The sequence below is a fragment of the Heteronotia binoei genome, chromosome 19 (genome assembly GCF_032191835.1).
Source record: "Heteronotia binoei isolate CCM8104 ecotype False Entrance Well chromosome 19, APGP_CSIRO_Hbin_v1, whole genome shotgun sequence".
NCBI lineage: Eukaryota > Metazoa > Chordata > Lepidosauria > Squamata > Gekkonidae > Heteronotia > Heteronotia binoei.
The window spans coordinates 30,344,213-30,414,759 of NC_083241.1; the positions used below are offsets into that span (position 1 = coordinate 30,344,213).

A 70,547-nucleotide genomic window follows, 5' to 3' on the forward strand; every position below is an offset into this window, starting at 1 on the left:
CTTGTGGTGGCTTTTGGAGGAGTCTTTTAAAACGCATTAAAACTTCTACAGTACAAGTTTGAAACGCCTGTAGAGAAAAGACCAGATCAAAATTAGTGTGGAGAAAAACGTTGCAAGAGCAGTTCCGAAACTCATCTCACCAAAACAAATTTAGATGCTTTGGGCAGCAATGACGCAAAACAGTTGTGAGAATGTTAGGTAATGTAAAAGGTGAGTTTCCAATGCGGTGACAGAGAATCACAAACTGCCAGTGTCAAAACACCCATGGAGTCCACCATCCAAAGCATCTATTTTCTGCAGGACTGTTCTCTGTAGTCTGCAGATGAGCTGTAGTTTCAGGCATCCATAGGTACCATCTGGAGGCTAGCATTAGGCCACACTCCCTGATGTCACCATTGTTTCACACAGGGATTTTTGAAGAGAGAGCCCAGCAGAACCTATCTGCATATTACGCCACACTCCCTGACACCAAGCCAGCTGGAACTATGTTCCTGTGCGTTCCTGCTCAAAAAAGGCCCTGCTGGCTGCAATGGATAGAACGTTTCCACGCTGTAAGAGACTTGCCATCTGTAACATAGGTATGAAATAGGACAAAGATTAAGTCCAGCTGCACCTTTAAGACTTACAAAGCTTAATTCTGGGTATAAGCTTTTTGTGTGCATGCACCCTTCTTCAGAAACATTTAAAGAGATTTCCTATAGGTAAGGGGGTTAGTCGTCAAGAAGCGCTAGTTAAGAGTCAAGATGCATAAGGGACTGGGCAATAAGTATAGTGGATATATAGAGGCATCTTTAAGACCACAAAGTTTAATTCTGGATCCAGACCGGGAGATCCCCTGCCCCCACCTGGGGATTGGCAACCCTACAGCAGCACAGAGAAACTAATACTAGGATTAAAGCAGTTGGAAAATCCTGTGAATTACAGCAAATTAACATACCAATACAAGAGTTACCAAACAGATGTGGGAACTAAGTTTGAGCCTAGTGGCACCTCCAAGATCAACAAGGTTCAATTCTGGGTCTAAGTGAGAACAGAGAGAACTTAGCCTGTGTAGATAAACACCTTAGATGCATTGAAAAAGATTTCCTCAAGCATTGCATATAGGTAAAAGGGGAGTTAGTTGCTGGGAAGAGCTAATTACAGTTATCAAGATGCATAAATTCAGCTAAGATTGGAACAATGCAATTGATCAGTTAATAGCAGCAAATTAGCATGCAGATAATAAAAGAGTTAAGAACAGATGTGAGAACTAAGTTTGAGTCCGGTGGCACCTTTAAGACCACAAAGTTTAATTCTGGATCCAAACCGGGGGATCCCCTGCCCCCACCTGGGGATTGGCAACCCTAGCAGCCGCACAGAGAAACTAATACTAGGAAACTGATCGGCAATAAATTAAAGACAGACAAAAGGAAGTGCTGCTTTAGACGAGAAAGAGAAAACGCACAACCTAAGGAAGACTGAAAAGGAGGAGGAGGAGGAGAGAAAAAACAAACAAAAGGATAAATAGTTATTACTGTGGAGGAAAGGAGACGAGACCTTGCTGGAAACCGCCTGCTTTGTTTTGTTTTCAAGATGCGAAAAGCCACATGAAACACTCCAGTTGAAGAGGCTGCGCACACGGCTGAGCGCTCCGTCTCCGAAAACAGCTGCAGCATTCACGTCGCCTTTGGAATACCGAAATTCTCTGTTTAAAAAGTGCACAGAGTTGCCAGCCTACAGGTGGTAGCTGCAGATCTCCCACTATTACGACTGATCTCAAGGTTACAGAGATCTAGGGTGGCCAGACCGTCCCGGTCTCCCGGGACTTTCCCGGTTCTGGCCACCAATTCCCGGCTCTCGGGCTGCCTATACCGGGACCATTACAAAGTCCCGGTATAGCCAGCGGGGAGCCGGCGGGCCGCGCGCGCGGGCCGGGAAGGCGGGGAGTGAGGCAGCCAGCGTCCCTGCGCGTGCGCACAGCAGTGTGCGCACGCGCAGGGACGCTGGCTGCCTCACTCCCCGCCTTCCCCGCCCGCGCGCGGGGTCCGGAGAGGCCGGCGCTGGTCCCTGGAGGCCTCCTGAGGCCAGCGCCAGCAGCGTGGAGAGGCCGGCGCTGGTCCCTGGAGGCCTCCAGAGGCCAGCGCCGGCAGCGGAGAGGCCTCCGCTGGTCCCTGGAGGCCTCCAGAGGCCAGCGCCAGCAGCGTGGAGAGGCCTCCGCTGGTCCCTGGAGGCCTCCAGAGGCCAGCGGAGGCTTCGTGGAGAGGCAGCCTGTCGGTCACTTCCGGGTTCCTGTCCTGCATCTCGACCTGTGACAGGCTGCTTCGGCGTGCTGCTGCGCCGGCCCCCTGGGTCCCACAACGATGGGACCGATGCCACAGGGACGGGCTCGAAACACTCTATAACCCCTCAAAAGAACAGCAGTCTAGCTCGCTTCCCCCGAGCCCTGCCGCCATAAGCCTCAAGGGGGCTCATTTTGCGTCATCTCCTGGCGGGAGGGTGGCACCCGCACGGGACACATATCAAATGAAAGAGGGGGCGCAGGGCTATCAGAAACAGCCGGCGGAGGGAGTCGCGAGACCACCCCACTGTGGGATCCACACCCCGAAAGTGATGAAGGTGGCGCAGATAGAGCCAACAGAGCAAACAGGACAAAATAAATAGGCTGCATTATGCAGCACAGTTGAGAAAGTGCCTTATCCCATATACTGATGAAGTATATACAGGATTTGAGAACAAAATTGTTTCCGGCGGTGATATTTGGGGGATTTTTGGGGACGTCACAGGAAGTGCTGTGAAGTCACTTCCTGTTTCCGGCAGTGGCATTTGGGGGAAATGATGTCATTTGGGGGAAGTGATGCCACAGGAAGTGATGTCACTTCCCGTTTCCGGCAGGTGACGCGGGGAAATGATGTCACAGGAAGTGGTGTCACTTCCTGTTTCCGGCGGTGGCATGACGTCACCGGAAGTGACGTCACTTCCTGTTTCCGGCGGCGCGCGCGCTTTGCGCGCGCGCACCCCTACCTTCCATCCCCCCCCCAAGGTGTCCCTGGCTGGCCTTCAGACATTATGGTCACCCTACGAGATCTGTTCCCCCTGGAGACAATGGGTGTTTTTACATTGGCAGTTTTGCAACTCTCTATCACCGCATTGGAAACTCACCTTTTACATTACCTAACATTCTCACAACTGTTTTGCGTCATTGCCGCCCAAAGTATCTACATTTGTTTTGCTGCTCTTGCAATGTTTTTCTTCACACTAGTTTTGATCTGGTCTTTTCTCTACAGGCATTTCAAACTTGTATTGTAGAAGTTTTCAAGCATTTTAAAAGACTCCTCCAAAAGCCACCTCAAGGTGCAGTAATTTGCTTGAGAACTGACAGCACTTGAAATTTTTACATATCATTGCTTGCCTCATCTAGTAATTTAAATTTGTATTGTTTTTGCAGTGTTGACAGATTTCCAAGCGACGATCATATACATTTAACTAAGCACTGGTATTCCGGCTGCCCTCTGATCAGAGACACACACCACACACCCCCAAATTGAAACGCTTAAATGTAAAAGGAAAATAATTAAAGCAGAACAGTGGCAGGCGATTTGAAGACTCTAAAACTCTGGATCAAACTGAATGTAAAAACACCCAATGGCTGCTTTGGAAGGTGAATTCTGCAGCATTATGCCCTGTTGAGGTCCTTCTGCTCCCCAAAGCTCACCCTCCTCAGGCTCCACCTACAAGATCTCTGAACACCATTCGAGAGTGGTAGATATTTATTTATTTACTTATGTGGATATTTTCTAGGGGTGCCAGCCTCTAGGGGGCACCTGGGGATTGCTCAGCATTACAACTCATCTCCAGACTACACAGATCAGTTCCCCCTGGCAAAAAGGGATGCCTTGGAATGTTTTTTGCAGGGCTTTTTTTGTCGAAAAAGCCCAGCAGGAACTCATTTACATATCAGGCCACACTCCCTGACGCCAAGCCAGCTGGAACTGCATTCCTGGGTGTTCCTGCTCAAAAAAAAAGCCCTGTTTTTTTGCATCCCACTGAGGTCCCTGTCTTCCCCAGGCTCCATCCTTAAATCTCCAGGCGTTTCCTAACCCTACCACTACCACCCCACTCACAGCTGGTAGACGGAGGGGATCTGGCAGCAATTCTAAATTATACCCTGCTTTTCTACTCAGTGTGGCATACAATATTGTTCTTCCATCCTCCGTTTTATTCATGCTAAGAACCACGTGAAGTAGGTTAGACTAAGAACACCTGCCCCAAGTTCACCTAGCAAGCTTCCTTGGCAAAGTAGAAATTTGAACCTGGGCATGGCCTCCCCAATCCTAGTCTAGGGATGGCCAAACTGTGGCTTGGGAGCCACATCTGGCTCTTTCACACATATCTTGAGCCTTTACTACCCCAACAGCTGGCTAGGAGAACGCATTTGTTTCTCTAAATAACGTCTCCGAGTCAAGCGAGCCAGCAGCTTGGAGAATGCATTTAAAGTTAAAGTTACTTTCTTTTCACCTCTCCCTCCCATCTATTTTTCCTTCCTTCCTCCCTCCCTGAAACATTCATGTCTTCCGGCTCTCAAGCATCTGATGTTTATTCGATGTAATTCTTATGTTAAGCAAGTTTGGCCACCCCTGTCGTAGTCCAACCACTACACCATGCTGGCTCTCCTCCTGGAAAGGTGGGGGGGGGAACAGTGTGGCCCTAAGAATCACTGCACTAGATGCTATATAAAAAATTAAAATCAGACACAGCCTCTCTCCTCAGGCTTAAGAGACACATAAGGAAAAGGGAGTGGGATAGAATGGAAGGTGGTCTGTTAAGCACCAGAATGAAGATGTGAAGGGTTTTTTGGTTTTGGTTTTTAGTTTGTGGACACTTCTGGAATTCTGGCACAAAATATGGTGGGCGCAGTCACAAAATGGCTACCACATGAGGCAAAGCAAGACACAAAATGGCTGCTGCAGCTTACCTTCAGTCATACATTGAAAAGCCTTGTGCTGAGGCGTCAGCTACTGCCAAAGCAACCGTTTGTTTGTTTTTAATCTGTACAGCAGCCAGTCAGAAGCAGCCTCATTGGGCAAATACCCCACCTGGCTCTGCCCACTTTCTAAAAACACTTGGCTGGTGCTAGGAAAGGTGTCGGCGAGCACCAAGGCATCTGTATAGGAACCATGTTGGGGACCTCTGAGGTATATAAATGCACCAATGTGGAGCCCAAGGAAGCCAGGAAGTAGAACATTCCTGAGATGAGGAACACAAAAGGAAGAGAGGAGCCATTTTGGGTTCAGGGAAGATGACAAGAGTGAGACATGTCACAAATGGATGTAGAAGATATTGGACTATGCAGCTATGGCTAAACTTACAGTACCGGTTAAGGAAAAGACAATTATACTATTTATTAGAGACCAGAAACCCCTCTTTGTTTTTTTCTGAATGAAAAAGATAAGGATGACTTGATGATTTGTGGTTTCTGTGATTAAGAAATATGCCTAAGGGAATGAAAAGAGAGAGATTTTGTGTTTGTAATTATAAGTAAGGAAAATTTTGTAATCAAAATTATATTTGTTGCTGAGAAAACTGGAAGCCTTTATTACTTTCCTCCCCTTCACCCTTTCCTTTCCCTCTTAGTTTATTTCATGATGTCTGGTTTTGGAAGTTTTATTATCCCTTTAATAAAACTAAAACTTGTGAAAGAAAAAAGGAAAGAAAATCCATTCAGTCCCCCAGAGGGCTCCTATCAGGCCCCCGAGCAACTGGCTGTTGTCTTGCTTCCTTCTGTATCTCAACTTGCTTTGCAAGGCTTGCTCAATTGCACAGGAGCTACAGAGCAAAACCTCGATTTTCTCCATTGGTTGAGGCTCCTCCCCCTCCTGGTCCCCTTTGCCCAGTTCCTTGGATCCCATGGGAGAAATACAAAGAAAGCACCTTTAAGACAACAAGTGCTAATGTTTTAAGCATATTTTATTTAAAACTTTTTTTAAAAAAATCTTTAATCATGCTTGTCTGCTACCTAGTCTTAAACAGATACACACATGGCCTGGCCCAACAAGGTTTCATTTATGAAAGATTCGGCCCTCATAACAAATGAGTTTGACACTCCTACAGGGTCATCGTAAGTCAGCAATAGATAGATAGACTGATATTAAGACTTCTGTTTCCATCCACATATTACACCTGTACAATACTCTAAACATGCTCATAGATTTGTGGTTCTGGATATATTTATGTACATGTCACATGTTCAGTGGTTTTTTTTGTGTTTTAACTAGGGTTGCCAATCCCCAGGTGGGGGCAGGGGATCCCCCGGTTTGGAGACCTTCCCCCCGCTTCAGGATCGTCAGAAAGCGGGGGGAGGGGAGGGAAATGTCTACTGGGAACTCTGTTATTCCCTATGGAGATTTATTCCCATAGAAAATCATGGAGAATTGATCCGCGGGTATCTGGGGCTCTGGGGGGGCTGTTTTTTGGGGTAGAGGCGCCAAATTTTCTGTATAGAATCTAGTGCCTCTCCCCAAAATACCCCCCAAGTTTCAAAAAGATTGGACCAGGGGGTCCAATTCTATGAGCCCCAAAAGAAGGTGCCCCTATCCTTCATGGAAGGAAGGAATTGAAAAGGTGTGCCATCCCTTTAAATGTGATGGCCAGAACTCCCTTTGGAGTTCAATCATGCTTGTCACAGCCTTGATCTTGGTTTCACCCCAATGTCTCCTGGCTCAACCCCCAAAGTTTCCTGACTCCACCCCCAAAGTCCTCAGATATTTCTTGAATTGGACTTGGCAACCCTAGTTTTAACTAAGTTTCTTAATTCTGTTTTTGAATTGTAAGTATTTCTCCTTGTTTTTATTTGTGTTTTTATAGATCTTCCTGAAGAAGTGGATGCACAGGTGCATTAAAACTGAATAAAATATTTTTTCTACCCACTTTAAAAAAAAGAGTGAGATGAGTCATAGAAAGTAGAAAGATGCTTGGGAGACCAGTCAAACGAAGACCTTTGAGATGTTCAGGGGAAGAGCTTTGAACAAAGCAGGAGAAGAAAGAAGAAAACCTATCTAGGGAAGAGGAGAAACCTGATTCTGATGAGGCAACTGAGAGGAAAGAAGCAGGAGGAAGACAAAGCAAAAGCATGTCACAATCCCTGACTGAGACAGCAACGAAAAATTCATAGTTGCTTCAAGTGGGAGAAAAGGCTGAATTGTATATAGAGCTCATCAAGACGGGAAGAACAGGATGTAGCAACTGAAGTGGATGGAGGGAAGAAAAGGAAGATCCATGAGCCTCAGAGGTCAGGGGTTCTGGAACCGGCACTAGCCAGATTTGGTGAGTAAGCCTCAGAGGCTATTGGAGGTACATTTTTAGTACATTTTTATCTTTCCTTTAATCCAAGAACCTTAGAGCAACATACATGGGTTTCCCCATTATCCTCGCAATCCTGTGAGGTAAGCTGGGCTGAGAGAGAATGGCTGGCACAAGATCGTTCCACAAATCATACAGCAGAGAGGGGCTTTGAGTCATGGGGTCCTAGGTGCTAGCCTGGCATTCTAACCACTCCAACATACTGGCTTTTGGCTTCCCTCTTAGCAGTTTTCTTAGCACATATGTGCATATGTCTCCTTTCCCCTCCACAGGAGGGGTGTCACCCAATGTTCCCTTTAATTTCCCCTCCTACTGAATGGAGCGGGTCACATCCTGATCAGAGTCAAAACTGCTTTAATTTTCAAATGGGCAATGCAAGACCCTGAATGACTCCAAATTGCTGCTGAGCGGGGCTTTCTGGCTTAATGAGCGGCCACTCTTGTACTGTACATAGCTTAGAGCAAGGGTGTCAAACATGCGGCCTGGGGGCTGAATCAGCCCCCAGAGAGCTCCTATCAGGCCCCCGAGCAACTGGCTGTCATCTTCTTCCTTCTCCCTTGCTCTGCATTCTTGGTGCTTGGGGGGGCCACAGTGGGAGGGCTTCTAATGTTGTGGCCCCACTGATGGACCTCCTAATGGTGTCTGGTTCTTTTTTTGGGGCCACTGTGTGACACAGAGTGTTGGACTGGATGGGCCATTGGCCTGATCCAACGTGGCTTTTATGTTCCCTCTCTCTTTCTTCCTTCTGCATCACAGCTTGCTTTGCCAGGCTCTCTCAATAGCACAGCAGAGCTACTGAGTCAAGCCTCTATTTCTTCTATTGGCTAAGGCTCCTCCTGTTCCTGGTCCCCTGGGGAAGGAAGGGAAGAGCCAGTTCCCTGGATTGCATGGGAGAGATACAAAGAAAGCACCTTTTAAGACCAACGAGTGCTAATGTTTTATTTTAAGCTTATAAAAAAAATCTTTGTTCTTGTCTATATCCTTTATAAAGTTTATATCTCTGCTACCTGGCATTACATTTTATGACACACATGGCCCGGCCCAACAAAGTGAGAGTGGAGAAGAAGAAAGAAGGTGGGGAGGAGTTCAGCTTTAAGAACAGGAGAAACCATTCGGAAAGAAACAATGGGAAAAGCATCAAGAGTCTTAAGGGCTCAGACATACCAGATGAAGAAAGCACAAGTTGTAGCCTCAGCCTGCCTCAGGGCTGTGCAGGGAAGGCAGAGAGGGGATTTAACTTTTCAACCTCTGCTCAGTTTCACTAATTGAACCTGGGCTCCCTGCTTTCTTGCTGTTATTTTAATATGGAAAAATGTGTTTCCTAGACCCCATCTTTTCTCCTTTAAACCCCAAGCAGCACTGTGAGCTCCTGGCAGAGAGGCTATGATGAAAAGGTACAAGCATGACAGGTTGTCAGCAGCATGTGAGATCTGACCCTTGGTTACCCAAGAAGGGCAGTAGTGCTAAAGGTCACCAGCCTAAAAATGATGTTAGAGATCCAAAGAATGAATCAGATGGGGAAAATATTTGAAGGGATGCAGGAAACAGCCTTGGGAAACACCAGAAGATGTTTGCTCTCTTCCCTTCCTGGTTGTGTTAACAGCAGAGGCTCTTTCCTTTTTCCTTGTCTTGATTCCAAATGCTTTTTCTTCCCTCTCTTTGCCTTATGAGTGACAGTTCAGACAAATGAACTGTGCCCACCAAAAGCGCAGCAAATAAATGTCACTCTTCTCCAGTTTTGTTGTTTGCAAACCATTTTTTAAAAACTTGCATTCCCTCCCCCTTCCAGCCCATTTTGAACTGGTCTTGTGTGAGCAGAGGTCACCGTGATTAGTTAAGATGTTGGAAAGCAGGTCTGCCAGACGACTGCAATCACATTGCACAACAGCACATTCACGAGACCAGTATGCTGGGTGAAAATCCCACTGTCCCCATGCAGCCACCAAGGAGGGACCTTCCTGCATATGCAATCCTCTTGTGAACCAGTCCTACACTATCTTGCTGTGACATAACCAGATCGCTGAATGGGGTTCCCAGACCTCAGGTTATCTACCAGGACACAACAGGGAACAGAATGGACCATGATGCAACTGGTCAGTGAGGAGTAGAATAGAGGGGAATGCAAAAGAAGAGAAACAGTTTTTTCCCCCACTCTCTCTCCGGACAGGAAAAAGCTAGATGAAAAGCTGGGTTTTCCCCCTGATTTATGGCACAGCTGCTGTGCGTGCAGGGAATACAGGCCTGTTTTTTTCTTACAATGGGCTGGGCATGGGATGCTGCAGGTCATAATCCAATTTGGTTGCCCTGAGCTATTGCTTCCTTGCCAGATGCAAGGACCAAACTACCAGAAAGCAAACAAGGATAACAGAAGGCAGAGATCATGTGCATGATATGGACAATGCCAAAGAGCTGTGCCCCTGCTGTGGCAGAAATGGAGGTCCCCAAAAGTGCAATAAGCAGTCTTTATAGCCACGAGACTAAATATAGTAACCTCACGTTTTTTTGGACCGCCCTTTTTATAGCAGTCCACGTGCAAGATATCTAGATGCACTGCTTTCTGACCATCAAGACCTTTCTGACAATGCCAAGGTTCGTTTTTTACTCCACGGGAAACACAACTTTGTCACTACTCACGTTGCTTGCTTTTTACAGGTTGCGATCCAAATCAGAGAGGCTTTTACTCATGCATAGCCTACTGCTATTTTATGTCAATTAACTTTTGCTGGTTTTTTAAGGTTTTATTATATTTTATAGTGTCACTGTTGGTTTTAAAGTATACTGTATTCTTGTATTAATGCCAATAAAGGTCTATGGTATGGTATAGTAACCTTCCAAATTAAATCTGCAAAACTTGTTCCTAGCCTATTGGCCTCTGCAAACTTACTGGTCTACAAACACCCCCATCTAAGTTCTTCTAATGGGTGACCATGTTTGCCATGATTCTCTATGGAGCCACTATGAATAAATGGGCTATCACAAGGACAATGGATTGTCCCAAAAGTGATCCCCCCACACACTTTTCTTTCTTCAAAGCCGTGTGGCCCAAATTATCTGCGTTGGAGGATTTCAGTGAGGGGTTTTTAAAATAATTCTGTAGTTGCTATATTGCTATAGCTAGGCCTTTTTTCTTCCCCCCTGAAAAAAGAGGTTGCTGGAATTCTCAAGACTCTTTTTCTTTATCTTGAAATGAAGGAAAAAACACGAGTGCCCTTCATGAATTTTTAAATATATTTTGAAGAATTTTGTTTCCACAAAGAGGTTCCAGAACTCCATTCCACCACGTTCCTCCAGAAAAAAAAGCCCTGGCTATAGTGCTATAATACTGTAATGATATAGGGATTGCCTATTGTATAAAATAGCCCCCCACTGATGACAGGAAGAAAATGGTGCTGATGTGGGCAAGACATTAAAAAATGTACACGTTCCCATCCAGATGGTATGGAAACACAGTTTGACTGTACCCAACTAGTCTTGGGGAAAATCACAGAAAAGTAGAGAAAAAAGTATAAAGTGGGCAATTGGGGACAAAGGCGTGGGGATGGTCCAAAAGCCCCTGCTCCAGATGCCAAACCAGAGCAAAACAGTCATGTGGAAGCAATCTAGGTGAGGAGCTGTTTATGCCGGTTTAGGAATATTCCTTCCTTGATATCTTATTTGTCTGTAAATGGGGAAAAGTCTGGTCCATTCCTCTGTCCCGATTCATGACAGGAATTCTTGAATCAACTGAGGAGATAATTGCATCCAATTCCTATAGTGCTGCTTCAGGCTATGATGTTAACTCTATCCCTATATTAGTAGATTTTAAAAGTGATAATTCTACTTGTAATCTGTCTGGTATCATCTTATCCTCTCCAGAATCATTATGCCATCTCTTATTAATTTATTTAGATATTTATACACCATTTTTCTTATCCTCTCCAGAATAATTATGCTGTATGTTATTGGTTTATTCAGTGGTTTCTCTAACACATTTGTACCCTGCCTTCACTACCCAAAGGAATCTTGGAGTGGCTTACAGTCACCTTCCCTTCCTCTCCCCACAACAGCTACCCTGTGAGGCAGGTGGGGTTGACAGAGCTCTGAGAGAACTGTGGCTGACCAGAGGCCACCCAGCTGGCTGCATGTGGAGGAGGAGTGGGGAATAAACCCCGGTTCTCCAGATTAGAGTCTGCTGTTCTGATCCACTACACCACAGCTGGTGGACTAGGATCTGGGAGATCCAGGTTCGAATCCCCACTTTGCAGTAAAAGTCAGTTAAGATGGTTATGGCCAACCAGTTAGGTTAATAGGCAGTGGGTGCCCTTGGACCAGCCACTCCTTCATTCTAACCTATCTCGTAGGGCTGCTGTTGGAAAATTAAAATGGAGGAGGGGGAAATGAAGTCATAAGCTTCTTTCAGTCCCTACTGGGGAGAATAGTGGGGTATATAAATACATGAGCCAGCTTGTGAGATAGGGAAATAAATTGAAAAATTAAATAAACATTATATTAAATTAAATAAATAACATATTCTTGAACTGTATGGAGAGCTCTCCTATTACCCCCACATCTAAAGATATGGTCTTAGAAGCTAACGGAAGCCACAGAATTCTAAGTTTCTGGACCCGTTTTGCGTCATGCGAGCCTGGTACGAAAGCAAGAACAACACACCCTGTGGGCAAAAGAATCAGGAAGGGTGTAGATTTGGGGGGAGAAATATGTAACTATATATAATGTTGCATTAATAAATCCTGAAATAATCATCGGGTATGAGTCACAAAGAGGTGTGTGCGTGTCTCTTCCCGAGCACTGAAACAAAAAGCGCACAAAGTCAACACATTCCTTCCGAGTTGCCGCATTTGATTTGTGGATACAACAGAATGGGTTTGGGAGCTGCACAAACCTTTGTGTGTGCACATGTGTATGTTATTAAGTCTGAGTTTGAGCTGGTGAAACACAACTCCATTCCATAAGCTATGAACTGACAACATTGCTTTCCCACCAACTGCACCTTTGACAGGCATTAATCCTGGCTCTTTGATGAGCATCTCTGTGGAATGTGCATTTTTGTTCCATTTTCTCATATATATGCACAAGGAGAACAACTGATAGGCTACAATCCTAAGCATGCTGACAAGGGAGCAGTCCCACTAATCTCACTGGAACATCTCCAGGGCTGAGCTGAAAGCTGCCAAATCATGCAAATCCACAAAACCTTGCAAAAAAAAAAACACACTACTTTGAGGATGCATGAAAACAGAAGCAAAAATGTTTACTTCCCATATAGAGGCAACTATCCCTTTGCTGGGAATTATTGCCACACAGTGCAAAGTGAACAAGTAGAGTTATGTTAAATGCTGCAGTGGAGGGTGAAAGAATTGTGTTGCACAGTGAAAAGAGTTTTTGTTGCCCTGCGAGGGTACTATGCTCTTAAGTAAAAAGGAAATGTCCCCTGTGCAAGCACCAGTCGTTTCCGACTCTGGGGTGATGTTGCTTTCACGTTTTCACAGCAGACTTTTTACAGGGTGGTTTGCCATTACCTTCCCCAGTCATCTACACTTTCCCCCCAGCGAGCGACCTCGGAAGGATGGAAGGCTGAGTCAACCTTGGGCTGGCTACCTGAATCCAGCTTCCGCCGGAATCGAACTCAGGTCGTGAGCAGAGAGTTCAGACCACAGTACTGCAGTACTGCTGCTTTACCACTCTGCGCCCCAGGGCCGCTCTATGCTCTTAAACAGTACTAATCCCTCTCCCAGTGCTACTTTTCATTGCAAAAAATCTAAATTACCCCCCAATCCACCCTGTGCAGCCTTTACTTTGTTTTGAATAAAACATGCTTAGAACTGTGGTGTTCCATGTACACCAAAAACGGAACATGTGATGTGCTGTGGCTCAGTGGCAGAGCATCTGCTTGGCATGCAGAAGGTCCTGGGTTCAATCTCCAGCATCTCCAGTTAAAAAAGACCAAGCAGTAGGGATGTGAAAGACCCTGAAGAACCAGTGCCATTCAGAGCCAGCAATGCATATATCACTAGACCAATATATAAGGCAGCTTCATGTGTTCAGGTCTTTCCAGAGAGGGGCTATGGCTCAGCGGCAGAGAATCTGCTTGGCGTGCAGAAGGTTCCAGGTTCAGCCCCCAGCATCTCCAGTTGAAAGGATCAGGCAGAAGGTGATGGGAAGGACGTTGACCTGAGACCCTGGCTCAGTGATAGAACATCTGCTTGGCATGCAGAAAGTCCTAGGTTCAACCCCCAGCATCTCCTACTAAAAGGACCAGGCAGAAGGTGATGGGAAAGACCTCTGCTTGAGATACTAGAGAGCCTCTGACAGTCAGAGTTAGACAATACTGGCCTTGATGGACCAAGGGTCTGATTCAGTATAAGGCAGTTCCCCTTCACATTTTGTGGAACAGTTCCCTACACCTGCTTGGGGAGGGATGGTAGCTCGGTGGTACAGCATCTGCTTGGTAAGCAGAAGGTCCCAGGTTCAATCCTCAGCATCTCCAACTAAAAAGGGTCCAGGCAAATAGGCGTGAAAAACCTCAGCTTGAGACCCTGGAGAGCCACTGCCAGTCTGAGTAGACAATGGACAGAGGGTCTGATTCATTATAAAGCAGCTTCATATGTTCAACAATGGAACTCAGCCTGCAGTTGGGATTCAGAAGTGGGTCACCATTCTCCCTCAGGTGGGTCATACAGAGGAAGGTCAAGGTGAGCTGGTGGAAACGATGGCAATTCGGGGTTTGCTTCAGCTTAATGTGCAAAACAGCTGTGAAATGCAGCCTATGGCTCCGTAACATTCTAGATTTATTCCTGACCGTGAAAAATAAAATGCAAGCTTGTCAAGGGTTAACAAGCACACAGTTCTTGCATTTTCCTTTTAAGACAATGCAGAGTTACGTGGATCTCAAAAAAGGACAGTCGCTTTAGAAGCAGGTCCAAAAAGTGTGAGAAATGCCATCCTGCAATGAAACACTCAAAGGGCATTTACGCATTCCTGAACAGTTAGCAGGCATATGCCAGGATAGCGCGGCGAGTCGGAACGGAACTCCCTACCACATGTTCCCACATGTGTAAGAGCATACACCTGCTTTGTGCACTTAGCGTATTTGCAGAAGGGACAGGAACACCTGTCTGGCTCAGGAATACCACTTGAAACACCATAGCCAGGTAAGGTACGAAGCACTTTTGAGACACAACGAGTTAATGTGCAGATCAAAGGCTGGAAATTAGCCAGAATATGATACCACCGCTCAATGCTCTACTACGCTGTCGGGGCAGGGAGGACGGAGCAAAATATTATTTCTGCTAAATGCTTCATTCTTAAAGGAGCCCAGCACAATATGAAACCTGGCTTTGTTGCCTGCTTAAGAGGGAAAGGGGGAAATGCTGACACAGTACAGAAGACTGGCGAGCAATCCTATGTCTTTTAGCCCAGAGGTACATCTTATGGTGTTCAGTGTACTGAGCACACCTCCTGAACCTGCTTTACACTGAATACGACCATTACTCCATCAAGGTCAGTACTGTCTGCTCCAGGGGTGGCCAAACTGTGGCTCAGGAGGCACATGTGACTCTTTCACACATCTTGTGTGGCTCTCAAAGCCCCCACCACTCCATTGGCCAGCTTAAATCACTTCTCCAAGACCAAGCAGCCAGCAGCTTGGAAAAATGTGCTTAAAGTTGCTTTCTTTCCACTTCTCCCCTTTCCCATCTATTTTCCTTCCTTCCTTCCTTCCTTCCTTGCAGTTCTCAAACATCTGACATTTGTGTCTTGCGGCTCTCAAACATCTGACATTTATTCTATGTGGCTCTTGTGTTAAGGCAAGTTTGGCCACCCCTGGTCTACTCAGATTGGCAGACAGCTCTCCAGGATCTCAGGCTGAGGTCTTCCCCATCACCTACTGCTTTGGTCCTTTCAACTGGAGATGCTAGGGACTGAACCTGGAACCTTCTGCGTGCCAAGCGGATGCTCGACCACCGAGCCACAGCCCCTCCCAGGTAAAGGTGTATAGCTGTAGAAAAAGAGGCTAACCACCCTAACCAACTTAAGCAAGTCACTCTCTCTTAGTTCTCAGTCTGGGGAATCCTAATATAGGCCTACCTTGTAGGACTGTTGGATTAATGTAATATCTATAACAAGGGTGGCCAAACTTTGGCTCGGGAGCCACATGTGGCTCTTTCACATATATTGTATGGCTCTCCCCCACTCCATCTCTCTTACAAGCCAGCAGCTTGGAAAATGCATTTATAAGTTAAAGTTGCTTTATTTCTACCTCTCCCTCCTTCCCCATCTATTTTCCTTCCTTCCTGCCTTGCGGCTTTCAAACATCTGATGCTTATTCCGTGTGGCTCTTACGTAAAGCAAGTTTGAAGCAAGTTTGGCCACCCCTGACCTATAAAGTGCTACACGCACACTGAAAAAATCAAATGAATGTTAAGTATTACGAAAAGGGAAGGGACCTTAACACAAAATCCAGCAGTTTCAGTTGCAAAAATGCATGGATTATAAAGAAGATCTGAGGATCTCAAGGTTTGTTTTGATCCTCTGCATAACATACAAACAGAAAAAAAATTAGGCAAGCAAGGGGTGGACTGGGGACGGTAGAACCTTTCTGTCTCTCTCTCCGACCGGGTTCTGCTCTAGGGGCAGGTGATTTTTCTTGGGGTGGGGGGGGGAGGGTTGCGTTGGAAAGAGAGTTTACCAAGAGCCTATTCCTCCGCCAGCCAGCCTGAAGCGCAACAGCCCGCTCGACCGCCACAAGATCCTGCCAGTTCAGAGCAGACAAAAATGCGCCGTCCAAAATCCAGCCCTGCCAAGGAATACATGCTACCGGATTGAAAACGCAGCTTTTCCTAAACCTACCTTTGGGAGATCTTTCCCTTCTTCCCTGCCGTCCTGCTTGCAGGCAATGCACGAGCCCCCTGCTTGCTTCTCCAACCCAGAGAGCCCCGGGGGCGCGCACTCAACTCACCCACCAGCGCCGCGCGCCCTGCAATTCCCCCGGCCCGCCACTCAGCAACCGAGCGCTCCCCGCGGCTTGGCTGCAGCGACTGACGACGGTCTCGCCCGTCCCGTCGCAAGCGGGCCAGGAGGCAGGAGGGCGGGGCGGGGCCGAGGCGCCTTATTTGCATGGCCCCGCCCCGCGACCCCTATAAGAAGCCGGCCCTGGGGCCCCCGCTGCACTCCGCGGAGGTTAAACGGGGCAGTCCGAGTTCTTCCAATTCCTGCGCCGGGTGAGTGCTGTGCTCCTGCTGTGCGGAAGGGGGCGCCCTCGGGTCAGTCCCTGGCGCGCTTTTCCGACGGCTGCGAAGCCGGGGATCCAAGCTGGTAGCGGGCATAGGAGTGGGGGGAACCCTCCTCTCCCTCCCACCCCCTCTGAAGCTCCTTCCCTCGTTTCTTGGCCAGAGGAGCGTGCCTCTGAGCACATGCAGAGTTCCAGCCAGAGGTCTAAGTTGATAGTTGCGGGGTGCACATGGGCAGCCGCGTTCAGCATCGGAGTCCGGTAAAAAGACCAATTTCCCTCCTCCTCTCAAAGTATAGAAGCTTTTGAGAGTCAAGGCTCCGTTGTTCAGATCCGGACGCCACGTCGTGAGGTTTGACCTAAAAGATTATGGAACTTAGACCCAAAATTTGTTGGGAAGGGGCCGCTGGATTTAGGGCTAGTGGAGGCGAAGAGGGGCCCAGGTAGGTACGAGAAACTTTGGGGAGATTCTCTTCCGTTTGATGCGTTCGCCTCTGCCTCTGCTCTGCTCCCTCTCTTCTTTCCTCTTGGTAGCGGCTGGAATGTGCCGTCGAGTGGCAGCCGACTCATGGGCGACCTTCGAGTTCCCAAGGCAAGAGACGTTCAGAGGCTGTTGGCCCTGGCCTGCCTCTGCGTAGCCACTCTGGATTTCCTTGCCTGCCTCTCTCTGCCTAGGGATCCCGGACTTCCTTGGTGGTCTGGCTCCCGTCCCGTCCAAGTACTTGCCAGGGCAGCTACTGCTTAGATTCGGAGATCTCTTCCGGGAGAGCCAGTTTGGGGAGAGCCAGTTTGGTGTAGTGGTTAAGTGTGCGGACTCTTATCTGGGAGAACCGGGTTTGATTCCCCACTCCTCCACTTGCAGCTGCTGGAATGGCCTTGGGTCAGCCATAGCTCTGGCAGAGGTTGTCCTTGAAAGGGCAGCCGCTGTGAGAGCCCTCTCAGCCCCATCCACCTCACAGGGTATTTGTTGTGGGGGAGGAAGGTAAAGAAGATTGTGAGCTGCTCTGAGACTCTTTGGAGTGGAGGGCGGGATATAAATCCAATATCATCTCTTAATGGGAAGGGAGAGAGATGAGAGGACGGGAGAAAGAATGCCTTCTGTGGCGGGAGCCCATTAAACTGGGTTCTAGTGGGATCCAACCCTCTTCGGGCATTTCAACCCCAACTTCCTTCCTTCCCTCTCCATCTTTTCTTTTCTTTCTTTCTTTCTTTCTTTCTTTCTTTCTTTCTTTCTTTCTTTCTTCCTTTCTTTCTTCCTTTCTTCCTTTCTTCCTTTCTTCCTTTCCTTCCTTTCTTCCTTTCTTCCTTCCTTTCCTTCCTTTCCTTCCTTCCTTTCCTTCCTTTCCTTCCTTTCTTTTCCTTCTTTCCCTTCGTCCTTTCTTTTCCTTCCTTCCCTTTTTTCTTTCTTTCTTTTCCTTCCTTCCCTTTTTTCTTTCTTTTCCTTCCTTCTCTTTTTTCTTTCTTTTCCTTCCTTCTCTTTTTTCTTTCTTCTCTCTCTCTCTCTCTCTCTCTCTTTCTTTCTCTCTCTCTCTTTCTTTTCTCTCTTTCCTTCCTTTGAGCCCAAAAGGATGTGTGTGTGCTTCCTTAGTGCCTCCTGCCCTTGTTCCGCCGGGCCTTCTTGATTCCCGGTTCTTCACCTGAAATCCAGCCCGTCCCTCCCTGCCACGGAATATGCCCCGCAGACCTTCTAGCTGCGTTCCCACGAGCGATAGGTAGGCAGCGAGCATCCCTACCACCCCATCCACTTCCAGAGCAGCTGCGGATCTCGCAGGTCTTTCCCCGAGAGTCTGACTCCTTTCTGCCTCCCCTTTCTTTCTCAGCTGGCTGGACCCATAAGAGCAGATCCACCAGATGGGGAGTTTATTGGTCAGAGGGACCGCAGGCTGTTCTGCTGGCCTGTAGCGCATCCCTTGGAAGGGGATTTTTAACTAGACAAGGAGGCGGGAGAGAGCCATGATTTGAGTCTTTTACCATCTCCGGGAGGAGGCCAGGGTCTGGGGTGTGTTAGGGGTCCCACTGACACCCCCCCCCCCAGGGAAATAGACCCCTGAGTTGTTCTAAGCTCCGTATGGTGGAAAGAAAAGATCTCCCCCACCCCACCCCCTGCTGGTGCTTGATGAAAGGGGGCACTAACCGCCCCCCACGGGGCTGCTTTTTTAAAAAAGGGGAAGCTGTCTGAAGAGTCCATCTTGCCTCATGGGCTATTGGATTTGCGCACTGACTCTCTGCTTGCCCGCTCTTGCTTCAATAGGAAGAATGGAAGATGCTACCTCTCAAGTGGTCTGGGGTATCTTGAGGAACAGAAGTGAAACCTTCCCCCACCCCGGGACATGTCATTTGGATCAGGGACAGGTTTCGGTAGTGGTGGAAAAGTGCCATCAAGTCAACCCCACTTATGGCAAAAAAGCCCATAAGGTTTTTGAAGCAAGAGATGTTCAGAGGTGGTTTGCCATTGCCTGCCTGTGTGTAGCAACCCTGGACTTCCTTGGTGGTCTCCCATCCAAGTATGAACCAGGACTGACTCTGTTTAGCAGCTGAGATCTGATAAGATCGGGCTAGCCTGGGCCATCCGGGACAGAGGTGGTTTGCCATTGCCTGCCTGTGTGTAGCGCCCATGGACTTTCTTGGTGGTCTCCCATCCAAGTCCTGACCAATGTTCCCTCTAAGCTGCAGAGTCTCGTGAGCAAAAATTCTACTGTAATTCTACTGGCATTACAGTTGCGAGCTACTGCATAAATAATTGTACTCTGAGGTCATCCTTCTTGACCTAAGACAAAAATGTGTGAGCTGGAGGCTAAAAGTCTGTGAGCTAGCTCACGCTAACTCAACTTAGAGGGAACACTGGTCCTGACCAGGGCCAACCCTGCTTAGCTTCCAAGATCTGACCAGGTCGGGCTAACCTGAGCCATCCAGGTGGGAGCACAGGGACAGGTTTTAGCGCAGTTGAAACGCCACCGCTGTCCTCCACCCCTTTCCTTCCTGCAGCTCCCACCAGCTGTGGCAGGCAGCCTTCCCCACCAACTGGGGTATTTAGATGAGGCTGCCATTAGAAATGCCACCCAGGAATCTGTGCTGGATTCCAAAATCCACCTTTTGGGGGAGGGCCAGTTTCTCTGTACCTGAACCACCGCTCCCTGCAGTCCCCTCTTTGCCTGGTTTGCCTGGACAGCCACTCGGTTCCGCTGCTGTTCCCTTTTGCTACGGTTGAGATTAGTCTGTGCATCCACTTACACTGCATGAGTTTTTTGGCCTGCTTTCCATACTCCTGAAACCACTTTGTAGTTATCTGGCAATCCTTCCCCTCTCTCTCCTCCCTCCTTTCAACTTCTCTTTCCTCGGTTAATCTTGCTTGGAATCTTCAGTCTATCCTCTAAGGGCATAATCCATTACCATTTGGCCATGGAGGCTGTTTTCGGCAGCGAGATTTATTTATTTCATTCAGAGACCTTTATTGGCATATCAGCCGTCACAGAATAAATCCAGTATCCAATCCATAAGATATAAAATCTATCTAGTGTAAAATTCCAAGCACTAATTACGTGGGCGAAAACAATACTATCTAAAATTTCTTTGAACTACGAGGATTTCCACCAGAAATTTAACTACGCTGTTAGTAATTTTAGGAGCCCATTCATTCAGAAGAAACTGACATTTCAGATAGTTACTCAAGTGTCTTTTAGGAAGGGTGGAATTCTAGCAGGATCTCCTTTGCATATTAGGCCACACACCCTGGATGTAGGCCAATCCTCCAAGAGCTTACAAAAAAAGAGCCTTGTAAGCTCCTGGAGGATTGACTACATCAGGGGTGTGTGGCCTAATATGCAAAGGAACTCCTGCTAGAATTCCTCCCCTGGATAGTATGTTTGAAAGCAGTCTTTCTCGTACAAAGGACAATTTGTGATTATATGGTCTATTGTAGCTAAGGAATTAAGACCACAGGGGCATTATTTCTTTATTTATTCATTTGGTTTGATTTGCATTATTTATTTATTTATTTATTTGGTTTGAATTGCATTATTTCTTTTTTTATTTTATTTCTGTTCCACTCTCTCCCACAATCATGGGACTTAGAGCGGGTGACAACATAAATAATCATTTGAGAACAGTTACAATCTGCACATACAGAGTCAACAATTAACCAAATGGTGCATACATAATGTCACCGTTTTCAGGAAGAGATGGGAGGGGAAGCAACAGAGAGCAGAAAATAAGAAGATTCCGTGATCTCACCTATAAGCCTGGCGATACAGTTCTGTTTTACAGGCCCTGTGGAATTGAGCTAAATCCTGGATCTCATTCAGAAATACTGAGAAAACACTAGCTCTAGTTGAAGCTAGGCAAATGGTCCTTTGCCCCAGGACCATCATGTTGTTTAAGGAGCATAACGTTCTTTGGAGGATATGCCAGGAGAGGCTGTCCCAAAGATATGTTGGTCCCAGACCTTGAAGGGCTTTACAGGTTAAAACCAACACCTTGAACTTGATCTGGAATTCAATCCAGCTGCAGCTGCAGGAGCACCTGGATATGTGCTCTGATACGTAGCCCTATGTAGAGTGAATTACAGTAATCCAGTCTGGAGGTGACCATTTTGTGGACCACAGTGGCTAGATCTGGGCAAGATAGGAAAGGGGCCAGCTGCTGAACCTGGCATAAATAGAAAAACACCAACCTGGCCACTTTTGTGATCTGAGCCTCCACGGATAAGGAGGTATTTAGGATCATGCCCAGTCTCTTCACCATTGGTGCTGGTGTCGGGGGGAGGGGGGCATTGTTCACAGCTGGATGCTGAATCCCGTGTCTCCCTTTCTCAGCCAGACGACTTCCATCTTTGAGGGTGTGATCTCAAAACTGCCCCAAAAGCAAAAAAATCATGCCCAGAATTTATTTCCTTCAGTTCTCTCCCCCAGTGGGCTTATAACATTCTCACCTTCTCAGTTTTAACCCTCACAACAACCCTGAAAGGTAAGCTGTGCTGAATAGCCCAAGGTCACCCAGCAAGCTTCCACAGCAGAGTCAGGATTTGAATCTGGGTCTCCTAGCCCAAGATTTCTAACCACAGCACCAGGCTGGCATTCTTTCTCTTTATGGCTTTGGAACTGCATCCTGTGATCCCATTGCAGGAGGGAGGGCCTCTGAATCAGAGTTTTGTGTTTGGCAATGAGGTGTGTGTGTGGGGGGGGAATGTAGCAGCCATAAAAGTAGATATAAGGCAATGAGGTGCTCAGGACTCTAGCAGTGCAATCTCTGTTTTTCAGGAATCGCTCCCAGAATGACGCTCTTTGACGGCATCTATCCCTTTTACTCCCAGCAGAAGAAACCCTTTGTGTTTGATGTTGATATTATCATTGTGATTATTGTCTTCTTGGTCATCGCCTTCAGCTTTCTGCTTATTCTGCCAGGAATTCGTGGCAGAGCGGTAAGTGTGGCTGCCCTCTTCATGCTCAGAGGGGTGTACTATGCACTTCTGTGCACTAATGCTCACACCACTGCACTCCTGTTACATGCTGATGTCTGTAACAAAACTTACAGCATTATATGAAATGAGAAGTATTTTTAGGAGGCTGTGATTGTGGGTTAAAGGCTCAGGGTGGGAGAAGGGAGTGCATAATCCACTCACCTTCAGGGTTTTCTCTTTCTACTAAAAACTCAATGTTTTCTCTTTTTCTTTCAGAAAAAGATGCTGGTTAACTGTATTTATATGTGAAACTCTATTGTTGGGAGGGAAGAGCTTGTGAGTGATGTTAAGCAGAAAAAGTACTTGTAGAGAAAGGATAAGCTTCAAGATTGTGTGTGTGTAAAGTTCCGTTAAGGTGCAGATGATTTCTGGCGATTCCAGCAAGGGACTTTCAAGGCAAGGGAGAAGCAGAGGTGGTCTGCTGCTGCCTTCCTCTGCAGGGTTTTCCTTGGTGGTCACTTTTCCAAGTACCAGCCCTGCTTAGCTTCTGAGATCTGTTGAAATTGGGCGGTACTGTTACTGTCTTCCCTCCCACTTGCTCAAAATTGTAGTCTTCCAAATCTGTTTTTATTTTTTTTCATTTCGGAAAAAAAAAACAGTTTTGTTGCAGCCTTGTTTGGAGGAAGCAGTTTACGTGTTATGCTGCACACCAAGTTATTAGCCGTTAAGGAATGTTGGTGCATGTTTGAATCAGCCGATTGGTATTGTCCCATAAGTCCCTTGTGTTTGCAATGCTGGAGGAATGCCCTGAACTCATATAGATGACTATAATAATATATTTTTCTGAAATGGGCGAGGCATAGTTGTTATAGTGTGCAAATGCCAAGCACAAAAATTTATGTTGCCACATTATGCACTGTTTCACAAACTTAAGACATGTAAAAGTATTGTGGGGCTCTTCTTTTCATATGGGCACCTCTGGGAACCTTCTTTTGTTCTTCTTTCACTACCCATAATCATGCGCCAATGGAGAGAGCCATGACGTATGATAATTTCTTTTCTCTGACCGTTGGCTTCACTTTCACCGATTGCTTTTATTCACTGGTTAATTGGATGCAATTTCTTTAAATGGTGGGTGTTATCAACATGTGTACGCAAATGGCAGTGTGCGGCACCGCCCCATGCAATCCCACAAAACCTTCTGGTAAATAAAGATTCATTTGCACATATGCACTATCATCAAAATCAACCACAGAAAAACATATGCTTTTAGCACTGAGGTAGGAATAGGAGTTGGGGCAGTTGCTACTTAAACCAAATGTACACAATGCTGCCTTATATGATCCAGATAATTCATTACTATCTACTTAAAACTGTTTTCCAATCAGGGAATGGCCTTTCCCAACTTCTGAGATCCTTTAAAATAGAGATAGCAAAAAAAAAAAAAACCTTTAATGGGGAGCTTTTAAATGCAAAGTAGATGTTCAAAGGCTGATTCTCAGTTCCTCCTTTACTGGAACAATCCCCCAAGCAGGAGGGAAAAGCCTTTTGACTTTATAATAATAGTAATGGCAGCTTCCTTTATTCCCCCCACTCACCCTTAAAACCTCTTTTTTTAATGGCTCCTAATATTCTCTTTGCTGTTTGGATGGGGAGAAGACACTCAGACTTTCAAGATAATCTTCATAATCACAAATGTTGCTTGACTGGTGTTCTTCCCCACTTAATGGTATCAGCAAGAGTAAACAGACAGTAACTAATTGGCAGGATTTCATATCCTGGTTTGTTTGCCTAGAAAGGAAATATCTGAGTGTAGGAAAACAGTGTAATGGGGCATGCAATTGTGATTGAAACAGATCTTGCCTTGTAGTAGCCTGACAGGTTCTTTTTATTTGAACTGGACTTGGATTCTGAGATTTTTTTTTCTTCCATGAGTGTAGGCACATTAATCCTTGTGTGAGTGGCAGTTAATTTTAGTTAATCCATGCCAATTTACTGAAGTGCAACCTTGGATTCATGGGTTCATATGCAGCGTGGCTGACCAGAGCCATACCACTGGAAAGCTTTAGATTTTCTTATGATCCAAGTGAACTTCAGTGCACATCAGGGAAAGTAATTAGAGAGCCAGTTTGGTGTGGTGGCTAAGAGAGCAGACTCTAATCTGGGAGAATTAGGTTTGATTCCCCACTCTTTCACATCCAGCTGCTGGTGTCACCTTGGTCAAGCAACAGTTCTCTCAGAGCTGTTCTCTCAAGAGAATTCTCTCAGAGCTGTCTCAGCCCCAGAATTAAACTTTGTCGTTCTTAAAGGTGCCACTGGACTCAAACTGTTTTCTTGCTTCAGACCAACATGATTACCTACCTGAATCTATTAAGAATTATGTATAACCACACTCCCTCATGTTTTGTGATTGGCTTCTGCCTCCTGTGGCAGTCATTTTGTGGTTATGCCCAATATCCTGCTTTGTCAGAATTTCAAGGATGCCAACAGGCTCAAAAACGTTGGGGACCCCTAGCCCAGAGAAATGCCACTCAGTATCTAAAGAGAACTGAAGCCCACAGTAAATTTCAGTTTATAATTGAATGGGAAAGGGGGTTAAGAGAAGAACCGCAAGTTATTTATTAATCTTTGGTCATTTTTCCTGCTGAATGGGCTTTAACTTAAACACATAACAGGGAAGAAGTGATATTTTACTCCTCTGTTGCCATTATCCAGTCAAAAATTGTTACTGCTACCCCAACTGCTTTTACCTGCACTGGGGGGGAAATCCACCTATTGTTTCCCCTCAGTGTGGACAAAAGTAGTGTAGGCCCCAGGGGACTGTGATTTTTGGTGGGAAAAAGCCTGAGGGAAAGGAAGTAGTGTCTCTTTCTTTGCCTGTCTTCCCTTTTCAAAAATCTGAGCACTGGCAGCTTCATTCTGTTAGAAAATAAATTCTTTGGGGAAATAATTATGAAAACATGTTGTGTGTTTGTTCTGTCCCTGTAGGAAGTAGTTTCTTCTTTGTAGTGAGAATCCTCTCAGGAGGCAAAAAGGCAAGCCTGCTGAGGTAACTTTCATAGTCTCCTTGAGGACTTGAGTAAAAATATTGTGCAGTTCAGAAATGAGAACTGTTTTTTATACAGAAGCCTGGCACCTCTCCTTTGTCCATTCTCTAGGCAGCTACCCACAAAGAATCATGGCTTGGCAGCTGCTTAGAACGGCTGCCTTTTCCAGGTAGGAAGGCATTTGTATGGTGCCACCCATCCCACTAACGAACATGCTAAATTGCCTCTATATAACATTATTTGAACAGGCAGTGGATGTGTGAGAAGACAGCAGGAATTGGTGTCAAGGGCTTGTACGCTAACAGAAGCCGAAGACGTTGTCCTTGTAAACATGGCATCAGTTGTGCCAAGTGTCACATCTGAGAGAAATACCAGTCCCTTCTCCAGCACTGACTTTTGGTTCTCCTTTGTTGACAGAGACTTTTCTGGCTTCTCCGGGTCATCGCAAGCCTTTTCATCGGAGGGGTGATTGTCGGTAAGCGCTTGATTTTTGTTTCCAGATAAAGAGTGACATAATCCTTCCTCCTCAATGCAAGCTGAGTTGCTCATCTGCTCAGAGCCCACATGTGGCTTCTCCCAGCCTGACACCAATTTGTGAGAAGGTTTGCCTTCACTGATCCTATCCTATTAACACAGTCGCCTAAGTTGTGGGGCGGGGGGGGGGGGCGGAATACTTTTTACATGTGAAATGTTGGGATGCCAGCTCCAGGTGGGAATTACAGCTCATCTCCAAACTTTGGAGATTGGTTCCCCTGGAGACAAATTGATGTTTAGGAGGATGGATTCTATGGTATTGCACCCCACTGAGGTCTCTGTTCTCCCCAGGCTCCATCCTCAAATCTCCAGAAGTTTTTCAACCTGGATCTGGCAATCCTACCTCTCCATCTCCTGCTGGTGGATTGGGGAGACCTGGCAACCCCAATATCAGATGTGTTTTTGGGTGGGACTGTCATATGTAGGACTGCAACAGCCTCAATAAGCAATGCTGGTCACTAGTGCTCTTGTGAGCTGGCCTACTGCATTCTTCCATTATTCCCCAAGAAGTCTAAAGTGAACACACTACTGTTCAGGTACCTGTTCCTCACTGCTCAGGACAAGAAGCCTTGCAGGGTCCACATTCTTCTGTAGGTGGCTGTGTCAGTGTGGTGCATTGGATGGAGTGTCCAGCGAGGAGGCTTGGGTTCAGATCCTCTCTCAGCCACAAAACCTACCAGATGATCTTGGGCCAGTTGCTCTTTCTCCAGCTAACCTACCTCATGATTGCTGTGAGAGAAGGGAGACCCATGTATAGTTTCCTGTGCTCCTTGGAGTAAAGGCAGGATAAAAATGTCCTAGATCCATAGCTCCAGACAGTTTGCCTTTGAACCGGCCTGAATTTGAACTCCATGCCCATTATCAGAGGGTTTTTTTGCTGGAAAAATGGTTCTGGATTTCTCAAGAGGGAAACAAAGGAGAAACACACAGGTGCTCCTCTTGAACTTTTAAACTTTTTTTTTTTTTGAGAATTTTGTTTTCCTGAAGAGGTACTGGAACTCCATTCCACTGTGTTCCCTCAGGGAAAAAAAGCCCTGCTTTATCTTCCAATGGTCTAGGTCAGGGGTCCTCAAACTTTTTAAATAGGGGGCCAGTTCACTGTCCCTCAGACTGTTGGAGGGCCGAACTGCCGTTACTGTACAAGGCCGCGGGCCGTCAGTTCTCCGTCTTCTGCATCTCTCTCCCTTCCCCACACCACACACCCCGGCCTGGGAACTCACCTCACTTCGGTATCACCTCACACTCTGTCTCCGCCGCCTCAGCCCAGTGCCGGAAGTGTGCGTTGCTAACGAGAGTTTAGGTCGAACGTCACTTCCGGTCTGATTTTGCCATAATCCGGCGGGCCGCATAAATGTCCTCAGCGGGCCGCATCTGGCCCGCGGGCCATAGTTTGAGGACCCCTGGTCTAGATATTTATACCTTATGGAAATATGAGCAGTTTCTAAATCTTGTAAATTGTAGATTGTCCAGGTCCAGAACCTTCAACTATACCCATTTAATAAGTACAAATCTTATTCTCTTTCTGTCTGTTACAGTTAGTGATGTGAAGCTTATGTCTGGAGGAACATGTTCTTTCGCTGGTCCATTTGGCTTGGGCAATATATGCCATGCTCCTTGCTTTGGCACTGGCTCTAAAATAACCCAGCTTTTAAAAAAAAGTTTGTGTCCAGCGTCACCTTTAAGCCCAACAAAGTTTTATTCTGGGCATAACCTTTGTGTGCATGTGCATTTGTTCAAGGGAAGTGAAAGAATTGAATAATGGGAGACAGGAATTAAAAATGGCAGATATGTTGAGTGTAGACAACAGGATCTGGGAATGTGATTAGGGTTGGGACCAGGGGCTATGAGCCCCAAAATAAGGTGCCCATAACCTTCATTATTTCCCTTTTAAATGTGATGGCCAGAACTCCTTTTGGAGTTCAGTTATGCTTGTCACAACCTTGCTTCTGGCTCCACCCCTAATGTCTCCTGGCTCCACCCCCAAGTCCCCAGATATTTATTGAATTGGACTTAGCAAACCTAAATATGATCTTTGTCCAAATGACCCAGCCTGTTAAAGATTCCAGATGCTGTCTGTAGGAGAGGGGTTACTGTAATTGGTTAAAATACTTTGTTGTAGTAGGTGGGGGATTGAGTACCCCTGTGATTCTGTGAAATCAAGTCTGTGCCTTTGGAAAGCTCTTAGATTAACCCAATTTTTCATAGAACAATGCCATTGAGAAACAAATTATGAAGCTATGTGATGCTCACTGAGTTTTCCCACTTCCTGCAGCTGTTAACTTCACCTCTGACTGGGAGAGTGGGCGGGTGACCGCCACCACCACCTACAAGTCTTTCAGTCCAGATGTGGTGCATGCAGATATTGGTGTGCACATTGGATTGGCGGGAGTCAACATCACACTGGTCGGTGAGTCGATAGTGCTTAAGCGGGAATGGGGATTAAACAGAGAGACGTGCTTGGTGATGCAACATATTTCTGAGCAGTACCAATTTTAGTCCCTGAAAGCATAAGCTAGAATAATAATTTATTAGACTTTGAAGGGACACAAGATTCCCATACAGTATAATGGAGAATTGATCTGTGGGTATCTGGGGGACTGTTTTTTGAGGTAGATGCACCAAATTTTTTGCTGCATTAGCGGAGCAGAAAAGGTTTGTGTAAGGAAGGTGTTGGACCCTTTCCTGGTTTCTCTGTCACAACCCACCCCCTCCAGGAGAGCTATTTTGGTGAGAGACAATTTGGTGTAGTGGTCAAGTGCATAGACTCTTCTCTGGGAGAACCGGGTTTGATTCCCCATTCCTTCACTTACAGCTGCTGGAATGGCCTTAGGTCAGCCATAGCTCTCGCAGAGCTGTCCTTAGAAGGGCAGCTTCTGTGGGAGCTCTCTCAGTCCCACCTACCTCACAGGGTGTTGTGGAGGAGGAAGTTAAAGGAGATTGTAGGCCACTCTGAGATTCAGAGAGAAGGGTGGGATATAAATCCAATATCATCATCAATCATATTCATCTTATTATTATATAATGTTTGCTAGAATAATATGAATCTCCACCCTTGGGGTGTATTGTCACCAGTATCGCTGAACATATATAGCTCAATATCTAGACCATGAATCCCCAACCTTTTTGAGCTACGAGCACCTTTAGAATTCTGACATGGTGTGGTGAGCACAGTCACAAAATGGCTGCTGCAGGAGGCAAAACCAGCCACAAAATGATTGCCACAGATGAACTTCAGTCACACAATGAAGGTGCTTGTGCTGTGGTGGCAGCTGCTGCCAAAGCAACATTAAAAAAAAAATTGAACAGCCAATCAAATCTGCGTATGGTTGTCAAGTCCCCTTGTCCATCCAACAAGGAAATTTGGGGGGGCAGTCTGCGGATGGGTAGGGATGTCATTGTATCAAAGTGACGTCATCATCACAGGGATATCACGTGGGGACACTCAAAACCATAAGTTTGCTCAAATACTAGAGCATCCCCACATGACATCCCTGTTTAGGGGAGGGAATGTCACTATATCAAAGTGACGTCATCATCTCAGGGATATCACGTGGGGACACTCTTTTATCCTCAAAACCATAGAGTTTGCTCAAACGCTAGAGCATCCCCACACGACATCCCTGTTTAGGGGAGGGGATTCCCCCACAAGCCAGCTGGTTCATGGCAGATTGGAGCCCCTGAAACCAGGGGATTCCCCAATGGGACCAGGAGACTGGCAATCCTAAATCTGCAATAGCCAGTCAGAAACCTTGCTGGGCAAAAGCCCTTCCTGGTCCTTTCCACTTCCTAAAAACATTTGGTGGGTGCCAGCAGGCGCAATGGTGCCCATAGGCACTATGTTGGAGACCCTGATCTAGGGTCCTGGGTAAAGATAGTCTTTAACTGGAGATTCTGGGTATTGAGCCAGGGGCCTTGTGCATGCAAAGCATCCATCACTTCCCATTCCTCTGTAACAATTTTCCATGAATCTCTTATGTACTGGGGAAATGTCATTCTGTTTGGTGTACTTTCCTGGGTCTCATTAAACCTTGCCTATGTCAAAGCAAGAGTCAAGTTGCGCCTTTAAGACCGACGAAGTTTTGCTCAGAATGTCAGCTTTCGTGTGCTAGAAGCACACTTCATCAGACAATTCCATACTATTGTCTGGTAAAGTGTCCTTCTAGCACACGACAGCTGACATTCTGAATAAAACTTCGTTGGTCTTAAAGGTGCAACTTGACTCTTGCTTTGTTCTACTGCTTCAAATTAACACGGCTGCCCATCTGGATCTATCTTGCCTATGTCAGTGTGCACAAGTGCAATTTCTCATCCCATAACAATGAAGCTGGGGGGTTTTTTTGCAGCTTATAATTGGGTTTATGGCTTTTGTTAAAACTGTGCAAGATTTGTACACGATCGTGCATGTTGAAGGGGTAACAAAGACTACAAGGGGGAAAAGTCCAAAATTGTCTCGCCCAGTGCTAACTCCTACGTCTTTCTCTCCCTCTCAGCCTTGCTTGGCTTTTCTCCGCCCCTCCAATCTCTGCTCTGCCTTCTGTGCTAATGAGGTGTTTTTCTCTCTGCAGGGAAACCAGCGGCACAGCTCAATGAAACCATCAACTACAATGAGCATTTTTCTTGGTTGTTTGGGACAGACTACAACCATGAGTTCAAGGAAGGCTTGGAGAGAGGGCTGCCGAACCCTATCCTCTATGCTGCGGAGAAGTTCAGCATGCTCAGCCCCTGTGGCATGCACGGCCAATACAGGATCGCGGGACACTATGCATCAGCTACTCTGTGGTTAGTAAGCCTCATTAGTCTAAACACAAAGCCCAATGGATGCTGGCTAGCTCTGCCACGGGGCAAATGAGGTGATTGCCTAGGGCGTCAGCCTTCTGAGGGTGCCAGATTGACCCCCATGTGACTCAGTGACATTATCAGTGCAGGGAAGGGGATGCCAGAAGTTAGCCTTGCCTAGGGTGCCAGACAATCTAGGGCCAGCCCTAACTGGTGGCACACAGTTGGCACAAATAGGAGCAGAGTGGTGCCCTTAGTCAGCCCTGTTTTTGAGTATGTATACCAAGACCAGCCACTGTGGTTCTAAAGCTCTGATGATTTTAGATTAACCTTTGCCTCTGATGCACTTTGAGCAGTTTGCTTGGCACCCGGAGCCACCCTGAGGTGCAGCTGCTGGAAGTGCATGGTGAAACTGTCATAACCAGTGGCATTGCCTTTCTCCTGCAGGGTTGCTTTCTGTGCGTGGCTCGTCTCCAACATGTTGTTCTCTATGCCGGTCCCCGCGTATGGCGGCTACATGATGCTGGTGACAGGGGCCTTTCTGATCTTTGCACTCCTTTCCTTCTCCACCGTGAGGAGCTCTTCGCCGTGTGTGATCCACTTTGGCTCCGTCTCCTTGCAGCCTGACTACGGGTTATCTTTTTGGCTAACACTTGCCACAGGTTAGGATATAAAACAGTTTTCTTTTTTGGACAGGGGTGTGGAGGTGTGGAGAGAAAGTTTTTTCCCCAAACTTTGTGATTCCTAGAAATGGTCTTATGGGTGTTATGAATGATCTCAGGTGTGATGCTGTATGGGTGTTTTCCTATGTTTGTATTCACTGTAATAGCTGCCAAAATGGGTAGGTATATTTTAATGTTCTTCAACTACTATGGGATATGTTTACATATTTAGTACATTTTTATCCCACCCTTCATGCAAGGAGTTCAGGTGGTCATCTCCCCCACCCCTCCATTTCATCCTCACGACCTCCACACTGTGAAGTAGGCTAAGACAGAATTTCTAGCCCAAGGTTACCCAGAAAGCTTCAAGGTCAAGTGGAGATTTGAACCAGAGTCTACTGCATTTACTCCAGACTTCTGAAAGCAGATGGTTCTGAGCTTAGATCACTTTAAAAAGCAATGAAACAAATTAATATAGATCAAAATGGGTAGCTGCGTTAGTCCAGGAGCATCTTAAAGACTAACAAAATTTGTGGCAGCGTAGACACTTTCGTGAGTCACTGCTCACTTCTTCAGATACAGCTAGAATGTGGATCCATCTGTCCTATAAATTGGAAAGTGGAGTGATTTCAGATGCTGAATGACATTAGCAGGCAAATGACAATGGCAGGTGAATGACAATAGCAGGCATGATTGGATTAGGTGTGATATGCAGAGGGATAATAGGCATGGAGAAATTAACATTTGTAATGAGGAAACCTAGATCTTAATTTAGTCCAGGGATGCATCGCGTTAGGCTTCATTATAAATTGCAATTCAGCAGTTTCTTTTTAAAATCTCACTTCTAATCCCTCACAAAGGTAAGTGGTGGTAGAAAAATGCTGTCAAGTTACAGCTAACTCATGGCAACCCCATAAGGTTTGCAAAGCATGAGATGTTCTTGGGTGGTTTGCTATTGCCTGCCTCTGTATTACAGTGCTGGTATTCCTTGGAGGTCTCCCATCCAAATACTGGCCAGAGCTTCTGAGATCTGATGAGATCAGACTAGCCTGGGCTATCCAGGTGAAGGTTGCTCTGGATATTTGCACCCCGTCCAGCAGTGGTGATTGTTTCTTGCTGCACTGGGGAAAAATGCAGAGAATGTTACTATGCATATGTGTTTTTGGCACCATGTGCCTAAAATTGGCACATGTATAGTACCAAACCGAAAGTTGTGGCTGTGTTCAATTGGATGATGTGTTGCATGACTAATCAGTGTGCAGATATGTGGATGGGTACACATTCATTTTTCTGGCGTGAGTCACTGCAAAAAAAAAATTAATGACAGGTCTTTGGAACGCACAGCCAAAGTTTAGTTTTTGTATGCATTTTGGCTAAAGACTGCCACCTTCTGCTATGGCTAACAAATTTTCACAACACACAGTGAATTCTTCGTAGGATATCAGCTATTTCAAATACTGGCTCCTGTAGTAAGCAGTGTTGGCTGGCAAATACCAAATACTCACTCTTGTGCTGAACACTGAAATTCAGCCTCAAGATTTGTATGGGCTTCTGCATTTTCATTTCCTCTCTGGTTGCCCTTTGGTTACTTCTAAAAGCCCTCCTGAAGGCAGCATTGCTTGCCTTGCTCCTGACATGTCCCAGGAGTTACCACAATTTCCTATGGAACTGTTTGTTCCTGCGCAAACCAGTTCACACAGAAATAATTTCTGTTGACATCATATCTCTGTTATTTTTTTACTTAATGTGATGGTGACGGCTACTTTGCTTCTTGCAAGAAAAAAAATGCACCAAAATGAACATACTAAGATGCACTCTTGCTCCAAAATAAATCCCTTCGATTGCCATGGAGAGTTCCCGCTGAATGGATCTTCTGCTTTTTTCAAATTACCCACATTATTTGTGGAAAATACCTTTAGCAGCACTTCTTGTGTTCCATTGTTTCAGATGGTCAAAATGAGACACATTTTTATTATAAGATGATATTGGATTTATATCCTGCCCTATACTCGGAATCTCAAAGTCTCAGAGCAGTCACAATCTCCTTTACCTCCCCCCTCCAACAGACACCCTGTGAGGTGGGTGGGGCTGAGAGGGCTCTCACAGCAGCTGCCCTTTCAAGGACAACCTCTGCCAGGGCTATGACTGACCAAAGGCCATGCTAGCAGGTGTTAGTGGAGGAGTGGGGAATCAAACCTGGTTCTCCCAGATGAGAGTCTGCACACTTAACCACTACACCAAGCTGGCCCTCACACACAATGTTGTTATAAATGTAGGTGGGCGGCCATGTTGGTCTAAAGCAGCAAAACAAAGTTTGAATCCAGTGGCACCTGGAAGACCAACAAGAGCCAGCATGGTATAATGCTTAAGAGCATTATTGGGAGAACCATGTTTGATTCTCCGCTCTTCCACATGAAGCCTGCTGGGTGATCTTGGGCCAGTCACGGTTCTCTCAGAACTCTGTCAGCCTTAGCTACCTCACAAGGTGCCTGTTGTGGGGAGAAGAAAGGAAGGCGATTGTAAGCTGCTTTGAGACTCTTTAGGATAAGGCAGGGGTGGCCAACAGTAGCTCTCCAGATTTTTTTTTGCCTACAATTCCCATCAGCCTCAGTCATTGACCATGCTGGCTGGGGCTGATGGGAGTTGTAGGCAAAAAACATCGGGAGAGCTACCATTGGCCACCCCTGGGATAGGGGAAAGTAGTGTATAAAAAACAACTCTTCTTCTTCTTCTGGGTGCATGCACACTTCTTTAGAGTTATAAATATCATTATATGTTATTGTAATAGTATGTTAATCCCTGCTGTGGAATTGTTGAAAATATATTTTAAAAAGTAAAGATGGCCCTGTTGCGCTGTGCCATGTGCATTTCTCCACTGCCTTTTCCTGTGCGCCTTTAGCTTGGTGGTGGTTTTCTGGCCTTGGAATCACGGTGCATTGAAGAGCTGGACAGAACCCCCTCTTCTCTCCTGAAAGACTATAGAAAGAAGCTTCTTGAGGGGTTCTGCTTTGAGAATACTGAGGGAGGCCCCTGTACCATGTGATCTGAGATGTGTGTGTGCTCCAGAACCCTATTTGACACCACAGAGACTGTGGATGCATCTCTTGGAATGTGTGCAGCAGCAGCCAATAACAGAAGCCCTCCTACATCCTGGTATCACTAAGGGGCCTTAAGAGCAATACTCCCTCTAAGCTGTGGACCTTGTGAGCAAAAATACTACTTTGTGAGCTACTGGCATTAAAGTTGTGAGCTCCTGCATAAATTAGTTTGCTCTGGGGGCTGTTTTTCCTGAGCTAAGACAAAAATGTGTGAGCCAGAGGCTACAAAACCATGACCTGGCTCGCACCAACTCATCGGCACACTGCTTGAGAGCGGAGCCATTTTTAAAAAGTCAGTTGTGGATTTCCTGCAAAATTTGTTTCACCTGCCTACTGAGGTTATTACTTCACAAGAGTATTGCTAAGCGAGAATCCGTCCCCTCTTTAAAAAAAAAAAAAAAGCAAACACCCCAAAATCTTTCAATTCTGGTATCTGGAATTCAGTGGCACTTATCCAGAAATTTATAGATCAAGACTGGAAAACGCTCTTGACTGATACTAAGCGGACATGCTCACCAATTCATCTAAGGATCCAATTTTCAGCAAAATTTGAACAACCATTCTATCTATATATGTTGACTATCTCCAAATTAAAAAGAGCATATATGATGGCCCGTAATGCACTTTCAATTGCGCAGATGAAGGGCCGTATCCTGAGTATCCCTGCAACCCAGCGTTTCTGTAATTGCCCACTAGACTGTAGATTCTCTTGCACGTATCTTTTTTCATTGTCCTAAATTTAAAACAGGAAGAGAAAAATTTCTGACAAAATGGTTATCAAAATTTTCACCCTTTTTTAAACCTGCGAGACTCTTTATTTTATATTTTTAATCAAATCTATATCCCACCCTCCCCTGGCGGGCTCAACAAAATTCTTATTAAATAGCCTCCATCTTAACAGTATAATAAATGTGGCAAATTTCTGTTTTACTGTAATTTTAAACTCATAAATTTTATGGGTGTATAGCTTATGAGCTTTTAAACCTAATCAATGACTGAAGAAGAAAACACCCCCAAACCTTTCAGTTCAGTGGTTATGTAAGGGTTTTTGTTCCCTAGGCGTGAAAATTAATCATGAATGTTTCTGGATAGCAAAATAGATGGATCAGTCATGTGTGAGCATGGCCTTCCAGACCCTAAATGTATGAAAGTGAGCACTGTTTATGAACACACCTTTGAAACTTTACCCCAGCCTACAATGAAGCTGATTCCTCTTTCCAAGAGTCAAACATCTGGCTTGTATGTGTCTTTCAGGACTTCTCTGCTTCCTGATTGGAGCAGTCGTCATATTGCTGCACTATGTCCGCCCTGACGCCTTGAAAGCCTTCTTCGACCTGTGTGAGGATGAAGAAGAGGAGGAAGGGGGGCTGGGGGAAGTCTACATCAACCCCCACTTGGCGGAAATCAAGACGCTTTCTTCCCAACTCGATTTCAAACTGACCATCAAGAACAGCTAAAAACAGAAGACTTTGCACTGGACTCCTGTCTTTTTTGGGATATTGACTGCAATGTAGTCTGTGGAAGCCATTGGATGGGCCCGATGGGGTCCTGTATGGTAACCTTGACGATGAGGCCTGGCTTCCTTTTAGTCTGGACAATAGCAGGAATGCATTTCCTCCTGAGTAGAGCCAGGCTATCAGAAGGGGGAAGGGAATTTTATAGACCAGGCAGGAGGAAAGCTGGATCCAGTTGAAAGATCAAGGGCAAGCCTTCCTGAGACTGGCACGAGCAGGAGGAGGCGTAGAGAGACCGAATCAGCCAAGGCAGCCAACTGGACAGGTCTACCCTGACTGCAAGCTCGAGTTAAGCAAGAACCGCCTTTCCATGCCACTGGGTGACGGTCTCTCCCAGAAGACCCTGCACATTCAGCTTCGGTTCTCATCCAGTTGCTTCTTAAAGAAAGCATTTTTAAAATCTTAAAGTTATAGCACTTTGCCTGCCTCCTGTGCGCACTCCGAACTGCACAGAAGGGATAAGTAGGAGAAGCATTGATGGGAAACCGATTGGTTTGCTCCCACGAGGCCTCTCTTGGCCCTAGAGCCAGTTTGGTTTGAGAGCCAGTTTGGTGCAGTGGTTAAGTGCGCGACTTTTATCTGGGAGAACCAGGTTTGATTCCCCACTCCCCCACTTGCACCTGCTGGAATGGTCTTGGGTCAGCCATAACTCTTGCAGAGCTGTCCTTAAAAGGGCAGCTGCTGTGAGAGCCCTCAGCCCCACCCACCTCACAGGGTCTCTGTTGTCGGGGAAGAAGATAAAGGACATTGTGAGCCGCTGTGAGACTCTGAAATTCAGAGTGGAGGGCGGGATATAAATCCAATATCATCTTCTTCTTCTACTCAGCGGGCCAACAAAATATGCAAAGTAAACCAATGCATGCAAATATGAAGGTATGAGGTTACTTTAGTCAACAATTTGCTCCCCCTCCTCCTATAAAGTGTATGCCTAGCTTTCATTCTAGCCTTGAGCATGGACAGAAGCCAGTTAGCTAAAAACACATCAGCGGGGAGAAATTTTTTAGCAACAAACTAGAAATCGGAAAGGGGGGATCTTCATAACCACATGCTTGAAAAGCTCTAGCAAAGTATGCCTGAAATTGCACACACAAAGCAAGCTTTGCTGTTGCTTTCTGCTTGCCTACAACGTAATCAAAGCTCCAAAAGAGGACTAAGTTATGTCTGGGATATCTTGGAACATTTCAGTGCTGGACACAGTTCTCCCGGTTAGTAGAATTTCTTCATGGCATTTCAGAACCAGAAATCATGACCTAGAAAATGGCATAAGCTATAGAGATCTGACTTTGTTAATAAAATTCTAAACTCAAGTTTGGTGGCTGTTGATTAGGGTTGCCGAATCTGGCTTGGGAAATTCCTGGAGGGTTTTTTTTTTTTTTTTGAGAGGGGGAGCCTGGAAAAGGTGGGGTTTGAAGAGAACAGAGACCCTAACAGGGTATATTGTCATACAGTCCACCCTTCAATGCAGTCATTTTCTCCAGGAGAATTAATCTCTGTAGCCTGCAGATCAATTGTAACTCCAGGAAGTGTCTGGGTTCCACCTGGAGATTGACAACCCTACTGTTGATGGATTCTTAGTTCACCCAGTAGTCTCTGGATGGGTCAAAATCACATGGCTGGGTTTTTTTTCATTTTGAGCATCAGTTTCACTCTTCTCAGACCTGCAACTCTCCTTTACTTCACCTCTCCTTGCAGCAAGCGTGTGACATCAGAGGCATAAGGACAAGTGGAAGCCAGAATGATGCCTTCCTGGGCTTTTTTGGTAGCAGGAACTCCTTTGCATATTAGGCCACACCCCCTGATGTGGCCAATCCTCCTGGAGCTTACAGTAGCCCCTGCACTAAGAGCCTTGTAAGCTCTTGGCAGATTGGCTACATCAGAGGGGTGTGGCCTAATATGCAAAGAAGTTCCTGCTCCAAAAATAGCCCTGGTGCACCGGGATCAAGGCGAGAATTGTGGGCAGCAAACCAAGAGGGGGGGTCATGCCCAAGTAGGGTTGCCAGGTCCCCCAAGCCACTGGCAGGGGGTAGGGTTGCCAGATCCAGGTTGGGAAATTCCTGGAGATTTAAGGATAGAGCCTGGGGAGGACTGGAACGTCACTGGGGTACAGTGTCACAGAGCTCGCCCTCCGAAGCATCCATTTTCTCCAGGGGAAATGATCTCTATAGTTTGGAGATGAGCTGTAATTCTGGGGATCCCCAGGCCCCACCTGCAGGCTGCCATCCCTAGGAGATGTCTCATAGCAAAGAAGAATTCATGGGTCAGAGCCTCGGATAAATCCTGCCGTGCTGTGTGACGTCACCTGCCTGTCCTGCTGCTCTTCTCTGTGTGCATGTCGAGAGCCGAGGGGGTGGAGCTGTTTAAGAGTGGACAAGTCCTTCCAAAAAAATAAACGGGACCAAAAAGAGGGAAGGCACACAACTTACCTGAGGACCCTGACCTAGAGACCGAAGCCCATTTTGCTTTTGCTCCGTATAATAAACGAAAGGCTTCGTCCTTATCTGACTCACTGGAGGATCTTGGTTTATCCTGGGCCACTCCCGCCTGAAGCACGTGAGGCTGCAAGTGGAGCCAGCTGAAGGCGGAATTACTTTAATACAGTGTGATTCTGTGTCTTTTGCTGAAGGTAGTTGTGGTTGGAGTCTACAGGGCGCGAAAGCTACACGAGCATGCTTCAGGGTGGCTCCACGGCAGTGCTGTCTGGTTCTTCCTTCTGTGGATTCAATCTAGATGAAACTCTGAAAGATCCATCCGTGGATCTCCCAACAGTTTTAAAAATATCAATTGCACAGCTCTGGGTGTGCGTGTATGCATGTGCTTCCTCTCCATTTGCTGGATTTCCAATGGCTGTTTGCTTTTAGTGGCTGTGAAGCTGGTAATTCCTTCTGTGGATTCTACCTAGATAAAACTCTGAAAGATCCATCAGTGGATCTCCCAACAGTTTTAAAAAAGAGCAATTACACAGCTCTGGGTGTACGTGCGCTTCCTTTCCATTTGCTGGATTTCCAATGGCTCCCCAGAGTTGCTGTGAAGCTGGTAAATAATTATTGCGTGGCAGTGTATGTAGTATATCCAAGAGATCTTAAGATTGTCCTGCAACCAGAAGTTCTAGCTCTTCTAGTGTTATGCACCACTAGGTGGCGAGCTATACTTGTTTTTGGGGCAAGTGACGTTTCAAAGGTGGTTTGCCATTGCCTGCTTCTGCGTCACACCCCTGGCATTCCTTGGAGGACTCCCATCCAGATACTAGCCAGGGCTGAGCCTGCTTAGCTTCTGAGATCTGATGCTATCTTGGTCAGGGCTGTGAAGCTGGGGTGACATAGTGGTTAGATGAAATGATCTGTGATCTGCTTCAGATCTCATCTCTGCCACAAGCTTACTCGCTCAGCTTCAGTCCTCTCTCTACAATATGAGTTCAGTAACACTGGCCTACCTTACAGGATACTTGTTAGGACTGCCATAATGCAATGTGGGTATTAGGGTTGCCAATCCCCAGGTGGGGGCAGGGGATCCCCTGGATTGGAGACCCTCCCGCCGCTTCAGGGTCATCAGAAAGTGGGGGGAGGGGAGAGAAATGTCTGCTGGGAACTCTATTATTCCCTATGGAGACTTATTCCCATAGGGTATAATGGAGAATTGATCTGCGGGTATCGGGGTCTCTGGGGGGGCTGTTTTTTGAGGAAGAGGCTCCAAATTTTCAGCATATCATCCAGTGCCTCTCTCCAAAACATTCCCTGTGTTTCAAAAAGATTGGACCAGAAGAAGAAGAAGAAGATATTGGATTTATATCCCGCCCTCCACTCCGAAGAGTCTCAGAGCGGCTCACAATCTCCTTTACCTTCCTCCCCCACAACAGACACCCTGTGAGGTGGGTGGGGCTAAGAGAGCTCTTACAGCAGCTGCCCTTTCAAGGACAACCTCTGCCAGGGCTATGGCTAACCCAAGGCCATTCCAGCAGGTGCAAGTGGAGGAGTGGGGAATCAAACCCGGTTCTCCCAGATAAGAGTCCACACACTTAACCACTACACCAAACTGGCTCCCAGGGGGTCCAATTCTATGAGCCCCAAAAGAAGGTGCCCTTATCCGCCAATATTTCCTATGGAAGGAAGGCATTTAAATGGTGTGCAGTCCCTTTTATATGTGATGGCCAGAACTCCCTTTGGAGTTCAGTTGTGCTTGTCACACCCTTGCTCCTGGCTCCACCATGTTAGAAGGGGGGAAACGGCAGCCTCAGAGGGACATTTGGGGGTAAAAAATTACACTGGATCAGCCATCATTTTTTCTACTTCACAGTCAAGTCTAAACAGCACCTAACAACTTAGAGCAAACAGCTTTCCTTTGGCAATCCACCATCCCTACCTGGCCTGGCTGGCCCCTTAGCGGCCACTTAACTTTCTCCTCATTTATCTCACCACACTGAATCATACATCATTGCCTACAAAGAATGCTTTCAGCAGTGCAAACAGGGACATTTATTCACCATGCTTTCTTCAGCAGCGGCCATATTTTCAGGGAAGAGAAAGACTCCTCTATATACAGTCAAAGCCTGGCGCTGTGCAATGGATGATCAATATGAGATTTAATCAGTTTTAAAACAAATTTGGGCAGTTTTTGATCCTTTCAGTGGATAGGCCATCGGGGCTCTTGCTTTTCCCTCAGGTGTCCATGGCGTTTTTCTCGCTTTATCCTCTTTAAACATATTTTGCCAGTACTTTCATTAAAGACCCCGTTTCCTGTAATGGAAAACATGCACACTAGTAAGAGCTTCATAGCACACATAAAGAACTCAGCTGCAATTCATAGCAAGGTTTGAGGCAGGAAAATACCGTTCTTGTCTCTGAATGCAACGAGAGTGCAAATTCATGTTTGGTTAAACTCCACCCTTTCATGAAATTTGCAGACAAATCACACCCCAGATTCTGTAAAGCACCCTGCAACCGATGGCACTTTAATTTTTAAAAGTCTGAAATAGGAAGAAGATGCCAAGCGCCTCTCTTTGCTCTTTGGATACCCTTTGCAGTCACACCCTGTTCTGTTTATTTATTGACTTTCAATTTATATCCTGCCCCTTCCAAACAGACTCAGTTCACTTTGATGGGAAGAAAAAATCAGAGAGTGACATTCACAGACCCAATGCAAACACATGCGGGATTTCGGGAAGGGTCTCCAGGCTGCTTATATGGCAGGGATCAAAGTGGTCTGTGGGCCCCCTGGCATTCTGGGGACACTTTTCCTGGTGCCCACCAAGTGCTTTAGAAAGTGGGCGGAGCTAGGGGAAACTTTTGATTGGACGTGCAGCTTATAAGGCATTCTGCGTTAACCATTCTGTTTACTGAAGATATACTATTGTTAGTAAACATTTGGTAGTAAACACTTTTTTTTGGTTGACTCCACCTCTTGCAGCAGTCATTTTGTGATTGCACCCACCACCCTGTATCAGTATTCCAAAGTTGCCCACAGGCTGAAAAGTGCTGGGTACCTTTGGTATATGGTATATGGTAAGACCTCAGCTGTAGTATTTTGTTCAGTTTTGGGCACCACATTTTAAGAAGGATATAGACAAGCTGGAACGGGTCCAGAGGAGGGCGATGAAGATGGTGAGGGGTCTGGAGACCAAGTCCTATGAGGAAAGGTTTAAGGAGCTGGGGATGTTTAGCCTGGAGAGGAGGTGGCTGAGAGGTGATATGATCACCATCTCCAAATACTTGAAGGGCTGTCACAGAGAGGATGGTGTAGAATTGTTTTCTGTAGCCCCAGAAGGTAGGACCAGAACCAATGGGTTGAAATTAAATCAGAAGAGTTTCTGGCTCAACATTAGGAAGAACTTCCTGACTGTTAGAGTGGTTTCTCAGTGGAACAGGCTTCCTCGGGAGGTGGTGGGCTCTCCTTCCTTGGAGGTTTTTAAACAGAGGCTAGATGGCCATCTGACAACGATGAAGATTCTGTGAATTTGGGGTAGGTATTTGTGGGTTTCCTGCATTGTGCAGGAGGTTGGACTAGATGACCCTGGAGGTCCCTTCCAACTCTATGAGTCTATGATATGGGGGGGGGGGGTGTTTCTCCATTTTACAATCAGCCTGCGATGTGAAAAAAGCACCCTTTTGGCTTAACCATAACTGACAAATCAATGTCCTTGGGTGAGCAGGAATTAGAACCGGGGCTTTCCTCCTTCAAACAAAACAAGTGCTCTGGTCGATACACCAAACATGATTTCACGGCACATTATTTGCATGAGCATTTCACAAGCGGCTGACATCTGCTTTTCTTAGGAAAAAAAGGAGGGGTCCATGCATAGAACCAATAGGAAAAGGGTTCATTAAGCCTTCTCCCCTTGGGACCCAACTTCTTGAGTCCAAATTGCTTCTCTTGTGCTTCTTTATTGCAGGGTTGTGCTTGGAGAAGCAAATTCATATTTGGAAACATCATAGAGGGAGAAGCAAAGGGGAAGGTGAGGAAAGGGTTAAGATCACCCTTTCCCCTTATCAACTCTCCATTCCAAATTTATTTGTTTGCATCATTTATAATCTACCTTTCTTACTTGGACTCAATGCAAATTACACAGAGTGAGCCGATACAGAATGGTACATTCAATAAACAATGTGATAGGCTGAGGGACTTTGTAGTACCAAGCCGAAGTCAAAAAACAGAACCGAAGCAAAGCATTACATCTTAACACGACACATTAATACAATGCAAAATTCCATAGTAGGATCCTAGCTTCCGCAAGCAATACACAATCATACGGACCACAGTCTCTAATAGTTTTTCCAGGTAACTTTGTGAATCGTTCAATTTGTCTTCCATTTGTCTGGGTTTTTAAACATTCATTTGCAGATGTACACAGGTGTAATAACACCTTTGTATCAGAGGAGGGAGCAAACTTCTCCCATAGAAATAATTTATAAATCATCCTTTCCAGGGCTTTTTTTGTAGCAGGAGCTCCTTTGTATATTAGGCCACAAACCCTTGATGTAGCCAATCCTCCTATGGGAATCAATCTCCATAGAGAATAATGGAGTACCCAGAAGCAATTTCCCTCCCCCCTCCCGCTTTCTGAAGTGGGGGGAGGCCCTCCAAACCAGGGGATCCCCTGCTCCCACCTGGGGATTGGCAACCCTGCTGTTTGCATTTGGGTTACTGAGCGAGTGTGTTAGACAGAATGAGAAAGAGGACCCATACCTGAGAGTATTTTATGGCTCTACCTATTGGGATAGATGTGTAGGAAAAGACAACTGCTGCTGTTAGGACTGTAACTAAGCCTGTCCTAACAATTCCTCTCTTATCTCCAGATTTGTGATAGGGCTATGGAGGTGCTCGCTTCTTTTCCAATCCACAACCATGGCTAATTCCACATGCATTGGATAATGCACTTGCAATGTGCTTTAGTAATCCTTTGCAGCTGGATTTTCCTGTGTGAAACAGGAAAATCTACTTGCTAAAAGTGCATTGAAAATGCATTATCCAATGCATGTGGAATTAGCCCATATTTCAGTTTTTGTACAGGTGGGTAGCCATGTTGGTTTGAAGCAACAGAACAAAGTTTGAGTCCAGTGATGCCTTTAAGAAAAAGATGATGATATTGGATTGATATCCCAATCTGTACTCTGAATCTCAGAGCGGTCACAATCTCGTTTACCTTCTCCCGCCCCGCAACAGACACCCTGTGAGGTAGGTGGGGCTGAGAGAGCTCTTACAGCAGCTGCCCTTTCAAGGACAACTCCTACAAGAGCTATGGCTGACCCAAGGCCATTCCAGCAGCTGCAAGTGGAGGAGTGGGGAATCAAACTCATTTCTCCCAGATAAGAGTCCACACGTTTAACTACTACACCAAACTGGCTCTAAGAAGGTGTCACTGCACTCAAGCTTTGTTCCGTTTCTGTACAGTATTCTGATCAAGTCCCCTTACAATTACGTTAATGTCTTCGATCACCCATAACAATGTCCAGCAGACAGAACACTTGCCCAGCTACATTTCACCTGGAAACCCCCTATGAGAGAGTGCTTGAATGCCCAAGTGAAAGGAGTATAATGTTGAAGAAAGAATGCAGACTATGTGCAACATGGATCCCCAGTCTTTTTGAGTCTTCGGGCACCTCTTGAATTCTGACAAAGGGCAGTGGACACAATCACAAAATGACTGTTTAATTTACATTTCACAATTTCCTCTCTCCCTGCCTTTGGGTGCCCAATTTTATCTGGGTTGAATCCAAATAAATGTTTATTTGGGTTGAACCCCCCCCCCCTTCTGTCAGGGATTGAGGTTATAAATAGCTCTAGTCAACTGTTAAGCAGCCCCGTGGCGCAGAGTGGTAAAGCTGCAGTACTGCAGTCCAAACTCTCTGCTCACGACCTGAGTTCGATCCCAGCGGAAGCTGGGTTCAGGTAGCCGTCTCGAGGTTGACTCAGCCTTCCATCCTTCTGAGGCCGGTAAAATGAGTACCCAGCTTGCTGGGGGGAAAAGTGTAGATGACTGGGGAAGGCAATGACAAACCACCCCATTAAAAAGTCTGCTGTGAAAATGTTGTGATGTGACGTCACCCCAGAGTTGGAAACAGCTGGTGCTTGCACAGGGGACTACCTTACTTTAGTAAACTGTTTCAGGCAGAAGTTCTGCTTAACAAGACACCTTTTAATCTGCATAGCCCTCTGGGTACAATTTTGTATCTCCCTTTCGCTATTGAGTCCTAAACTTCACTACATTTCCATTTGTTCCAACGCTGTCTCTGAAATTCCTTTTAACTAACGACAGAAATCCAACACCTATTTAGGTTGATTATTTTAAGTGGGATGATGAGGCCAGTAATATACATAATGAATTATTGTAGCCTAAATCCATGTTTAACCCTCCCACAAAAAAAAAAATCCAAGGATTCTTATATTTCAAGATCTGGTCCTGGAGGAAGTAAGCCGACTTGAGCATGCAGACATACCAGTCTGGCATAATTTAAACAAAATGGAACAAAGCACTTTAGAACAGCTAACGTGAAGTTATTTTTAAACTAGCTGATAAGAGAGACACTGTTGTCGTGTGGGATAGAGAGACTATGTTAAAGAGACATGTAGACCATTGAATCACACAGCTGAGAATCCCAACAAGAGAATTAAGACAGAAATGACTGTATTGACAAACCCATGTACATTTTTTTCCTACAAATGGAGGACAGAGAGTTGCAGTTTTATTTATTGCCCCAAAGAGCCAGTTTGGTGTAGTGGTTAGGTGTGCATACTCTTATCTGGGAGAACTGGGTTCGACTCCCCACTCCTCCACTTGCAGCTGCTGGAATGGCTTTGGGTCAGCCATAGCTCTCGCAGAGTTGTCCTTGAAAGGGCAGCATGTGGGAGAGCTCTCTCAGCCTCACCTACCTCACAGGGTGTCTATCATGGGGGGAAGAAAATAAAAGAGATTGTAAGTCACTCTGAGATACTGATTCAGAGAGAAGGGCGGGCTATAAATCTATGGTCTTCTTCTGCTTTGAATACATACAGGAACACTCCCAGTCCTTAGATGACCTATAGTATCCAGTTCTGGATCAGTTCTGGAAACTTTAGCTTTCTACATGGATCCATTTTTAAAACCACTGGTTCCCAACATTAGATCCTATTTAAGGAATACAGTAGATTTTTCAAACCACATTCACAGTATACAATTACATACCGAGGAGGTGTTATTAGTGAGTCTGGGTGTTGTTTACACCAATATCCCACAAGATGAGGCTGTGGATGATTTATGTGAGGTGTTTGATGGGAGAAAGCAGAATTCACATCTGCCTACACCTTTTCTGTGCCAAATAGCCAAATTACATCTTAAGAAAAGTTAATTCAGTTTAATAATAGCTTTTTTTAAAAAACCAAGTTTCTGGCTCTGCTAAGGGCTGCAAGTTCACTCCTGAGCTGGCCAATTTTTTAACAGAGAAATTAGAAAACAACTTTATTCTTCAGGAAAACAAAATCCATCTGAAATACAGCGTCCTTTATAAAAGAGATCTGGATGAGATGAGAAAAGAGACATGCTGGATCTTCACTTTGGGAACTTACACCTCAAGGATTAAATGAAGAAATTGACTGGATGTACACATAAGGATTATATATCTTTAATTGGGACAAGGTTTATATATCCATTGGGACAAGGTTTATATATCCATGGAATGCTGTAGCTAAGTGGGTTTTTTAAAAGATTTGTTGTGCCTCCCTTTTCCTCCGTCTCTTTCTCCTTCACATTCTCTCCCCCGCCCCGCCCCACATGTTTCATTTGATTGGTCATTTGCCATGTGAATTACATCAGCCCCCACCCCCCATGCTATATATGAGATCTGTGAATACTAAAAAGTTGCTGTCAGTTAAAGGTTAATAAATCTATGCACACTCTGAGGGTTTTGATAGCCATTGTCAGGTACATTTATCTCATTTAATTGCAATTTGCCGAGTCCTTAATTAATTGAGCTTGATTTTTCTTATTTAAGTAGCCTTTTCATATACTTTTTATAACAGAAGGAGTTATTGAATCTGCATTCACTGGATGTGTGTGCTTAAACATGTAGGGGGAGGGACGGTAGCTCAGTGGTAGAGCATCTGCTTGGTAAGCAGAAGGTCCCAGGTTCAATCCCCGGCATCTCCAACTAAAAAGGGTCCAGGCAAATAGGCATGAAACACCTCAGCTTGAGACCCCGGAGAGCTGCTGCCAGTCTGAGTAGACAATACTGACTTTGATGGACCAAAGAGATTTAGTAGAAGGTAGCTTCATATGTTCACATGTTCAAACGTTTCAGAAAACTTCTCATACAAACAAATGTTTTTGCTGCACAGGATATTTGGAATGTGAGTAATTTTTAAAAATAAAAAAACAAGTTTTTTGGGGTTAAATTGTTTATTTTTCATATATAGGTTACTGAATAATTCTATTTTTTACTCATTTTCAGGCCTTATAATCAATCTGCTTTGGCACTAACACATATTTCTATATGTCATAGTGTGCATCTGTACAATAATCTGACCACTGAGGAAGGCCAAGGAGGCTGAGAGGCATTTAGTCCTCTTTTCAAGTGGTTCACGGTGATCATTCTAGAGCTAGTTTGGTGTACTGGTTCAGAGCAGCAGGCTCTAACCCGGAGAACTGGATTTGATTCCCCACTCCTCCTCCACATGCATCCAGCTGGGTGACCTTGGGTCAGTCACAGTTCTCTCAAGAGCAGTTCTCTCAGAGCTCTCTCAGCCCCACCTGCCTCACGGGGTGTCTGTTGTGGGAAGAGGGGGGGAAGGCGATGGTAAGCCATTCTGAGACACCGAATGAAGGACGGAGTATAAATCCAATCTCTCTTCTCTAATCCAGGTTAGAGTCCATGCACTTAACTGCTACACCAAACTGGATCTCTAAACTAGCCACATGGAAGGTTATGATGCATCATATGTGAGGGGGGGGGCAATCTTACCTGGTCCTTGAGATCACGTTTTCCTTGGTTCTCCTCCAGTATCCTCTCTTGCAGGAGGATTTTAAGGAGCTCCCTCGTCAGCAGGTCCTTCATGTCCTCCAAGACATCGGTGAGCACCGGACGGAAAGCCTCTGGGGTGCTATTTGGCTCAGTTCTTTCCAGAGATGCAGATGGTAAGTGAGAAGAACTGGGCATACTTTTCTTTCCCATAAAATGTCCTGCAAGGACAGTATTATTTATTATTGTGGTTCTCATGACTATGATTTATTCTGCTTCTGGCTCCTAAAGCAGCTCACAGGTCTTTTAAGAAACCTTCAATGCAAATAACATTACAATTCATTCTTTTTCGGGGAGGGCATTCACAACTGAGCATGGTAAGTGCACTATGGAGGGACATGGGACTCCTTCCTAGGGGCATGTAGAGATGGTTGGAGAATGCTAGGGTTGCCAGCCTCCAGTTGGTGGGAGTGGAAGAGCTGTGGCTCAGTGGTTGAGCATCTGCTTGCCATGCAGAAGGTCCCAGGTTCAAACCCCAGCATCTCCAGTTGAAAGGATCAGGTAGGAGGTGATGGGAAAGACCTTAGCCTTGAGACCCTGGAGAGTCCCTGCTGGTCTGAATAAACAATACTGACTTTGATCGACCAAAGAGGCCTAAGGCAGCTTCATGTGTTCATGTGAATATGAGATCTCCTGGGATTACAATTGATCTCCAGGCAGCAGAGATCAGTTCCCCAGGCATTGTACCCCATTGAAATCCCACCCACCCCCAAACCCCACCCTCCTCATAGGGCTGGCAGGGTCTGGAGGGCCCCAACCCACCAGCAGGGAGCAGGCTGCTGGTGGGGGGAATCTCCATCTCTGAAGAGCCCCATCACCATGCACCATCCCTGGTGTGATGACATCACCTGGAAGTGACATCTGGGCTGGGGATGCTCTAGGACTCATGGTAAAACTCTATGGTACCATAGAGAATTGCCTGTTTCTTCAGGATCCAACTCCAAATACACTTCAATACTTTCACACCCTGAAAGATTTCCACCCCTTCCCTCTGTTTCTTTGGCTTTTCTTTGCTAGCTGATACTGATTTGGGAATAATGTTGTCTGTGGCAAAATATTTGGCTGCAGTGGTTTCCATATGAGAGTGGAATGAGATGGTGTTATTTGTGTGATTTATGTTGTCCAAGACTGAAGAAGAAGACTGCAGATTTATACCCCACCCTTCTCTCTGAATCAGAGACTCAGAGCGGCTTACAATCTGCTATATCTTCTCCCCCCACAGCAGATATCCTGTGAGGTGGGTGGGGCTGAGAGGGCTCTCACAGCAGCTGCCTTTTCAAGGACAACTCATACAAGAGCTATGGCTAACCCAAGGCCATTCCAGCAGCTGTAGGGACTCGAACCCGGTTCTCCCAGATAAGAGGTAATTGGATTATTTGAAACAAATACTCTGGAGTATTTTTTACTTCCCCACTAAAACTCTTAAATGCAATACTTTTCCTTACTGTGAACGTACGGGGAGTGGGGGGAGAGAATAAATTAGGAGAATGAAAAATGAAGGCAAATTTAAATGGGGATAATTTGGTGTACCCACATGCAGCAAAAAGGTTGTGTAAAGGATGGCACACCTACACACACATACCTGTCCTGCCAGAGATAATACATGTGTGAGGATGTAAATGTCAATTGCTTATGATGGAAATGTCAGAGGAGCAAGCAGCACTGAAGAGATTTGATTCGCAGGATCCGGGTTTCGAGGCAAGATCAGACAGGGCTTTCAATCACTTGAAGTAGCAGTCCAAGTGGAGAGCTGGATTTCATGGCCTCATGATATCCCTTCCAGTTTTGAGCATCGCTAGCAATGGAACATACATGAACACATGAAGCTGCCCTATACTGAATTGGTGCATCAAAGTCTGCATCGTCTACTCAGACTGGGAGCAGCTCTCCAGGGTTTCAGCCTTTCACATCACCTGCTGTCCGGTGCTTTCAGCTGGAGATGCCACGGATTGAACCTGGGACTTTCTGCATGCAAAGCAAAGCTCTACCATTGAGCCACAGCCCCTCCCCAAATAATAGCTACAAAATACTTTAAATGGAAATAAATGAAATAAAACAACCACTTTTGTTTGCCCAGTGCATTCACTCCACCCTTCCTCCCAAGGAGCTCACATGATTCTTCCCTCCTCCATTTTAGCCTCCTTGGGAGGTCAAGTCCAGCAGTGGCTGCACGGTTAGAAAATGAAACAAAAATCAACCGTGCCAGAAAGAACAAAAACCAAGTCTTTGGAAATTTACAAATTTATCAAAAGTTCTCAAATCATGCAATAAAAATCAATTACAAAGGAAATCCCACAAAAACACAGGCCACAAAAATCCATTTTGATATGTCGACTCCTGAAGAAATTCGCAAGTCCCAATGGGTCAAAAAAACTCCTTCTTCCTTAAGAAGTTAAGAATGGGCCTTGATAAGAGTTGATAGAGTGATACGGCTTTCGAAAAAGCTATCTATAGTGGAACGTGGTTCAAGCCAGCGATCGCGTGAGGTGACGTTTACCTTAGAAGCCAACGTTATTGGTTGGACTCCTTGTGTGCTGTAAGGAAGGAGTTTTTTTGACCCATTGGGACTTGCGAATTTCTTCAGGAGTCAACATATCAAAATGGATTTTTGTGGATTGTGTTTTTGTGGGATTTCCTTTGTAATTGATTTTTATTGCATGATTTGAGAACTTTTGATAAATTTGTACATTTCCAAAGACTTGGTTTTTGTTCTTTCCGGCACAGTTGATTTTTGTTTCCCTAGGAGGTCAGGCAGACATAGAGAACATGATGGGTCCAAGGTCACCCACCAAGGTTTGTAGCAGAGCACGGATTTGAACTCGAGTCTTTCAGATCCTGATCTGTTACTCTAACTGCTGTGCTACATTGATGGATCCAGGTGGGCAGCCGTGTTGGTCTGAAGCAGCAGAGCAGGTTTTGGGTCCAATGTCTTAAAGGTGCCACTGGACTCAAAATCTCTTCCACAATATTACTTTGGACCCCATCAATTGCATATTATGGGCAAAGACAGAATTCTTTATCCCCTTTCAGATTTTTATTTGGAGCTGTCCACCTTTGTAGTGCTGAAATCAGGAACAGTCTGTACCTCCCTGGATATTAACACAAACCATGCGCCGCTTTTAAAGACGAGATTCAAAATCATAAAAGTACATTTGCTTTTCGTCTAGTTAAGGGGCACAGTCAACCTCAGCTTGTTCTAAAACAAATTATGAATAAATACAATGGCCGTTAAACAGTCAGCCATCTGTAATTGTCTTGGGGGATCCTTAGATAACAACATATTTTGAGCTTTGGCTCTCAAAAGCTTCTACCTGAAACTTGTGTTGGTCTCTACAATGCTACTGGACTCAAATCTATCTGTTCTAAAGGGTAAAGGTAGTCCTCTGTGCAAGCGCAAGTCGTTTCCAATTCTGGGGTGACGTCGCATCACAACATTTTCACGGCAGACTTTTTTACGGGGTGGTTTGCCATTGCCTTCCCCAGTCATCTTAACAATATGGCTACCCTCCAAAAATATTCTATTGGGGCTTCATAAGATCAGGTATTGAAGGATAAGGCTGAAAGAGTCTTGTGTCTCTACACTATCCAAATTCATATCCATCACTTTTTTACCTCACAATCTCAGTCACGGTCATCCAGGCTATGATGGGAGAGGCAGACTGGACTGAACAATTATCTACCGAAAATCTGCGCATGGTGAAGAATTATAGTCATTAATGGCCTGGCCTGAATATTCCAGGCTAGCCTGATCCTGTCAGATCTCAGAAGCTAAGCAGGGTCAGCCCTGACTGTAATTTGGATGGGAGGCCTGTAAGGAATACCAGGGCTGTGACTCAGAGGCAGGCGATGGCAAACCGCCCCTGAAACATCTCTTTCCTTAAAAACAAATCTTGCTCACCACTTAGTGATGCATAAAGAGCTTGAACTTCTGGCTGCCAGACAATCTTAGGATCTCCTGGCTATTCTCTACACACTGCCATATGATGACAATCATTATTATAGTCATCAATACATTGTTTTTGTAGTTGTTGTCAGCTGACTTCTGGCAACCCTGTAGGGTTTTCAAGGCAAGAGATGTTCAGAGGTGGTTTTGCCATTGCCTCCTTCCATGGCACAACCCTGGTATTCCTTGGAGGTCTCCCATCCAAATACTGGCCAGGGCAGACTCTGCTTAGCTTCCAAGATCTGATGAGATCAGGTTAGCTTGGTCTGTCCAGGTCAGATGAATATGTTATTAGTGACTATAACTCTAGCAGGCAAGTCAGAGCCTATCAATGGAGGCGAACAGGAATCTGACACCCCAGTGCAGGGTGGGGGGCAAGTTTTCTAGCAAATGCAGGGATGAAGGTTCCCCCACCTCACTCCCTGAGGCACACTCATTAGTTAAAAGAGGCACAGGTGGATTTCCTCCAGAGGGTGCTGGAGCCATGCATCCATTCACAACTCCTAGAACAGGGGTGGCCAAACTTGCTTAATTAAGAGCCACATAGAATAAATGTCAGGTGTTTGAGAGCCACAAGGAAGGAAGGAACGAAGGAACAAACTAGATGGGGAGGGGAAGCAGAGGTGGGAAGAAAGCAACTTTAAATGCATTCTCTAAATTGTTGGCTGGCTTGGCTCAAAGAAGTTCCCCCTTGGCCACTCCCACCCTCTTCCTACCTCTTCCAATCCCTTTGCTAGGGAGCCAAAAGTGATGGAATCTTCTCTTGCCCTCCTCCACCGGAAGCTCAAAGCTTCGAGAGATTTAAAGAGAGAAATTCTTTCTCCAAACCGGCTGATGGGGCAATGGAGGCTTCGAGAGCCGCACAATATCTGTAAAGGAGCCACAGTTTGGCCACCCTCGTCCTAGGGTAACTGGCCTTCAGGAGAGGCACTGTGTGATATCGTGCTTAGCATATTGGACTAGGGTTTGGAAGATCTGGGTTGAAATCCCTCACTGCAGGTGATGCTATTTCCAGGTGTACCCTGATCAGTGTTTTTTAAAAAACTTCATTTGCAGGTATGCGAGGGCCGTTCTGACCTGGATGGCTGATCTCATCAAATCTCAGAAGCTATACAGGATCAGCCCTGCTTAGTACTGGGATGCAAGACCACCAGGGAAGTCCAGGGTCCTTATGCAGAGGCAGGCAATGGCCAACCACTTCACCACCCCCACCTGTGGGGTTCCACGGACTCCAATCACAATTGCAGAGCAGAGAAAGCAGGTTTAAACTGCCCCCCCCCCCCGAAAAAACCGTGCATCATTTCCCCAACATGTTAAACTGTTTTACTGATGGGCTGTAGGCAAGTTTACTGAAGGGACAAACAGCATCTCTTTGGGTATCTCAGGGCAGAAGAACTGGGGGAGCTCAGAGGGTTGCTGGAGCCCCCTCTCCCTGCATGTGTATGTGTGTGTGTGTGCTTTTGCTGTCAAGTCTCAGCTGACTACCACCAGCCAGGAAGCTGCCTGGCTGGCCCTCTTGGCCACGAACTCTAAATCCAGCCTACTACCTTACAGGGTTGTCATGAGAACAAAGTAAGAGAACCAGGAGAGATGGCCTAATCTCTTTGGAGAAAGAGCGAGATAGAAACGGGAACCGGGTTCTTATCTCAGTCCTCTTCATTCATCTCATCTTCCCCCTGCTAATTATTTTCTCATTTACTGTCAATTTTTTTAAAAAAGGAATTACATCCTAATCTTCCTTTGATTCTGCACCTCTGAGAGGCAAAAGCTCAGAGCAGTAAAAGGTCTGCCATTCCTCCTCTCTCTTGTGGAGCAACGGGGTGGTGCAGTTAAGACCCCCGCTACAGGTGAGGAGAGCTGGGTTCGAAACCTCACTTGGCCACCAAACCGGAATCCCTCTCAGCCTCTCCCTCCCAGGGAAGGAGGGGGGAATCATGCCTGGGAACCTTAAGTGGGCCATTCCCCCTTGGCCACTCCCACCCTCTTCCTACCTCTTCTAATCCATTTGCTAGGGAGCCAAAAGTGATGGAACCTTCTCTTGCCCTCCTCCACCGGAAGCTCAAAGCAAACTCCCAGTGCTTCCAAGCAAAGCCAGTTTGATGTAGTGGTTATGTGCGCCCGGGGTTCTTATCTGGGAGAACCGGGTTTGATTCCCCACACCTCCATTTGCAGCTGCTGGAATGGCCTTGGGTCAGCCATAGCTCTGGCAGAGCTGTCCTTGAAAGGGCAGCTTCTGGGAGAGCTCTCTCAGCCCCACCCACCTCACAGGGTGTCTGTTGTGGGGGGCGGGGAGGCAGAGGAGATTGTGAGGGCTCTGAGATTGGGAGTATAGGGTAGGATAGAAACAATATCATTACCATCACCACCATGAAAGTCAGGGGGCTTCCTGCGACGCCCCACGAGCCCCCCCCTCCGCCCCTTCCCCTTGATTTCCTTGGAGGCGCCCCCCAGCGGCGTGGGTGCCAGGGTCTAAGCGGGGCGCCCCTTTGGGGGCGGGGGCAGGGCGGGGGGGGCAGGCCTCACCCACCTGTGGCCCAGAGGTGCTCCCTCATGCGGAAGGGCGCGTCCCTCTTGTCGCCCAGCGAGGGGGAGCAGGAGAGCGAGGAGAAGAGCAGCAGCAGGTAAGCCAAGCCCCCCAGCCGGAGGCGGCGAGAGGCGCGTCCCTGTGCGGCGGCGGAGGCCATGGCTCCAAAGCGACGGATCCTCGACGGGGCGGGCAGAAGGACGGGCGCCCGGCTTCACTCGGCGGCTCGGCTCCCCCCCCAAGACGGCCGTCTCAAACACCCTTCCCAGCCGTCTCTTCCCTTCCCGGCCGCGGCTCCCGCGGCTTAAATAGACCCGCTCCGTCGGGGCGGAGACTGCTGGCGAAGGGGGCGGGCGCCTGGGCAGGCAGGGTGGCGCTAGACGGGGGGGGGGGGGAATGCGGCTCGGGAGCCACATCTGGCTCTTGCACACATCTGGCGTGGAGAAGGCATTCCTCTCTTGAAATCGCTTCGCCGAGCCAAGCCAGCTGGTATCCTGGAGAATGCCTTTAACATTAAAGTGGCTTTCTTTCCATCTCTCCTCCCTCCCACCCGTCTCGCTGCTGCTCTCATACCTCTGATGTCAATGTCTTGCATGGCTCTCAAACATCTTATGCGGCTCTTACGTTAAGCGAGTTTGGCCACCCCTGCGCCGGACGTTGCCTTCTCTCTCCCCCAGACCAAGCAGGCTAGGCTCAGCCCTTCCCCCCCCCCCGCGCCCCCGTCGAGGATCAGGACAAGGCTCGGCCCCTTCGGAAAAAGAGGGCGCCTCTGAACGTGTGCAGAGGGTCGGCTCTGGACGAGACTGGGTCACATAAGCATCAGGGCCCGGTCCTAGACTGAGCAGAGCCGGGGAAGAGGCTAAGCGGCAGGGGCATCAGGGCAAGCGGTGGGCTGGATCAGGGACCTCCGAGGTCTTTCCAGAGCCCCCCGTCGCTCCCGGCCGGGGAAAAGCGTCCGGGAGAAACGTCGCCCTTCCTCAGGCGTTTCCAAAAACGGGTTGGGTGCAAGCGCCAGTCGTTTCGACTCTGGGGTGACGTCGCTTTCACAACGTTTTCATGGCAGACCTTTCACGGGGTGGTTTGCCATTGCCTTCCCCAGTCATCTACACTTCCCCCCCCCCCCCAGCAAGCTGAGGACTCATTTGACCGACCTCGGAAGGATGGAAGGCTGAGTCAACCTGGAGCCGGTTACTTGAATCCAGCTTCCGCTGGGATCGAACTCAGGTTGTAAGCAGAGGGCTCCGCCTGCAGTACTGCAGGTTTACCACTCTGCACCATGGGGGCTCTTGTGTGTGTGTAGGTGGGGGGAGCGCTATTAATGAAGGGGGAACCTGCTGCCCTTCCATCCTAGAATTTGTTCCAGATGAGAGGGGTGGAGTTTCTGAAGGCAGGGAGACAAAAGCAAGAACAGGAGAGGAGGATTCCTCTGGTCTCTCACCTGGCCAACAAAAATGATGGGAAGGAGAGCTTTCTTGACTATTTCTCCCCCCTCCCCACCCCCCCCCCCCACACCTACCCCTTTTGGTATGTTAACAGCTCTGATTCCCTGATAGAGGGAACAGTGTAATGCAATCATTTCTCATACATTTAGTTATAAATCTAAATGCTCCTGGGCTCTGTGTGCGTGTGTGTGTCTGTGAATAAACCTTTGGTCTTAAATCTGACACTCAACTAAAACTTTGCTTACTTTATTCAGGCAGCACAATGTCTGAGTAGATCTGTCTACCTGGCATCCGCATGGGAACTGCTTGCTGGGAGCTCTCATAGAATAAAGTGAGAATCCAGTAGCACCTTTAAGACCAACAAAGTTTTATTCAGAATGTAGGCTTTTGTGTGCATGCACACTTCATCAGATGCTGAAATAGGGGTACAGTGAGCAGTGCTACATATAGCGGGTGGGCAGTGGTTAAGCATACAAAATAGTGCCAGGTTAGAATCCATTGGTTTCTTAACCCCTGCCCACCAGCGGCTCTCCAAGGTCTCAAGCGGAGGTTTTTCATGCCTACTTGGCCTGGACCTTTTTTAGTTGGAAGTGCCAGATTAAACCCTGTGGAGGCCCCTAGGCAGTCAAAATCTCAGGGCGCCCTTTGCAAAATATCTCAGAGTTGGAGCACCTGCCCCACCGCTTGCAGCTTAAGCCCCCCTTTTCCCACTGAGAATCAAGCTTCGTTTTGACACATCTTGGTGCACCCTGACAAATGCTGGCAGCCCCCCTGCTTGTAGCCTGACACCTCAGGCTGCCTCTGTCTCCTCCCACTGGCCAGTGGAGGCAGTGCACCTAACGACTGTTAGGGTTGCCAGATGGAACTCAATTGTAAAAGCGGGGGGATCTCCAGGCCCCACCTGGAGGCTGGCAACCCTAGCTATATGGGCCCTTGGAGTACCTTGGTGAGGCAGGCCAAGGACTGATAGAGGCTCCCGGAAGGAGGGAGAAGCCAGTAGGAGTATACAGAAACAAGAGGGGGAAAGCAATTTGAGAGCCTTAAAGGATGTGTAGCTCTCAGTAGAAAAAAACCCTGCTGTTTTTATGTCTTCTTTTGAGAGCCATGGATGTTTGGGGATTAAAGTCTAAGACCTGGGGGGAAAGGGTGGAGTCCAGGCCAGAGTTAAGCATCTACTTCCTGACTCTGGAGGTGTTTTGGTCAGGGATTCTGAACAGGAAGGGACAAATACAGGGCCACCATGCAGAGATGGTGGGATTAAGTGGTGCCAATTACTGGGGCGTCTGAAGGAAGCCACAGCTCGGCAGTCCCAGGGGCAATTACTGACAACAGCCAAGTCCCAGGGGCAATTACGGGAAGCATCCAACCATGGCTGATGAGATGCAGGATGCCTCTGGGAGATTACCTGGCTGAGGAGGGCAAAACCGGAGACCTTGTTACGCGGCTGCGAAAGGCTGTGAATGGGCACAGGCGAGACATGGCAGCGGCAGGTGGGGGGTGGATTTGCTCCGACACTTCTTCAAATTGACCCCAGAGACTGAAACGAGAATAAGGTTCAGCGGGGGGGAAGAAATAGAACTTCCAGAGCTCACTGACAGGAAAAGCCTCAACTGAGTAGCCGGTGCTTGAACAGGGGGACAATATGAATATAGGAAGTCGGATATGGACTGGTTTTCTGTTGCCCTGGAAGGTTCGATCAGAACCAGCAGGTTGGAATTAAATCCAAAGAGTTTTTGGCTAAACATTAGGAAGAACTTCCTGACAGTTATAGAGGGGTTCCTCCATAGAACAGGCTTCCTCGGGGTGGGGTGCTCTTCTTCTTTGGAGGTTTTTTAAAGCAGAGGCTAGATGGCCATCTGACAGCAATGCGGATTATCTGACTTGGTATTAATTGAGGCAGATTGTGAGAAGGCGGGCAGGTAGAAGAAGATGACTTACTATCTCCTTTACCTTCCTCCCCCACAACAGACACCCTGTGAGGTGGGTGGACCTGAGAGAGCTCTCCCAGAAGATGCCCTTTCAAGGACAACTCCTGCCAGAGCTATGGCTGGCCCAAGGCCATTCCAGCAGCTGCAAGTGGGAGGAGTGGGGAATGAAACCTGGTTCTCCCAGATAATCGTCTATACACTTAACTTCTACACCAAACTGGCTCTCTCTCTCAAAGGGCAAGGATTGCTCTTCGAGTACTTACAGCAGAACTTGGATAAGCTCACAAGGTACTTGGGCAATAGCTGAAATCTCAGAAACCAGAATTGGGCAGACCTTGGCTTAGAGGGCTAGCGGCTTGGAAGATGTATTTAAAGTTGCTTTCTTTCCACCTCTCACTCTCCCCATCTATTTTCCTTCCTTCATTGATGATATTGGTTTATATCCCACCCTATACTCGGAATCTCAGCGCAATCACAATCTCCTTTACCTTCCCCCCCACACACACACACACAACAGACACCCTGTGAGGTAGGTGAGACTGAGAGAGTTCTTACAGCAGTTGCCCTTTCAAGGACAGCTCTGCGAGAGCTATGGCTGACCCAAGGCCATTCCAGAAGCTGCAAGTGGAGGAGTGGGGAAGCCAACCTGGTTCTCCCAGATGAGAGTCCGCACACTTAACCACACTACACCAAACTGGCTCCCACCCCAAAATGGTGCTTGACTCTTGTGACCCTTACATATATGCCAGCCCAGGGTGATACCAATAACCACTTAGGGGACAGGAAGGAATTTCCTTCAGGCCAGATTGGTCTACACACCCCTGCCGGAACTGCGTTCCTCCTAAGAAAACACAGCCCTGTTGTGCTCTAATTCATGCAACAGGATCACTGTTCATTGGTTAAAATGTGATCCAATCAGGATTTGACAGGCCAAGCATGTGATGACATTGAGGCTGGCAAATGGTCAGACAAACAAGATGTTCGTCCTTCTCTTTCCCTGATCTTGCCCTGTGCCTACAGGGTTGGCTCTGGGTTTCTCACAACAATATCATCCGGAAGAAAAAGTTTGCAACTTTTTGAGTTTTTCGGGGTTTTTTTGAAGTGTGTCATTGCTAAATGATCTCTCTGGCTAACACCCTTCTTTACAGCACTTGCTTTGCATAAAGGCTATCACCACTTGCTTACAGTGTAAAATGAAGTGTTGATTAATGACATCTGCATTGATTAATGACATTTGCATTGGGAGACAAAAAACTTCATTGCCTGTGTTAATAGGGCTTAAAAAGGGGGTGCCAGGAGAACTGGGATGAACAGCAAACAAAATACAGGGTTCTAAACGCAAAGGCTATCCTTGAGGTTACTGTTTTTAAAAGACCACCAGGTTCTTATACACATTTCCCCTACCCTAAGGAGAGTTAGGTCTCTAAGTGGCTTATAATGGCCTTTTCCTTTCTCTCCCCACAACAGCCACCTTGCAACTGTGGTTAGTACTTGGATGGGAGACATCCTTGAAGAACCAGCAGTTGGGAGGGCAGGGGCAGGCTCTATTCAACCACCTCTATGAATATCCTCCACGCCCCACTAGAAGAAGAAGAAGAAGACTGCAGATTTATATCCCGCCCTTCTCTCTGAATCAGAAACTCAGAGCGGCTTACAATCTCCTTTATCTTCTCTCTGCACAACAGACATCCTGTGAGGTGGGTGGGGCTGAGAAGGCTCTTACAGCAGCTGCCCTTTCAAGGACAACTCCTGCAATAGCTATGGCTAACCTTAGCTAGGGTTGCCAATCCCCAGGTGGGGGCAGGGGATCTCCCGGTTTGGAGACCCTCCCCCCGCTTCAGGGTCATCAGAAAGCGGGGGGGAGGGGAGGGAAATGTCTGCTGGGAACTCTTATTATTCCCTATAGAGATTTATTCCCATAGAAAATCATGAAGAATTGATCCGTGGGTATCTGGGGCTCTGGGGGGGGGGCTGTCTTTTGGGGTAGAGGCACCAAATTTTCAGTATAGCATCTAGCGCCTCTCCGCAAAATACCCCCAAGATTCAAAAAGATTGGACCAAGGGGTCTAATTCTATGAGCCCCAAATGAAGGTGCCCCATCCTTCATTATTTCCTATGGAAGGAAGGAATTGAAAATGTGTGCCATCCCTTTAAATGTGATGGCCAGAACTCCCTTTGGAATTCAATTATGCTTGTCATAGCCTTGATCTTGGCTCCACCCCTAATATCTCCTGGCTCCACCCCCAAAGACCCCAGATATTTCTTAAATTGGACTTGGCAACCCTAGTCTTAGCTCAGGAGAAATGGCCCTAGAGCAAACTAATTTATGCAGTAGTTCACAACTTTAATGCCAGTAGCTCACAACATAGAATGTTTGGTCACAGACTCCACAGCTTAGAGGGAGTATTGGTCACCAGAGGTCACATGATCTCCAGGTGCACACTCACACAGAGGGCTTTTTTTGTAGCAGGAACTCCTTTGCATATTAGGTCACACACCCCATGCAACCAATCCTCCTGGAGCTTACAGTAGGCCCTGTATTAAGAGCCCTGTAAGCTCTTGGAGGATTGGCTGCATCAGGTGTGTGTGCCTAATATGCAAAAGAGTTCCTGCTATAAAAAAAGCCCTGCACACACACATATGCACATAAATACAAAAAAACCCTGCCAATCATTAAAGGAAAGGTCCCCTGTGCAAGCACCCGTCGTTTCCGACTCTGGGGTGACGTTGCTTTCACAACGTTTTCACGGCAGACATTTTACGGGGTGGTTTGCCACTGCAAATTACAATAATGTCAGGCAATCGGTGAACAGACTACAAGATGTGTGTGCCATGAAGTCACTTCTGAATTACAGTGACCCTCTGAATTAACATCTTCCAAAACATTCTATTGTTAACAGCCTTGCTCAGGTCTTGTGAACTGAGGGATGTTGAGTCGATCTATCTCATGCCGGGTCTTCCTCTTTTCCCGCAGCCTTCAGCTTCCTAGCAGATGATCTTTCCCAGCGACTCTTGTTCTCTCATGAGGTGTCCAAAATATGAGAGCCTCAATTTAGTTGTTTTAGCTTCTAGGGAGAATTCAGGCTTCATTTAACCTGGCTGGAACCCATTTATTTGTCCTTTTTGGCAGCCAATTGTATCTTTAAAACTGTCCCTCAGAGCCACGTTTCAAATAAATCAAATTTCTTCCTGTCAGATTTCTTCACTCTCCAACCTTCACATCCATCTATAGCAGGGGTCCTCAACCTGCGGCCCGTGGGCCAGATGCGGCCCGCTGAGGACGTTTATGCGGCCTGCTGGGTTATGGCAAAATCAAACCGGAAGTGACGTTCGACCTAAACTTGCGTTAGCAACGCACACTTCCGGCACTGGGCTGAGGCGGCGGAGACAGAGTGTGAGGTGATACCGAGGTGAGGTGAGTTCCCAGGCCAGGGTGTGTGGTGTGGGGAAGGGAGAGAGATGCAGAAGACGGAGAACTGACGGCCCGCGGCCTTGTACAGTAACGGCAGTCCGGCCCTCCAACAGTCTGAGGGACAGTGAACTGGCCCCCTATTTAAAAAGGTTGAGGACCCCTGATCTATAGTATTGGGGAACACCATAGTGTGAAATATTTTGGTCTTCAACAATATGCTCTTGCATGCAAGGATCTTTTCTAGCTCCTTCATGGCTGCCTTTCTAAGTCTTAATCTGATTTATTATTTATTATTTATTTTATTTATTTAGTAGGCTTGAATTCTGCCCTTTCGCATAACGGGCTCAGGGCGGATCACAACATAAACCGAACAACAATAAAAATCTACCATTTAAATTTAAAACAATACAATAAAATTAGCAAATCAGACAATAGAACAATAAAACAAACAAGTGCATTGTCAGGCTGGAAGGGCACATTTCACAGGATACAGCAGTTTTCGGCCCAAAACAAGTGATGGTGATAATAAATAGGATACCACCTTAGTATGTAATGCATGATGTCCCAACAAGGGAGGCCAACTGAAGGAATAGTTGCTGGAATAGGTTGCTGGGATTTCTTGGCTACAGTCTCCATTTTGATTGACAATGGAACCAAAAAATCTTATAAACAATTTCCTCATCATCAACCTTAAGATTGTGTAATTCCTCAGTACAGGGGTCCAAAGCCCTTTTGAGCCTGTGGCACTTTTGGAATTCTGACACACCATGGTAGGCAGAGCGACAAAATGGCTGCAACAGGAGGCTGAGCCAGCCACAAAATGGCTGCTACACCTTGCCTTCAGTCCCACATTGCAGATTCTTGTGTTGCAGCAGCAGAAGAAGAGGAGAGGAGGAGGTCGGATTTATACCCCACCAGAGTCTCAAAGAAGCTTACAATCTCCTTCTCTTTCTTTCCCCACAACAAACACCCTGTGAGGCAGGTGGGGCTGAGAGAGCCCTGAGAGAACTGATCTTGAGAGAATAGCTATGAGAGAACTGTGACTGACCCAAGGTCATACCAGCAGCTGCATGTGGAGTAGTGGGGAATCAAACCCAATTTTCCCAGATTAAAGTCCACACACTTAACCACTACGTCAAACTGGCTCCAAAGCAACAGTTTTAAAAAATCTGCACAGGCAATCAAATTGTCAGTGGCCAATCAGAAGCCTTACTGGCAAAAGCTTCCACTGCCCTCCCCTTTCTGAAAGCAGTTGGTGGACACTAGATAGGATTGCCAACTCCAGGTTGGGAAATACCTGGAGATTTTTGGGGCAAAATCTGGGGAGGGTGGGTTTGGGGAGGGAAGGGGCCTCAGCAGGGTAGGATGCACTAGACTCCACTCTCCAAAGCAGCCATTTTCTCCTGAGGAACTGATCTTGGTTGTCTGAAGATCAACTGTAATAGCAGAAGATCTTCAGGTACCTCCTGGAGGTTGGCAACCATGACATCAGGGAAGGTGTTCAAGGCTGCCACAGTGCCCAGGGGACCCCTGCTTAACTAGCACTGGCCTGCAAAAATAAAAGAAGGGTCTTCTTGTGGCACCTTAAAGGCTAACAATACACACAGTGACCCAGAAGAAACCTTAGGGGATCTCAGAGACAATGAGTGGATCCACACTCTGTAGTCCTTTTTTTTGTAGGAAGATGACAAGCAATAAGCAGTGTCAAGGGGTTGTGAAATGCAGGAAACACAGAGTGGAAAAATTGAGACAGAATCAAGGGAATGAAATGCAAACACCTCAGTCGTTTTTGCACAGTTAATTAGCACCTAAAGTGAGTGAGAATCCCTATTTCTCTTGTTGAAGCCAAGGCAGGAGATAATATAAAACCTCTTAATCCATTTCATGCTGTAGGGCTCTCTCTGAAGTTCTTTTGCTGAAGAAGTGAGACTTTTGGGTCAGAAACAGAGCATCCTGGGAGATTAGAATGGCCTCCTACCAGTTTCTGAATATTACAGTCTTATACAGGGTATTGGCGGCTGCCATGGCACCCATGGGCACAATGTTGGGGACCCCTTCTGCAGACTGTCTCCCAAGCTCTGTTGTCAGTTTCTTGAAACAATGCCTTCCTTCCTTCCTTCCTTCCTTCCTTCCTTCCTTCCTTCCTTCCTTCCTTCCTTCCTTCCTTCCTTCCTTCCTTCCTTCCTTCCTTCCTTCCTTCCTTCCTTCCTTCCTTCCTTCCTCCCAGAGTTGCCAAGTCCAATTCAAGAAATATCTGGGGACTTTGGAGGTGGAGCCAGGAGACATTGGAGGCGGAGCCAAGAGCAAGGGTGTCACAAGCATAATTGAACTCCAAGGGAGTTCTGGCCATCACATTTAAAGGGACTGCACATCTTTTTAAATGCCTTCCTTCCATAGGAAATAATGGATAGGGGCACCTTCTTTTGGGGCTCATAGAATTGGAACCCCTGATCCAATCTTTTTGAAACTTGGGAGGTATTTCGGGGAGAGGCACTAGATGCTATACTGAAAATATGGTGCCTCTATCTCAAAACACAGCCCTCCCAGAGCCCCCGATACCCGCGGATCAATTCCCCATCATTCCCTATGGGAATCGTTCATGGAGGTGCATAATGGCTGTGGGGGCGGGGCTTCCCCCGCCGGCCAGCTGGCTGGGGGAGGGGGAAAGCCTGTAAAACCGGGGGATCCCCCCTGGGACCTGGGGATTGGGAATCCTCCTTCCTTCCTTCCTTCCTTCCTTCCTTCCTTCCTTCCTTCCTTCCTTCCTTCCTTCCTTCCTTCCTTCCTTCCTTCCTTCCTTCCTTCCTTCCTTCCTTCCTTCCTTCCTTCCTTCCCAAAGTACTATTAACTATTGCTTGCTGCTGTGTATACTTGTACCTGCTGCCCAATTTGCTTGTAAACCCTGTACCTTTAGATATTTTCATGCATTAAGGATGGGTTTATAGCTGGATGCAATTAGGGATGTTTCTGTGTGTCCTCTCTCGGGCCTCTTAATTTAAATCACATTCTCTGAAAACTGTACTGGCTGCCACAAAGTCCTACTTCACCAGACACCTGATCACGTCTGCAGACTTAAGGCTGCTCTGCAAGCTCACATTCGGACCGGGCCCTGATTTTTCTCGTAAGGCCTAGAAGCAGGTCTCACACGTGGCTCTGGCTGGCTGGCCCCCCTCTCTTACCCCCAATAGTATTTTGCCTGCGATATTAGTCTCTTTGGAGCAGCACAGCAAGCACAGTTGACAGATGGGGGAAAGATGAAGCACGTCAGGCTGTGACGTGCAACAGGCAATTGTTTTAGAAACTGCAGAAGGAGCTGGCAGGCTTCTGCTAGGAGGTGGCGGTTGTGCTAACCACGCAGAGGCAGGTGCGAGGCAGCTCTGGCAGGAGTCAGGTTACCAACACGGAGGCATCGCCAGCTCCTTTCTGGACCGTTGCAGAAGCAAGTCAGCTAGTAAAGAGAATCGTATCCCCCCCCCCCCCCCAACAGCTCCTGTTGTCTGGAACAGCAAACGCCAAAAGGATAATTGAGCTACACCCTGATGATGACAAATGCGTTACGGATAAGTCAGTTTTATATTCATCAACTGCAGAAGAGAAAAAAATTGGAACTGAGAACCTCCCCCTAGAAGCCTTATGGAGCAGCCAGGAGTCAGGATCAGAGGACGCGCCGCTAGAATTTTGCTTGCTTAAAGGCAGGCCTCATTTTGGTCAGGACCTCCAGGAGCAGAGCTCCAGAACCTCTAAATTTTATTGTGCTTTCTTTCTTTTTGTTGTTGTTCAGTCGCACAGTCGAGTCCAGCTCTTTGTGACCCCATGGACCAAGTCATGCCAGGCCCTCCTGTCTTCCACCATTCTCCTAAGTCCATTCAAATTCATGTTAGTCACATCAGTAACCCTGTCCAGCCATCTCATCTTTTGCCGTCCCCTTCTTCTTTTGCCTTCTGTCTTTCCCAGCATCAGGGTCTTCTCCAGGGAGTGCTGCCTTCTCACTGGGTGGCCAAAGTATATGAGCTTCAGTTTCAGCATCTGACCTTCCAGGGAACAGTCTGGGTTGATTTCCCTTAGGACTGACTGATTTGATCTTCTTGCAGTCCAAGGGACTCTCAAGATTCTTCTCCAGCACCAGAGCTGAAAAGCATTTATTCTTCTGCGCTCGGCCTTCCTTATGGTCCAACCCTCACAGTCATACATTACTACTGGGTCTTTCTTTCTTACCCCCTGCCCCTCCCCCCCAAAAAAACCCTTGCTTCTGGGCTCAGTTGTTCAAATCCCGTGATAATTTTGCTGACCTCTAAGATTTGGTGAACTTTCTAATACTTTTCCCTTAAAAAAAAAGGAGAAATAACCAAAAACATATAACACAGAAAGATGGAAATCCTCATGCTGCTGTGGCCACATAGGAGAAAGTAATTTTAAAAGTATGATGGGAGTAAGGTTTGATTAGGACAATTATAATTCAAGAAGCATTTTAAGGTAGATACTGAGTGGATGTAATTTAGTACACCTTCTGGTGATGTCAGGGGTGTGTGGCATATGCAAATTAAGGTCCAGGATCTCCAGCATCAAAATGACCCCTACTTAAAGGTGTCTTCTAGGATCTGGCCAGTGGTCCACCTAGCTCAGGGGTGTCAAACATGTGGCCCGGGGGCCAACTCAGGCCCTCAGAGGGCTCCTATCAGGCCCCCCGAGCAACTGACTCTTGTCTGTTTCCTTCTTCCTCTCTCTTACTTCCTTCTATATCTCAGCTTTCTTTACGAAGCTTGCTCAGTCACACAGGAGCTACAGAGCAAAACCTCTATTTTCTCCATTGGTTGAGGTTCCTCCCCCTCCTGGTCCCCTGGGGAGGGAGGGAAAGAGCCAGGGCTTCCTTTGCCCAATTCCCTGGATCCCATGGGAGAAATACAAGGAAAGAACCTTTCAGACCAACAAGTGCTAATATTTTAAGCATGTTTTATTTTAAGGGCATTTTTTAGTCGTGTTTGTCTTTGTCCTTTAAAAAGTTTATATCTCTGCTACCTAATCTTAAATAGGTATACGCACGGCCTGGCCCAACAAGGTCTCATTTATATCAGATCCGGCCCTTATCAAGTGAGTTCGACACCCCTGACCTAGCTAGTTGTCACTCTTGCGGTGGCTTTCTAGAGTGGTGGTGGTTTCAATATTTGCCACTTGTGAACCTTGTAACTAGAGATGAAGGGATCCAACCTGGGACCTCTGGGGATGGGCTAGGACTCAGGGGTAGAGTATCTGCTTGGCATGCAGAACACTCCAGGTCGAATCCCTTGCATCTCCTTAAGGTTCAGGTAGGAGATGATGTGAAAAGACCTCTGTCTGAGACCCTGGAGGGCCACTGCCAGTCCGAGTAGGCAGAAGGACTTACCTTGGTGGACCAAGGGTCTGATTCAGTATAAGGCAGATCCATGAATTCAATACAGGTGTATCCTCATCCTGACACTATATAATAAAGAACTTTGTACATTAGGGGAAGAAGGAATTCTCTTTAGTTGGGGGAGGGGCTGTGGCTCAGTGGTAGAGCATCTGCCTGGCATGCTGAAGCTCCCAGGTTTAATCCCCGCCATCTCCAGTTAAAAAGGGCCAGGCAGTGGGAGTTTATATAGTTTATATTTCTGTTACCTGGCATTACACTTTATGGTGCACATGGCCCGGCCCGACAAAGTGATATTGATTTCAGATCCGGCCCTCATAACAAAAGAGTTTGATACCTCTGCTCTGACCCCCAGCATCTCCAGTTAAAAAAAAAGGATCAGGTGGTGATGTGGAAGACCTCTGCCTGAGACCCTGGAGAATCGCTGCCAGTCTGAACAGATGATATTGACCTCGATGCACCAAGGGTCTGATTCAGTAGAAGGCAGCTTCATGAGTAATCGCGTGACCTCCAAATGCAAAAACACACAACCATGCACGCTTTATCACTGAGCCATAGCAACATCTGAAGATATACTGGTATCAATCTGCAGGAGAACCAGAGTACCTATAATCTAAATTAGAGCGCTTTTTTTGTAGCAGGGACTCCTTTGCATATTAGGCCACACCCCTCCAATTAGGCCTGCCCCGTGGCGCAGAGTGTTAAAGCTGTAGTACTGCAGTCCTAAGCTCTGCTCACAACCTCAGTTCGATCCCCGGTGGAAGCTGGGTTTTCAGGCAGCCGGCTTGAGGTTGACTCAGCCTTCCATCCTTCCGAGGTCGGGAAAATGAGTACCCAGCTTGCTGGGGGGTGGGGGGGGAGTGTAGAGGACTGGGGAAGGCAATGGCAAACTACCCTGTAAAAAGTCTGCCTTGAAAACATTGTGAGAGCAACGTCACCCCAGAGTCAGAAATGAATGGTGCTTGCACAGGGGACCTTTCCTTTTCTTCCAATGTAGCCAATCCTCCTGGAGCTTACAGGGCTCTTCTTACAGGGCCTACTGTAAGCTCTTGGAAGATTGGCTGCATCAGAGGGGTGTAGCCTAATATGCAAAGGAGTTCCTGTTACAAAAAAAAGCCCTGATTCTAAAGAAACTCATAGCCTCGTTTGGAAACTCCAATTTTCACGAAAGCTCTTCTCACAGCTGTGTGGTGAGTTGAACATCCCTGCACCACTGGGTTCAATTTAATCCAATGATACCAGGATGTAAAAGAACAGGGAGGAAAAACAGCCCCCAGGCACTACGGATGATTCCCATATCCTCTGGAGCATTTCTAAAGTAAAACCAATCTCCAATTAGTTTTGTAGCAGCCTCAGATTTAACGGCGACGGAAGTCTCTAAGGAAAATTCAGACAGGGAAGATAAAGTCTCGCCTCCTGTAACTCGGCCACGTTTGCCAATTTCGTCTAGCAAACGTCTTCAGAGAGCCGTTAGCTGGAGTCTGTTGGAATGCAACCCAGTAAATGATGCTCCTTGCGCCTCTCGCTTACTCCAAGGAACTCAGGATGGCAGGCAAAGTCTTCTCCCTGCCCTCTGCATCCCCACAACAACCCTGTGAGGTAAGTCAGCCTGAAGGATGATGACAGGCCTGACTCACGGTTTTGTGGTTGAGGGGGGATTTGAATCCAGGCTTCAAATAGTCCTATACAATGATCGCTGTGCAATACAGGACTATGTTGGGAAGCCCCGTTTCAGCCTGTAATGGGAAAAGCAGCAACCCTTCAAGCCTGAACTTTCTGTAGAACCTAAAACAACTAAACCGAGGATATCATATTTTGGTCACGATACGAGAATAATAATAATAATAATAAATTTTATTTGTATCCCGCCCTCCCCACCAAGGCGGCTCAGGGCGGCTAACAACATCTATACATGTACAACAATGGTAATAGATAAAACTTAGTTAACAATAAAAACATCTAAACATTATAAAAACCCGTTAATAATTTAAAAAAAATTAAAATTCACTGTTTGCGTTAAATTAATCTGGCAGCATAATAATATTCTGACGCTGGTGCCTGCCAGTTTAAGTATCTATACTGACGAGAATCTTGAGACACGGTTACTCTAGGTCCTAATTCAGCAGCCGGCATACGCTTGTTTAAAGAGGACCGTTTTGCAGGCCCTGCGGAATTGGTGAAGATTCCGCAGGGCCCGCACCTCCTCTGGGAGCTGATTCCATAGGACCGGGGCCGCAGCTGAAAAGGCCCGCACTCTGGTGTTTTGCAGCTTGACTTCTCTCGGTCCAGGGATAATCATTTTGTTTTGTTTTGAGAAGGCAAAACTCACTGGAAAAGGCAACAGTTGTGGAAAACGGGAAGCCAGCGGGAAAAGTGGAAGAACCAAGATGAGATGGATTGGGTCAGTCAAGGAAGCCTCAGTTTGCAAGAGCTGAGGCTGTTAACAAAAGGACATTTGGGATGTCGTCCATTCATGAGTTAGAAGCAACTGGACGGCACAACACTCACAGAGCAAACCATCAGAAAGGCCTGCAGCAGTGTAGCCAGTTCTGATGGATGTCACGAATTCCCAGCCTCTCCTTTATCAAACGTTGCTCGGCTGTCCTCTGTCACCCTCTACCAGACACCCAATATATGTTATGCCAGCAATCCCATGTTAGTTTTGTTGCCTTCAGCTCATGATCATAGTAGAACCGACCCCTTGACGGTGCCAAGCACTGAGCATGGGTGATCCACCAGCGCATTCATGCTTTGTTGCTCTTTTGCAGGCTGACTTGAAAGGGATAAACGTTTTAAAAAAGACATTTTAATCAGATAATTTCAGAGGGTAGGCGTGTTGGTCTGCAGTAGAAGAGCTTGATTTGAACCCAGGAACACGTTAAGAGGCCAACAAGACATCCGGGGTATGAGCCTTCGAGAGTCAACGCTCCCTTCATCAGCAGATTCATCAGTAGATGAAGAGAGCGTGGACTCTTGAAAGCGCCTTTCCTGAAAAATCTTTTTTTTTTTTTTTGGCCATCAAGTCAAGTGGACTTCTGGCGACCTCTAGTGGGGCTTGAAGGCAAGGGATGTTCAGAGGTGGTTTGCCATTGCCTGCCTCTGAGTCCCAGCCCTGGTATTCCTTGAAGGTCTCCCATCCAAATACTAGCCAAGGCTAACCCTGCTTCGCTTCCAAGATCTGATGAGATCAGGCCAGCCTGGGCTATCCAGGTCAGGGCATACCCTGAAAATATTCTTGGTCTTTTAAGGTGCAGTTGGACTCAGATCTCTAGCCAAGAATGTCCTTTTGTTCCAGGAGAAGGTATTGTATTTCTGCTACATAAAACGGGAAGGTAGCATTTTTCAAACACCAAGCTCCAGAATGGTTCTTGGTGGCTCCCACAGAAGACCTCAGGAGGAGCCTCTCTCCTCCCCTTTTGGAAACCAGAATTCCTGGGGTCCAAACAAAATATTTCAGGGATGTGGACTGGTATGGTATAGCCTGATCTCGTCAGATCTCCAAAGCTAAGCTGGGTTAGTACCTGGAAGGGCGACCACTGAGAGAGAACCTATAGAGACAGGCAATGGCCAGCCACTTCTGCTTCTCACTTGCCTTGAAAGCCCCTTGCTGGGAGAAGCTAAGCAGGGTTAGTACTTGGATGGGAGACCACCAAGGAAGGCTCTGCAGAGGAAGGCAATGGCCAGCCACCTCTGCTTCTCACTTGCCTTGTAAGCCCCTTGCTGGGAGAAACTAAGCAGGGTTAGTACTTGGATGGGAGACCACCAAGGAAGGCTCTGCAGAGGAAGGCAATGGCCAACCACCTCTGCTTCTCACTTGCCTCGAAAGCCCCTTGCTGGGAGAAGCTAAGCAGGGTTAGTACTTGGAAGGGAGACCACCAAGGAAGGCTCTGCAAAGGAAGGCAACGGCCAACCACCTCTGCTTCTCACTTGCCTTGAAAGCCCCTTGCTGGGAGAAGCTAAGCAGGGTTAGTACTTGGATGGGAGGCCACCAAGGAAGGCTCTGCAGAGGAAGGCAATGGCCAACCACCTTTGCTTCTCACTTGCCTTGAAAAATGCTTCCGGAGTTGCCATAAGTTAACTATCAATTGAGAGCACATATATCCACAAGATTATTTTGTTCATAAGATGGCTTCTCCTGTATTCCGGCCATCTCTGGGACTGTCAGAATCACATCTTTCTGCGGTCAGTGGGGGAATCGAGACACACGGAGCTGAGAAAGAGACACGGAACGGACTCCTTTGACTTCAAACTTTTAATATAAAAATCCACTCGATGTACAAAAATGCTAAAATATGACAAACCGGTTCAAAATACTGGGGTGGGGGGGGGGAGAGGGGGATCAACCTTCTCATTACACAGCAGTAGAAAAACAAAACCAGAAGCCAAATCCAATTCGGTTAATAAGCGGCGAAACGTACACACGTCACACTCCACTGGCTACTTGGCGTCTCGATGCGGCCTCCATGGCACCTGAGCTACTCGCGATGAACCAGCACGAACAAGCCCAACAGAAAGAGGACCGTGTACTGGGGAAAAAGAAGAGAGGCCACCGGAAAGCGTTAGAACACATGCAGAATCTTTCACGCACAGAAACAGCAGCCACGAAGGTGGCGTGGGTCACAGAATGTGGGCTGTTACAGAATTTGGTTCACAAGCCAGTTACAAACGATGAGGAAAGGCCGACCGCCTTTCAAAGGATCAGGGTTTTTTTTACAGGTGCAGAAATGCCAGCTATCACAACTCGCTCAGGTCGGCAACCTACAGCCTGGTTCTACGTTAGATCCAGAGCAGCCCTGGTCACATCTCGTAAGAACATAAGAAGTGCCCCGCTGGATCAGACCAGAG

General features: G+C 46.8%; 3 protein-coding genes across 4 annotated transcripts in view; 1 reads left to right on the plus strand and 2 right to left on the minus strand.

Annotated features, from left to right (window-relative positions):
• Positions 1-21,820: 21,820 nt before the first annotated feature.
• On the plus strand, positions 21,821-35,725 carry DUOXA2 (dual oxidase maturation factor 2). The gene is made up of 6 exons (XM_060260080.1): positions 21,821-21,977; positions 25,421-25,478; positions 27,810-27,944; positions 30,103-30,316; positions 30,761-30,975; positions 35,328-35,725. The coding sequence occupies exons 1-6, from the start codon at positions 21,831-21,833 to the stop codon at positions 35,528-35,530; spliced, it is 972 nt and encodes a 323-aa protein (XP_060116063.1). The 5' UTR covers positions 21,821-21,830; the 3' UTR covers positions 35,531-35,725.
• A 4,307-nt stretch (positions 35,726-40,032) lies between these two features.
• Positions 40,033-53,815, minus strand: NMB (neuromedin B). The gene is made up of 3 exons (XM_060260227.1): positions 53,538-53,815; positions 47,011-47,228; positions 40,033-40,317 (listed from the first exon to the last, which is right to left on the minus strand). Exons 1-3 carry the CDS (start codon positions 53,692-53,694, stop codon positions 40,276-40,278), a joined length of 417 nt encoding a protein of 138 aa, XP_060116210.1. The 5' UTR covers positions 53,695-53,815; the 3' UTR covers positions 40,033-40,275.
• A 16,124-nt stretch (positions 53,816-69,939) lies between these two features.
• SEC11A (SEC11 homolog A, signal peptidase complex subunit) overlaps positions 69,940-70,547 on the minus strand; it is a 66,366-nt gene continuing 65,758 nt past the window's right edge. For both annotated transcript variants that reach the window (XM_060259954.1, XM_060259953.1), the window contains exon 6: positions 69,940-70,228. In XM_060259954.1, coding sequence (XP_060115937.1) covers positions 70,178-70,228 — 51 coding nt within the window. In that variant the 3' untranslated portion in view covers positions 69,940-70,177. The remainder of the gene's footprint in view (positions 70,229-70,547) is intronic.

What these genes read in the sequence shown, in the direction of transcription:
- DUOXA2 (XM_060260080.1), top strand. Translation starts at nt 21,831, where the DNA reads ATGACGCTCTTTGACGGCATCTATCCCTTTTACTCCCAGCAGAAGAAA. An exon ending in TATGCATCAGCTACTCTGTG is followed by an intron (nt 30,317 to 30,760) that starts GTTAGTAAGCCT and finishes TTTCTCCTGCAG; the next exon opens with GGTTGCTTTCTGTGCGTGGC. An exon ending in TTGGCTAACACTTGCCACAG is followed by an intron (nt 30,976 to 35,327) that starts GTTAGGATATAA and finishes TGTGTCTTTCAG; the next exon opens with GACTTCTCTGCTTCCTGATT.
- NMB (XM_060260227.1), bottom strand. Translation starts at nt 53,694, where the DNA reads ATGGCCTCCGCCGCCGCACAGGGACGCGCCTCTCGCCGCCTCCGGCTG. An exon ending in GGAGCACCTCTGGGCCACAG is followed by an intron (nt 47,229 to 53,537) that starts GTGGGTGAGGCC and finishes CTGTCCTTGCAG; the next exon opens with GACATTTTATGGGAAAGAAA. An exon ending in AACGTGATCTCAAGGACCAG is followed by an intron (nt 40,318 to 47,010) that starts GTAAGATTGCCC and finishes TTTCCATTACAG; the next exon opens with GAAACGGGGTCTTTAATGAA.